Here is a 56,798-nt window from a genome sequence, read left to right on the forward strand (position 1 = left end):
GGTATGATAGAGCCTTGAGGGAAAAGTTCTTTCAATTTTTTAAAGTAAAACCAGTGAGCAGCACGTCTGCGAACTACTTGAGTTGTAAAACTTTTTTATTTTCTCCTACGCGTTTCGTGTGACTAGCGCACACTTCTTCAGGGAGTTTAACAATACAATCAAGTATACCTGTATATATACCTAGATACAATTCTGCATTTCGCAAAAAACGACACCTGCGGATTTACGTATACAAACCGCTCGGTAATGCGTCTAGGAAACAGGCGTAAAAATATTATTAAGGTGTGACATATTTTAAGTGTGACATAACTATTTGGGGCCCACAGTTTTAGCTAAAACTGTGGGGCCCAATTTCACCCATTGCTAGATCGGCATAACTACATGCATTTTTTGGACCCATGGCCGTGCCATGAATCTGAAGAAAGAAATTCTCCTTAAAAACAGAATGGTTGCTTTTCAAACAGATTTTTACGGCTTCTAATATGCAAGATGTAGACGGAATTTTGTTTTCCCTAGCATTCAAAGCTTTCCTAACTGCAGTAAGACCAAGTTTGTTATCGATGTTGGGGAACATTGAAACCACATCCCACGAAACCAGTAAGGTGCCAGTTGGAAAAGGGCCACTCGTGTTTTTAGGAGAATTTCTTTCTTCAGATTCATGGCACGGCCATGGGTCCAAAAAATGCATGTAGTTATGCCGATCTAGCCATGGGTGAAATTGATCTTAAAGCTAAGTTTTCCGGTCCGATAAAGCCGTCCTTGTGGTGGCGTTATCGTGACGATGTCTTTGATCTTTGGCAGCAAGGCCTTCCTGCCTTACATCAATTTACTGATTACATTAATTCTCTATACCCTACTATTAAATTCGAGTTAGTTTTTTCTGAACGTGAGCTTCACGTACTTGATCTTACTTTACATCTTGTGGATGGGTTTATTAGAACTGATGTTTATTCTAAACCTACAGATAGTCATTTATATCTTCCACCTTCTAGCTGCCATCCCAAGCATGTCTTCAAGGCTATTCCTTTTGGAGTAGCGACTAGATTGAAGAGAAATTGCTCTGAAGAAACTTTCCTTGCCGAGAGAACAGTTGAGTACAAGGGTTATCTTGGTAAGCAGGGTTATCCCTCCAAATTAGTTGACGATCAATTCTCCAAAGCCTCCACCATTTCTAGGAATGATTTACTACGGCAACGCGGAAAACAATCGAAGAAATTATTTCCATTTGTTCTCACATTTAATCCTAATTTGCCTAATGTGAGTAGCATAATTAGAAAACATTTGTTGATTTTGCAATCCAACCCTAAATTGAAAGAACTTTTCCCTCAAGGCTCTATCATACCATCTTTTCGTAGAACAAAAAACCTGAAAGAATTATTAGCACCATCTCGTTTTAAAACCGCCGATGAGGGACAAACAATTCAGCCAAACAATGGCTGCTTTAAATGTGAAAGAAATAGATGCGATCTCTGTCGAAATTTCTTTGTTGAATCTAAATCATTTCTAAGTTTTAAAACGGGCAGAAAATACACCATTCATTCAAGGCTTTCTTGTGATTCTAAAAACGTGATCTATTTAGTTTCCTGCAAGAAATGTCGTTTACAGTACATAGGATCAACTACCACCGATTTTCGGGTTAGGTTTCGTAACCACAAGTCTGCTATGCTCACAAACAAAACCACTTGTGAGGTAGCAGTACATTTCAATAAAATTCCACACTCCTTGGATGATTTTGAATTCCAATGCATTGATCAGGTGCAGGCCCCTAATGACTCAGACGAGATCGATAGGTTTTTAATTACGAAAGAGGCTTATTGGAGTGCTCAACTGTTCTCTTTGGCTCCCCATGGCTTAAATAAAAGAAAAGAATTTCACTCCAAAAACAGAATTTGTTATAATTAACTTTCTCTTGTGTAAATCTGCGTTCGCGCCATAAGGCAGTTCAAAGGCCCTTCCTTGGATTTTGTCAGCTTTTTGGGTGTTAGGTATGCTCAAAGGCCCTGCCTGGGATCTTATTACAGCTTATTGTTTAAGGGCCCCTCCAGGGATTTTGTTGCTTGTCAACCCTTTAATGCTCCAAAGGCCTCGATTTGGGATTTTGTTATTAACCTTGTCCAGCGTAAACGTAGGTTTCTTCTTTTTTTTTTTTTTTTTTTTTTTTTTTTTTTTGCAACTGCTTATCTTTACAAACTATTTTTCCCGTTATATTTACCGCATTGCAAGAGTCTGTTTTATCTATTTTAACTCTTTTAGTTTTTAGGTTGAATTTAACCTAGTTCTGCAATTATCACGCTCTATAATGTAATTTATGCACAGTATTGTATTCTTTTCGTTTGGTCTATTAATTATCACCCTGTATGACGCAATTTATAGTACAGCATTGTATTTCTCGTTTCGCATTTTCTTCCTGTATTGTATTAATCACGATGCATTAATAGCACAATATTGTATTTTTCATTTCGTTACGTAATCTCCCACACTGTAACCGTATTTAAACTTAGTTTTCGTCCTTTTTCTCTTGTAACTGATGAAGGTCTAAGACCGAAACGTTTTTCTATTAAATTTTTAACTTTTTAACTTTTTTTACCGTCAGAAGTTGTCCGTCCTTGCTTTATCAAACGTTTATATATATATATATATAACTGATAACTGCAGACAGTACTGTTTCGACCTTCTGGGCCTTATCAGTGCAGTGCTGAAGACTAGGATGGAGGCTAAGCTTAAAAAGCCGCCCCAAATACTACACATGTGGTAGTATCTAAGCCATTACCAGAGTGCTCAAACTAGCGAGCTAGTGAGCATGCGCAATTGCAACAGTAACGACTCATCCCAGTAGAGTGCTCAAACTGGACATGAAAGCAGAGCTTTGTATGCCAGCGAGCTATATATATATATATATATTTTATGCTACATTTATTTTTGGAATATTTAAACAAAGACCTACAGAAATCCTTGAGCGTTCATCAACACAGCAAAAAGAAGTTCAGAAGAAAGAGGAAATTTATAAAATATTACACTACACGCAACAGCTATAACGAAACGTTTAGGCCGTTCTTTAGGTCAGAATATTAATGCTGCTGTGAAACCGACATTGAAATGTATTCCTTTTAGGCTTCGATCAACCGGTCGATGTAAGTTTTTCAGCGAATTTAGTTCGTCCTGTAGTCGCTTCCACGTTTTCAGCGTTTTAGTGGATATGGTGAAATAAACTTGAAGCGTTCGGCATATTCAGCTGTCAGTACTTTTTGGGTAGTTTAAAGTCCCTGGGACTCGGAAAAATCGTCCAAACTCTTGGAAATCAAGTCTAAGTAGCTCAAAATTAAAGTTTGCTCAGCCCGGTCACTACTTATTTCCAGTGATAATTTCTATGGCTTTTTGCCGTTTTGATACTGACCCTTTAGCGAAAGTTGCACCTACTGAATACCATTGAAAACAAATATTAGCCACAACGATATCAGAGTAGTGAAATTGGCAGGCCTCGCGCCAATAATTTAGAGAATAAAACGCTGAACAGAGAATTAGCATTTGTAGTTAAGCGAAATTTAAAGGCTTATTAAAATTCAAGTAGGTAAGTAAGTCAGATCTAATTACTTTTAACTTTTCAAAGAACTGAAAGGAAGTGTTCAGAAGGAAAAACAAGCAGAAAAAACGAAAAAGAACTTAGAATAAGTTGGTTATTTGTTTTTGTGTTGTCGATAGAGTAGTTACGCATCGAAATCCGTTTTGCGCGTGCGACACCGTGCATAATTTTACATCTGCTTGATGTTATTTTACGAAGATGAAAAAAAAAATAAATGTAGATTTAATCTATTTTATTTTAAGCCGTAAAAGCCATCAAAATTTATCCTAGTTGAGGAGTGTAAAGTGACACAGTAAAAAACCCATTTAAATTCACGCCCGTTAAGGGCGTAAAATAAGGCAATAGTGGAAATTTCGCCTAGGTTCAAAAGGATAAATTGGGATTTTAATTCTTGGTCGAAATATGACTTTTTTTTCAAATTCCAGACAGCTGAAAATCGTTACGGAGAAGTGTTCAACTAAATATTTCTTAACATTTGGGCATTTTGACATTTTGACATATTGTTTACATTAAATTCGTCTTTTTAAGCAACATGAAATTTATTCTTGCAGTGTGACTGTTCTACATTAGCTCTGAGACCTGTCACTAGCAACTAAGTGCACTCTTCTATTATCAAAGTAGGTTGAGTGACTTTCTAAACTTCTTTACTGATTCTTTCAGTTCTCTCCTCAGAAAAGAACAGTGTTTTGCTTTTTATTCAAACCTTCCTTTTTGTCCAGTACTAGGATGGTTGCCGTTTGACAACATCGTTTCAGTAAATTCAAAGCCCGTTAAGCAGTGGAAATTCAAAGGAAGAGTGTTTTGCTGTCAGTCCTGAGTAATTTCCGTTTCCATTGCGCGACGTCTTACCTCAGGAGACAAAGTACTCCAATACTAGGCAGACGATACTGGCAATACATGAATAAAAACAAGTAATAACAAGTCTTTTCTTTTTTAGCTATTTAAGTTGGGTCTAGTTGAACCGAGTTGCAAAACAAAAAATCGTGATCAAACTGCCGTTAAATAAAAAAAAATTATGCTACATTTAATTTTGGAATATTTAAACAAAGACCGATAGAAATCCTTGAGCGTTCATCAAGTCCGCAAAAAGAGATTGAGAAGAAAAAGGAAATTTATAAAATATTACGCTACAAGCATTAGCGGGAACATTTGGTTCGAAGCTAATTAACGGCTGCTGAAAAATCTAACTGTCAAGCCATTTGCTGCTACCTCTTCTGATAATAAAAATTGTAAAACCTCAAATATTTGAATTCTACAACAGTGTATACCGTAAACAGGGAATATAATTGAAAAGTGTTCATTTGACACCAGGTTGTAATTTCTATGGCTTTTTGTCAGTAGTTAGACCTACTGACAGTGAAAACAGCTCTTAGCCACCACGATGTTAGAGTAGCGGAGATGGCGACACTCGCGCCAATGATTTAGAGAATAAAACGCTGAACAGAGAATTAGCACTTGTAGTTGAGCGAAATTTAAAGGCTTGTTAAAATCCAAGTAGGAAAACAGGTTCCGAAGAAAGAGGAAATTTATAAAATATTAAATTACAAACTCCAGTTATCATGAAACATTTGGGCCGTCCTTTAGGTCAGAATGCTGCTGTGAAACCGGCAATGAAATTTATTGCTTTTGGGCTTTAATCAACCGGTCGATGTAAGAGTTTTGCGGGTTTCGTTTTTCGTTGTACTTATATCGCACTCAAAGAAGGTATTATTAATTAGTATAAAATGATGGAAAAGCTACATGATGTAGGACGGCTATTCTGAGGTCAGCAGATAAAGTATTAATAATTTACACGCCTTCAAGTTATGCGTTTTACAACAGAGTTGCAGTTTATTATTATTATTTTATTTTTATTTTTATTTTTTTTAATTTTTAATCAAACCAACATTATCTCTTTGCAGTGTAACTGTTTTCACTGCCGGCGCTACCTCGCAGGAACTGAAGTTTCCTCCTCACAAGGTAGTTGGAAGACTTCTTAACATTTTTCGGACAACTTTTACTAGCTGCAGGTATATCCTGTCGGCACTGGAAAGTACTATAATGATAGTTCTTCGTAACCATTGTGTTTAAAAGTAAAGTCAATTTAAAATTTAAAAAAAATAGTTTACACGGCAATTCTCAACGAATTCCTTTCGTTCTGTAGCCGCTTCTACCTTGTTAGTGTTTTAGTGGTTGAAGCACTAAATATTCAACTGACAGTTTTTTTTTAGGTCCAAACACAAACCTTCTTCAGGTCTTCGTCTTTTAACGTATCATGGTAGGTGGATTTGTACGAAAAATGCGAAAAATCTTTTTTTTTTTTTGGCTGTTCAAATTAGGAAGACTGAGATAAATATTTTGCAAAAAGAATGGGGGAAAAGGCTTTTTTACTTTTTAAGTTCAAGCAAAAAAAAAACAATTTTTGAATATCATTAACCCCTTACAGCGCGTTGACACCTCTAATTATGATTCGCTCCTGCGGTTAAAGGCGCTACTTACTTTGAAGATTAGCTCACCAGGGATCAAACGTTGTCAGATTTATTTGAACTAGAGACACGGCTCGTTGCGTCCGTGGTTACATCGTAGTCAACTGAAATTGAAATAATTACAAGATAAATTATTATTTACAACGTTCTAAATCGACGCGACAAACGATTTCGAAACTTACAATTTGTGTTCCTGGGTGTCGGATCCCTTTGATCGCTATCTTGATGTTTTGCTCGCGACTGTTGATTGACTTGACTTCGAATGTCCGTTACATGACAAGAGTTTCCCTTTAAAACATAAGTCACATGACTTGTTTTTCCCGCCACGCGTGGTCGAGGCGATTTCGCAATTACCGACGATAATTAATTCAATTTTTTTTTTTTGTTACACGCGAATGAACATGTAAATCAAATTAAATTCACCGCCAGTTGTCACATGTAATGTGAATTGCGGTGTGATATTTCATTTGTGCACGCGAACTGTTATCGATCTGGTTGTTTCATCGAGTTGGCTTTCGTTCTTGTCAAATTTTCTTTATGTCAGGACGAAAAATTCTTGCCCATTTTCGTCTTCGAAGAAGCCGAAGAGGCGAAAATCTGGAGGAACTCACAGGTTCAGCGTCGAACAAGATCTTTGGCTCTGAGCGACCGTGGGTCGCACTGTAACTAAGACTGCTAAGAAGAATGGTTGAAGGAACTCGAGGACACTAGTCCCGCCAATGAAGCTAAAGGACAAAATACAACAAGTGCTAGTCGCGCGAAATTGTTTCAGAACGGACGCGATTCCGAAACTTCCACAACTAGAGAGTCAAGCGCAGATGTAGCTGTAGACAATGTAGACCTCGAGATTTCCTCTTTTTCATGCTTTTTGGCTTCACGAGACATGGTTTCAAAAAATATCTGGAGAACGAAGGAGCCGAAACTTAAGCAACATAATACCAATGCCGCCAACGAAATCTTTTAAGTAAAAGTAATCACGGCAGTTTAACTTGTAGTTTGTCGCTTCTCGGACGATTTCACTGCGACGGGTTTCCGCGCTAGAATATTAGTCGTTCGTTTATTCTAAGTTATCATAACCCACTGTTGTGGTAAACTGACCCATGCCGACATCTATCAGTGTGCAGGGGATTTTTAACACCTATTCATTCCAATCTCATAAAAGGTTTTTCGTATTTTTCTCGATAAAATAAAACTGCATATAAGGATGAACATGTTAGCTCGTCTACGTGCGTCCTCCGATGGAATTGGCTGAAAATCGGCAGGTATGTTCTAGGATACCTCCTTCGAAAAAGGGTGTCGGGCTTTGTTTAATTTCGCTTCCGTTTCAAAGTTATGGCCTCTTTAGTAGAAGGAAACGTCCGCATTAAACATATCAAAACTTAGGAGGATGTAGGAAAAAAAAAAAAACCAAACCACAACTGGAAAATCGCAGACGCTTTTTGAGGGTGATGTGTGAGAAAACATTTCCGATGTAAATCGCGCCCCTCCGATAATTCACGCGCGGAAGCGAACCAGTTTAAGCGAAGGAGTGTTTCTGGGTATTTCTTTTAATATCACTGCGACAATACCTTTTTAGAAAATTTCAAACATATGATTGTATTCTATAACTATTAAGCTTTCAGAAAATGTATAGGTTGATGGGGTTTTCTTTCAAAGCGCCAGCGTAAGAGTGCGATTTCCAAACACTGTCAATCCACCTACCATGATACCTTAACGCAGAGCAATATTATTTAACTTTTTGAAGACTTTAACTTGACGTTGTCCTAAAATGTCAGAGGAAGGAAGATGAATGACTGCTTGTGACTTTTGAAGCAACTGAAAGGAAGTCCTGAGAAGAAAAACAAACAAGACGAAAGAAAAAGAATTTAGAACTAGTTGCGTTTTTTGTTTTTCCGTTGCCATTAGAGTAGTTACGCATTGAAATCCGTTTTGCGCGGGCGACACCGTACATGACTTTACATCTGCTCTATGTTATTTTACGTATGTTTAAAAAAAGGAGTCAACTTTTCCCGAGGAAGCAACTCGTCGATACAAATATAATTTCTTCTATTTTACTTTGAGGCCGTAAAAGCCATCAAAATTTACCCCCGTTAAGACATGTAAAGTAACACAGAGGAAAAACCATCAAAATTCACCTTCGTCGAGGCGTGTAAAGTAACACAGTGAAAGAGCCATTTAAATTCACGCCCGTTGAAGCACGTAAAGTAAGGCGATAGTGCAAATCTCGGTTAGGTTTTATGGCGAAAGAATGAAAAATAAAGCGGTTGGGAAACAGTTCAATTGGGATTTTAATTCTTGGTCGAAATATCCATACTTCAGTTAAAAACTAATATCTGTATGCAGCAATTTATATTTTTACAACTGTTAACGGTATTAACAATAGCAGAAGAGAAGATGGAAGTCTTAACTTATGAAGGATAAATGTTTAAGCATAGAGCATAAAACGCAGTTAAAAAAAATTCTCACGAATATCTCCTAATACGTTTTACCACAGATCATATATCACCCTTTTGGATAAACGGAAAGATCACTACACGGAAAGTTTCGTTAGAAATATTAATGTGACTTTATTTTTAATTCCAGACAGCTGAAAGTCGTTACGGAAAAATGTTAGACTAAATATTTCTTAACATTTTGAGATTTTGAGATTTTGACATATTGTTTACATTAAATTCTTCTTTTTAAGCAACAAGAAATTTACCCTTGCAGGGTGACTGTTCTCTATGCATTAGCTCTGAGACCTGTCACTAGGAACTAAGTCTTCTATTGACGAGGTAGGTTGAGTGACTTTCTAAACTTCTTTACTGATTCTTTATTCTCTCCTCAGGAAAGAACATCATTTTACTTTTTATTCAAACCTTCCTTTTTACCCAGTGTTAGGATGGTTGCCGTTTAACAGCATCGTTTATAAATTCAAAGCCTGTTAAGCAGTTAAAATTCAAAGGAAGTGTTTTGTTGTCAGTCCTGACTAATTTCCGTTTCCACGGCGTTACGTCTTACCTAAAGAGATAAAGTACTCCAGTAATAAGCAGACGGTACTGGCAATACATGAGTAAAAACAAGTAATAGCAGTTCATTTCTTTTAAGCTGTTGAAAAGTTGGATTTTGTTGAACCGAAATAAAAAACGAGATCAACCTGGTGTTAAATACAATAAATTATGCACTTTTTTGAATATTTAAACAAAGAACTATAAAAAACCCTGAGCGTTCATCAAGTCTACAAAAAGAGGTTCTGAAGAAAGGGGAAATATATAAAATATTACACTGCAAGCATTAGCTATAGTGAAACGTTTAGACGGACCTTTAGGACACAATGCTGCTGTGAAACCGACGATGAAATGTACTTTTATTTTATATTTATTTATATATTTTTTACTTTATTAACTTTTAATCAAACCAACATTTTATCCTTGCAGTGTGGCATTTTTCACTACTGGCGCTACCTCGCAGGGACTGAAGTTTTGTAGGTACTATAATGATAGCTCTTGTGTTTAAAAGTAAAGTCAGGTTAAAATTTCAAAGAAATTAGTTTACACGGCAATTCTCAGTGAATTCCGTTCGTTCTGCAGTCAAATCGCTTCCTCGTTTTCAGCGTTTTAGTGGACATTCAGCATATTCAGCTGTCAGTACTTTTTGTGTCCAAAAACAAGTCTTCTTCGAAGAATTGAATGAATGGTGAGTCTTTTTCAGGTTCCGGTTGATAATTAAGAAATATAAACTATACATTTTTATGAAAATGGTAGATAACCACTGGAAGTCGAAGACCTGCGGAATTAAACTCTCCAGTCTACCAAAAGAAATGACAATCCCAAGAATGGGCGGTCTTCAGTTTGCGAAAACGATTGGCTCGCAGTTAATTAACTGCTGCTGAAAACTCTAAACTGTCGCGCCATTTACTGCTACCTCTTTAAATAATAAAAAGTCTAAAACTTCAAATATTTTAATTCTACTACAGTGTAGACCGTAAACAGGGAATAACTGAGAAATGTTCAGTTTACACTATGCAGCTTGAATTGAATTTCAAAGACTTTCTCGCAGTTTTGTTCAAAAGTCACACCTACGGAATAACAGTAAAAACAAATATTACCGAGCCTCGCACCAATAATATTGTTTAGAATAAAACGCTTGAAATAAAATTAAAACTTCTAGTTAAGGAAAATTTTAAGGCTAATATCCCAGATCTAACTACTTTTAATTTTTAAAGCATCTGAAAGGAAGTGTTGAGGCAAAAACACAGAAGGAAAGAGACGGAAATTTAGAATTAGTTGCGTTGTTTGTTTTTGCGTTGTCGGTAGGGTAATTACGCGCCGAAATATCTATTTCGGGCGCGCGACATCTTGTATTTACATCTGATATATGTTATTTTGCACACTTATGGACAACTTCAGTGTGCTCAAAAAAAATGAGTCACTTTTCCCGGCAAAGAAGCGAGCCGTTGATACAAATGTACATTTGCTCTATTTTAATTTAAAACCCGTAAAAGCCATCACAATTTACCCCCATTTAGGTATGTAAAGTAACACAGTGACAAAACCATTAACTTCACGCCCGTTGAAGCACGTAAAATAAGGCAATAGTGGAAATCTCGCTTACTAGGGTTTTATGGCGAAAGAATGAAAAATAATGCGGCTGGGAAACGGTCCAACTGGGATTTTGATTGTTGGTCGAAATACACATTACTTCAGTTAAATACTAATATCTGAAAGCAGCAATTTTTATCTCTAAATAGACTAAACGTGAGTGACCTCAATATGTCAAAATATGCCTTTCAGCATTGCAGCTGATAACGACATCAAATTAATTTTCGATTATTAAAAAAAGGTTTTCCTGTCAGCAGCAGTGGACGTGCTGTCGTCCTATGTGAAAGACGGGACATTTGGGAGCCGAAATTATTTCATAACGTGGAACACCTCTTCAACGATTCCTATATTACGAATAATCAAAAAAAGGATTTTTTGTCAGCACCAGAGGGCGTGCTGTCGTCCTATGTAAAAGACGGGACGTTCGAAGCCAAAATTATTTCAGTTATCACTTTAATAGTAAAGTGCAACACCTTTTCAGCGATTCCTATATTACGAATAATCAAAATTTTGGAAAACAGAACCACGAAAATAAAGACCTCTAAATAATGTTATTGCCTGCAATGTGTGCTGAGGCAACTTCCCTGTTCTTTAGTAACGGCAATATCCTGCCTTAAGTCGTTAACGTCTTTGGCCGAACTACAGGGTACATAAAAGAGTGAAACGAAAATGACTAAATTTCAAATGGCTATTTTTTATAAAAGGAATATATTAACAGCCATGAGGGTCTCTCATGGGGTAATCACTTTAGTATGACTGTGAATAAAGCGAACAAAACTCTAGGTTCTATCAAACACTCTTTAGGCACCGCTGTCTAATGCAAAGGTTTTCCATGCTGTAAAAATCTCTTGCACGGCCAATCTCGGAATACGCGGTCCCTATCTGTACATTGCCAAGGACATATGCTCTTGAGAAGAGCATCATGCAAGACTTGCATTAAATCAACGCAAAGGAGAAATGTCCTACGAAGACCGATGCACGCTGCAAAATAAATGGCTACTCTGTCCGACCGTAGAACTTACTTATCTTTAGTTGAGTGTTACAAGATAGTTTTTGGTTTTTACTATTTGAGATGTTAAGACTTTTTTTGTTTCGAAACAACTTGGTCTACAAAAGTTAACCATCCGGAAAAAACTTTATGAGTCAAACCCGCAAGACTTAATTATTAATGTTTGTATTATATAAGTTATATATTAACATCATTTTTTCATTAGGATTGTTGAAATTTAAGGAATGAATTACTAAGAGATGTAGTGGAAGCTGATAACCTTCAACGGTTATTAAAATCCAAGCTCAAATTGTACTCAAATATTTAATTGTAATAACTTATTTTTTTATCGGAGTTTTCACATAGGGATAACCTCTAAGCTAATTCCTTTTCCAGATGTATCTCTCTTTTCTCCTACCTTAGTTTTCATTTCTGTATCTAGTTTGCATCTGGAATAAAAAAAAAAAAAACGAGCTAACTACCTTTTCAGAAATAATCGAGCAATACAAAGAAATGCTAACGGCGAAAACCACAAAGTAGCTCTTTTTAAGGTTACGGTATACCTTCAGGGGTGTCTCGCGTGCAAGCGATGTAGCGCGTAGAGTTTAAGAGGTAGATGCCTAAACCCCCATATCAAATTAAAGGTTACAGAACTGGCTATCAAACTATTCCAAGAATTTTGAGATAAAATGAATTGTCGAATTTTTCACGACCACTAAATGCGAGCGCCCGAATCAACTTTCGAGAGCTACAAGTCAAAGCGATTTTTGTTTTTCGCCAATTTCATTTTTTCCTCGGTTTCAGGGCCCAAAGCGCTTAAAAAACTTGTCTGCGTTTTGCCATATTTAATTGCAGTAAAAGGTTACAGAACATTTTCGAAATAGGATTAAAAAAATGCAGAGTGATCATACAAAAATCGCTCTCGAAGAAAACATATTTTGAAATTAACAATTCGCAGACACGTTTTTGTAGTTTATATGTTAAGCTAGCTATTGTCTAAATTTGACGGCAATCGAACAAACGCTACGAACGCTAGAGTGGCTGGGCGAAGAAAACAAATAAAAGAAAGTGCGGCGGAGCAACTCTGCGTGGTCAACTGTGCATGGATAATATTTCAATGGGTATCAAGGAGTCCAACGATTCGTCGATATGGATTCATCGGAGTCTCTGTCAACATCCCTGTTATTGCTGTCAAGTTCCCAAATTTTTAACCTTTCTTTTCTCTTCCCTCGATTTTTTTGCCCGCCTTATACGATAGCTATAGCTTCATCCTCGTGATGAACTTTCGCATCTTCACTCATTGATGTATTTTCACTCGTTGTTCGCTGCTTTCGCTTTTTCGAACCGGTCCATGTTTTTAACGTGGTCTACCTTTACTTATAACGGATGTTACTAAGACAGGTAACGGAAACGGGAAACGGGAGCCTGGGAACGACTGTACAGAGGTAACCCGCCTAAGAATTCAACATGGTGGACAAAGGAAAAGAAAAGGGAACAATTTGGGGAAATGTAAGGAAGTGTTACGGTTGTAAACTTTAGTTTCTATCGGCTGTGCCTCAAAGTCCAATATGGAACTAAGAAAAACAAAGCATGAAATAGCGCCTGGGGAGAAAATCGAATCGGTATTATCACATGCTACCCCAATCGGTCAGTACAAAATGCAGACTGCAGACCGGGTACAAAATGCAGGCTAGGTACAAAACACAGACTGCAGACTGGGTACAAAACGCAGACAGAGAATAAAGAGTGTTTTCCGTCTGATACGTGACAACATGTCATCTAAAAACATACCGCGTGTCACGCAGTCGCTTTTCCGCGGTCATCTTTCACCAACATTAGCATTATTGTGGAATACTCCTTGCTCGTTTCTTCATATATTTTGTCTTTAATAAAGCGGCAAGGCCACAGGTTATTTATCTGCTGCTCACCTGATTTGCCAGCTGACTTGCCGATCTCCGAAGAGGGCCGCCTTTCTAGCTTCCAAATGCGAAGACGGCGGACGACCCACGTTCAGTGATGCTCATGTGTTATGTCACTTGTCCTCGATATCATATTGCGTGTTGCTATTTTTAAATATTGATATGACAGCTCGCGCACAAAGTGAGAAGATATAAGTAGACTATGAAGACTTGAAATTCTATGTAAGAAAGACTGTGGCCTGACCGATTGGCGGACGTAGCTTGTGATAACACAGGATAATACCGATTCGATTTTCACCCCAGGCGCCATTTCATGCTTTGTTTATCCCAGTACCAATCGGACTCTGCTCAAACAAGAACGTACTGGGCCATGATCTGGTGGGACAGCCGGTAGAAACTCACGTTAAAAACCGTAACACTTCCTCTTATTTCCCCAAATTGTTCCCTTTTCTCTCCTTTCGTCCGCCATGTTGAATTTTCACGCGGGTTACCACTGTACACTTGTTCCCCGACTCCCGTTCGCGGTTCCCCGTTCCCCGTTCCCCGTTCCCCGTTACCAGTTTTAGTAACATCCACTTATAACTTAATAGAATTAGACCTAATACCAAAAATGCTTGGTGGTCAGAACAACAAAGCCGATCAACTGATGAGTAGTCAATTCGTGACAATTCGTCTCGGTTGATTGCACACGCGCCATAGGGCTGTCAATCAAGATGTAAACTTTTACTTCCCGCGAAAACGTAAAACCGCCATTTCTCCGCCAATACTTAGTCTTTTTCAAAAATTTTTTTTTCAGGAATTAGAGATTATTCTTCGGGCTGTCGATAATACCAGGAACATGGAACATTCCGCAACATCCCGGAACATCGAATAATTATCATAATTACGCGAAAAATATGTAAAATAAAATTTTAAAAAATTAAATCAAACAAAATAAACTGGTATCGGCTCGGAAAATAGAAAAAAAAAACATAAAAAAAGGGAAAAGAAATAAAAATGAAAGTGACTGCAATGAGTGAAGGCTAGCAACTAAGAAGAGTAATCCATTCCTTCCAGTCGTTCACCGTCAGTTTAATCACGTGCTGTTCTTTATTCCCAGATTTCGTTCTTCACGGAAAACTAAGGTGGTGGCGTTCGAACTCCTTAATTAGACTTAAAAGTATGGGTACACGAGTGTGATTTCTTTATTCAATTCATTACGTCAATACAAAGATATGCGTATACACGATTTCTCATGAAGAAATAGTTTCTCCATGAGATAGACATAGAAACTCTTTGGTATCGAGTTTCTTGTCCAAACTAGTTTGGACTGCTCGACCTCTGATGACATTGTAAACAAATACAAACACAAAATTTAAAAACATTTGGCGACGCGCGCGCTGTCTTGCGGGGTCGCTGGTCAAAACTTTATTGTCTCTAGAAATATTTGTTACAAGTGTTGGCGATCTGAAATTGAATTCCAGGTGTCGCCAACAGTTCAAATGCATCTCCTGGAAAATGTTTGTCAGGTACAAGTTAATACTTAATTAATTAAAAATACTTTTACCGCAGGCTATAATCTATTCATCGCTAGTTCAACTTCACGTGCAGATCGTTATCTGACATTCGATCAAACTAAGTTTTCTATCGAGCCATTCGAACACCGCCAAAGTAAACCAGACATGCGAAAACCGCGCGTGAACGCGCTGCTCTATAAATCTTTGATTACCTCTAGTTTATTAATAGTAACTTGCTTGTTACTCGGGCTTCCAGAAAGGTCGAGTCTGCACTTAGTTCCTAGCGGAGCGGAGCGAAAACTGGGCATGATAAATAGCAACGTGAAGATGGAATAGGGACTAAACTATGAATACTGACTTAACAAGCAAAAGTATGACGCTCAGACAAACACCTCAAATGTTGAAGAAATCAGGGATCAAAAAAGGAGACGCAATGAATTACCTGGCATTCAACGTCAGAATCGTCCATGTTTGTGTTGAAAAACAGAGTGCTGAAAAGCGACGTGACGCAATTGGCGGGAAAGAAGAGGAACCTTCACTCATTGCAGTCACTTTCATTTTTCGTTCATTTTTCTTTTTTTTTTTTTTTTTTTATGTTTATGGGATGTTCCGGAACGTTCTGGAATGTTTCGGAATGTTCCATGTTCCTGGTTTTATCGACGGCCTTATTCTTCGACCACTACTTTGACCCAAAAATATAAATTTGAAGAAAATTGCTGACCTGAAGGTATACTGTAACCTTAAATGTTTCACTATTTACTGGGATCGTTTTAGTTCTTAAACAATCCCGGGAAAAAAACGTATCCAAAGTGTCGTTTCCCAGTCTTTCAGAACTTCCCAGCCAACAAGCAGCAACATGTACTAGAGCATTTGTTTACTTTCTAAACCCTTCCTACAAATTATACCTTAAGTGGAGGGGTGGGGAGGGGGTGGGAGGGGTATTTAAGAGGATCGTGGACATACATTTACAGTCTGGGTACCAAGCTCCCGATTAACAAGGTACTGAGGTACCGTCTGATTATAGTTGTTTTATGCAACGTTTCTATAATCAATTAATCATTACTTCCTTACATTCGAATTTCTTTTTCTTTATAGAAGTGCAAACTAGAAGCATCTCCAGGAACCATTGCCTCCGTCATGGATTTTAATTCATGGAACATCGTGTGGAGTTTGTGTTTTGGATTGTTAGCGACATTGATCGTTGCCGGAAATCTCCTTACCATCTGGATATTTCTGAAACAGAGACTTCGTAAACGCGCTCATTTTCTTTTGATTAGTTTGGCTGTTGCTGATTTACTGGTTGGGCTGCTGACTGTTCCTCTGTACATAGCTATTGCGGCAACTCCTGGCAAAGTAATGCCGGTAACGTTGGCGTTCATATACGGTTACGGTGACCCTTTTTCTGGTATTGCCTCCATCTTCACGCTTGCCGCTATTTCCTTAGAGAGAATGTACGCAGTAGGTTGGCCTTTTCGTCATAGAACTCTAAACTTTCGTGTTTACATATTTGCTATTGCCATACCATGGATCTTGGCAGCAATATTCACTTCTATAATGTTACTGTTTAACCTCTCTATCATAACACCAGAGAACTTCCTGTATTCTCTCCTCTTGTTTCTTAGCACGCCTCTATTAGTGATGTGTATAGCATATTATGTTGTATGGAAGAAACAAAAAGCAATGATGAGTAATCAGAATCACGCGGTAAGAGAGAAAAAATTAGCAAAAACACTGTTCATTATCACTGCAGCCTCTCTTTTGACCTGGCTGCCATTTCAAATTCTGAACCTATTGGCAAATCGCGGTGTACTTGGAGATTTGCCTCACATAAACATGACTATTCATATCATCAAGTTTTTGCAATTTAGCAACTCGCTTGTAAACGTAATAATTTATCCATTCCAAATAACAGAATTTAAGAACGCCGTTCTTCAGATGCTTTTTTGTTGTGCGCATGTGTGCCATCGTGAAAGAAGAAATGAAGTTGTGCCGATGCATCAAGGGAGACAGGGTCAGTTTCATCATTTTCAAGAATTACACATTTCCAATCATTAGCAAATATTAGATGGAAAGTAAATTCATGTCTATTTCGGTGTTGCAAGCATTAACAGTCAAGGTAATAATGATAATAAAAAAACACTTTAAGTAGATTTACCACATCCAAAAATTGAAAGTTTGCCTTCTCTTTCTAGCTCAGTCAGTGGCTGCTAAGTTCAATGTTACTGTGCAATCCATGATCAGTCTGTTTCGAGAAATTGAATTAGAAATAATTGATTACTTGCAAGACAATTTATTGGTAAACATCATAACGTTCTTGGTGAGGCTAGTTCGCGTCATGTATACACCAATAATTTGTCCTTTTATCAAAGCCTCAAAATTCCTATATGTTAGTTGTTTGCGTAGATTTTGATACAGTAGTACGAGAGGTGTACAAATTATAGCACAATACTACCAGTGGATCAGTTTTGCATTTTTATTAACTTTTAAATTCAATTGAAATAAAGTGTGTGTTAAGTGTGTGCGTGTGTGTGTTTCATTGGGTTCCAGACTAGAAAAAACCTTCTGAAGAGTAGAGTGAAGGCTTTCTACAGTTACGTCTCATAAATCCATTAATTTGCATTGACACATTAACTATATACAATCAACAAACTTCCAAAAAACTATGTTAAAAATTGTCGCCAAACGTTTTACTGAGCGGCATAGAAGTAAAATCGAAAGAATGCGAAAAAAGCATGGCACTAATGCTTATAAAGAAATAATTTATTGCCTAATATGTTCTTAACAGTTTCTTAAACTCCCATTGCCTTTTTTTTTTCTAGTAACTGAACAGGTGGTACGTCTTCGAAATATTTTGAAGAAAAAATAAAATTGACGATTGTACAAGATTCGATTTCCGCTGCTCTTTCGAGTCCAGTCTCTTTTCCCGAACGGTCATTAAAAGTCGAGCCTAAGTTTCTACATATGCAAATTTTGACTTCAAAGTAAATATAAGGTGAAACGGAATCTTGTTCTGCTAGGTCATGCTTGATTGTTACCTCAAAACCTTTAAGTACAAGATAAATGCAATTTCTTGCAGCTACCTGCTGTCGTCCTAATGTCAAATTAAAATAGGATATTAGAAGAAATTAAATTTTATCAGCCAAAAATTCTGCATTAGACAATGAACGTTTTATTAAAACACAAGGCACAGAAACACATACAAAGACCAAGTACTGTGCATACATTTAAGTGCTGGTAAAAGTAACTCTAAATGAATCATTAATATCTTCAGTTCACTTTGGGCTCCATTTGTAATAGAAAGTAAAGTAAAGTGTAAATTGCTTAGTGGTTTATAAATTACGGTAAGAATGAAAAGTGTATTACAAATTCTCCTTGTTATATATGCAAGACAAAGACGCCATGCTGGATCAAACCTCCGACTTCGTGGTTTACTAACCTGGGCAACAGTATCATGGCCAGCGCTAGTGCCATTCATAACATCCTCATTTTTCCTACCAGTAACAATGAACGGCACGCAATGCATGCTGAAGCGATGACACTGACTTAACTATCATTTCTAAAATTCTGACTAGAAAATTGGAACATAAACAAACAAACGGATGCTTAAACGTAACTAGAAGTAAACTGAAGTTATAACCTGTGTGTGGAGTGAGAAGTGAAAAGGGTGAAACAGGATGAAAAAATAATGCACAGAGTAGTGGCGGGACTGAGTAAAATCCTTTCTGTTGTTTCAATTGATGCTGGTTGTAATTCAGTGCAATAAAGTCAAAACTCCTAAATAGCACCGAAAGAAGTAATTTTTCTCTCCTAAATTTTAATTATCAGCTATTTAGCCATATGTTTGGAGCCTTCAATAAGGATCCATTCAGAAGAGTTTCAAGAAACACTAATGAGGGTAAAAAAACGCATAATTCCCAAGCAGCTAATTAAAACAAACATCAATAACTAAATGTTCCAATGCACAATAAAGGAAGAGGTGGCTATTGCTCTGGTACGTAAATATAGTCAAACAAGTTGTTTCGCAGGGAGTTGTCTCTATTTAGTTCAATATTCAAGAATGATTACCACCAAAGGTTTATTCTTAGAAGACACACAAACACATTTCACTGAAACATATATTTTAGAGATATATTTCAAAAGCCACCATTTTCTGGTTCTTGTTTGAATACAGCTGATATTAATTTACCCTGTCTGCTTGGTTTCTGATGCAAAATATGGCCAAAAACTGGATCATTGTGTCATGTACACAGCATTGCAATGATCAATAATTGAATATTGCTTTGTTCAATCACTACTCCTTTAGTGTAACATATTGGCATTTTAAGACATAAATACCGTAAAAACCCACGTGCAAGAAGCTACATGTTTTGAAGTCTGGCAAAATAGGTTCTTGTACCTTGGTGTTGCCATTGGCAATTTAAGCTAAGTAGGTGTAGAAGCCGACAAAGACGAAAAATACAGCATACGTTGTCGGTGTACAACCAGACGTCCCAAGAGACTGTAGAACATTTGAATGATATGCGAGTGGGTGTGGGCGTGAGTTTTTTTTGTGCGTGTGTTTTTCTGTTGGGGGAAGAGTCGGATTAGTCTCGATGTAATAGTACCGGATTAAATTGCTATGTCGAATTCTGCCGAGTGTTCGTCGTTTTACTGGGCCGGCACAGTGGGTTTTCTTAATCTCTATGAAGGAAATATATGAGTTGATTACCAGAAATGTAAATAAACCTAGGTTTCAAACCGTTTGGTCCTTGAATATACAGTATTTATTCACATTTATTCTGCCGAGTGTTCGTCGTTTTACTGGGCCCCTACAATAGATTTTCAATTAGATTCTTAATTTCTATGAAGGAGATATATGAGTTGATTGCCAGAAAAATAAATAAACCTAGGTTTCAAACCGTTTGGTCCTTGAATATGCAGTATTTATTCACAATTGTGTTATGTATTTTCTTGTAACGTAAATTTGCAATCTCAAAGTCACACTCCTAGGCTAAAATGTTCATCATAATTTAACTGTAACCCACGTACATATAAGAGCTTGCTTGATCTTGCTTGGTTAAACAGGTTGTTACGTTTTTGGCTATAAAAAGAGCAAATTTCTGTCAGCAGGTTCCAATAAATACACCACTAGGTTCGTATAGGTAATCACACGGTTTTTCTCGTTCAATTTGGAATTAATTTGCACGAGTGAGCTTTTTGAAAAACTCACAAGTGCAAATTAATTCCAGATTGAACGAGAAAAACCGTATCATTACTTATTAATAATATAAACATGAAAAAATTTCCGTGGAGAAAGTGCCGGAAGACCTCTCTTGAAGGCATTTTTTCTCATTCAAAAAAACGTTTTTCAAAGTTTCCGTACAAAATTTTCGTCATCATTTTGCGTAATATCATTGGCTTCGAAAATGTGTGATTTGCACTGGTATTACACTTTTTGAACCGGTGTTACACTTTTTGTACTGATGTGAACTTTATATGAAAGAATTCATATATGAACTGCGGTTGCAGATGAAAGTGAAGAATGATCTTCGCAGTAAATTTTCCAATTTAAGCAATTGGAAAGAAGAACCAGGCTTCCTCTTTCCAATTGCTTAAATTGGACAATTTACTGTGATGATCATTCTTCACTTTCATCTACAACCGCAGTTCATATGTGAATTATTTCATATAAAGTTCACATCATTTCACTCCTCACGGAAAGATATGAACCCAATTAATTGACCTCGCTCCTAATGTGTGGCTTCATAGCTCAGTTGGTAGAGCATCGCACCAGTATCGCGGAGGTCACGGGTTCGAATCCCGTTGAAGCCCTGATTTTTTCAGGCTTCTTCTTTCCAATTGCTTAAATTGGAAAATTTACTGCGATGATCATTCTTCACTTTCACTTTTTGTACTGGTGTTACACTTGAACTGCACGGCTCTCAGGTAATCAGAATCGAATAATTTTTTCATGTATATTATTATTACATAAATACATGCGGGGTTTTACTGTAACACAAATCTGGAAGGATGATCAACAGCCCCGGTTATCACTGATCATCACTGTCTTGGCTAGTGAAACATAAATTGCATGTTTTTCAAAGTTTCCGCACAAAATTTTCGTCATCATTTTACGTAATATCACTGGCTTCGAAAATTTCCTATTGTCTTTCAGCCAATCACAATCCAGAATTACGATGTGTAATTTGCACTGGTGTTACACTTTTTGTACTGGTGTTACACTTGAACTGCACGGCTTTCAGCCAATCAGAATTGAGTAATTTTTTCATGTATACTAATATTACATAAATACATGCGGAGTTTTGCTGTAACACAAATCTGGAAGAATGATCAACAGCCTCGGTCATCACTGATCATCACTGTCTTGACTAGTGAAACATAAATTGCATCTAGCATGCATGGTTGTTACTGCCTATTGTTCAATACTTGTAAATTCACTGATATCTATGTGAAGTAAGGCCAATACAGTATTATTAAGCATTTCAGTGTTCTGCAAACAGAATAGAAGAAGGGGTGAATTAATTATAATAGAATTTCTTTTTGCTCACTAAAAGCATCTCCATGAACTGTTGCCTTCCACGATGGATTTTAACTCATGGAACATCGTGTGGAGTTTGTGTTTTGGTTTATTAGCGACATTGATCGGTGTTGAAAATCTCCTTAACATCTGGATATTTCTTGAACAGAGACTTCGGAAGCGCGCTCATTTTCTTTTGATTAGTTTGGCTGTTACTGACTTACTGGTTGGGCTGCTGACTGTTCCTCTGTACATAGCTATTAATACAATATCGTACTTGGGTCTGGCGTATTGTCTGGTGAGGTCGGTGTCCGAATAGGCAATTTGCATGATGGCGTCATTTGACCACAACTACCAGAATCCTTCACTTTTTCTGTGTCTTGTGCTAATTAGGGCAATTGTTATTTAAACCCCACTGGGAATTCAAAATTCAAATAATAAAGAAAAACGAAAGGAATTCTGGTGGTTGTAGTCAAATGACGACAACGTGCAAATCTGCCATTGACTGACATTTTTACTAAAGACGTTTCTGTATCTCAAGAAAGACAGGAACAAAGCAGGTATCTAGTTAGGCGTGTAGAGAATTTTGTAGTGTAACAAAATTGAGTACATATCTATAACTGTTAGTTTAAGAAAAAAAAAATTGAAGAAAATTAGATATAATTGCTGTTTTGCCAAAGGCAACTTTTATATTGTAATAGAAAATTCATGTTATCCAGGAGCATCAAACTGTAATAAAATAAAAATTGTGAAAATAAAATGGAATTAATTCTTATAGAAATATTTGATTTCCTAATATTTTAGAACGGTTTAGAAATCTCTCTGCATTCAAAAATCCAATCTGTTTCCACCGGCAGCGTGGACTGAGAACACTTTTCATTAGAATCTGAAATGACCGAAGATGACTCTCGCTTAGTTTGTCGTAACGTAAGTCACCAAGAACAGCTCTTGTTAGAAGTACCCTCACCTAGACGATCGCTCTAAATTCAGCTTAATATTCTGCAAGGATAATCTCCCGGGTTATATTATATAATACGGCTGGCGTTTGCCGTAATTAAAACTGATAATATACGGAATTTTGATTAGTGAGCAAAATAGCCATTTCTTTACAGTCTATGAACAGGCTCCCTATTGGGTTATAGGGCGAAAAGAGAAACCGGCGAGCACAGCTATTCAAGTGTGGACTGGGACAAGCAGAGCTTGCCGAGAGCAGTCTGGGACAAAAAAAAAAAAACAAAATGGCGGGAGAGCCTGATCCATGATATCATGATCTGATTGGTTACATCACTGATTGTTGACAGCTTTGAGATCTCGACAACGCTTGCAAATTGCCATATTTTTGCTGAGACCGCCGATTAACAAAGGAGGAATTCCTGGCGGCTTTGAGAAATTCATTGGAATATTTTTCTCATATTTTCTGGCTTGATGATATGAGCCACGATAGGACGTCAAAATCAATGTGCCCTTTAAGACAAATCTAAAACCTCCCTTCTAAACTCGAGAAGCAAAAAATTTAATTCAGCTAAACGTTCTGGATAGGTTAAATCACATTTCAAGATAAATTTGGTGGCACGTCTTTGAACACGCTCAAGGGCCTTGGTTTTTTCTTTAGAACACTGCATGGAAAGTTTGGTCAGAAGCATGACAATTTGTTATTATTATTATTATTGTTATTATTATTATTATTATTATTATTATTATTATTATTATTATTATTATTATTCCAGACAGCTGAAAATCGAAACGGAAAACTGGTCAACTAATTATTATTATCGCTAGAGCATTTTGTTTACATTAAATTCAAGTTGAAATTTACCTTTGCAGCGAGACTGTTCTCCGTTAGCACTTAGACCTGTCACTTGGAACTAACTCTTCTATTAACAAGGTAGGTTGAGTGGCTTTCTCAACTTCTCTACTGATTCTTTTTATTGCTCTAAGCAAAACATTGTTTTGTCGGTTAGTCAAAACTTGTTCGTTTTTTCCCAGTGCTAGAGTGGTTGCCGTTTGACGGCATCGCATTTACATTCAAGCCAGTTAAACAGTTAAAATTCAAAGGTGTTTTGCTCCCATTTCTGAGTCATTTTCGTTTCCACGTTACATCTCAAATAAGGAGATAAAGTACTCCAGTACTTCAGCACGAGAAACATCTTGCATGGCTTTATACCTGCTCTCTGTTATTTCACGCACTTAACGATAACTTCAACTTCTCCTTTGAAAGCAAGCCGTCGATACATCTCCTCTATTTTTATTCAAACTTCGCAAATTAAAAGCCATCAATTGACGTATACAGTGAAATCTAACTAAAATACTTCGATTGCTTGCGTCTACGGCAAAAATTAGATTAAGTTCAACTCTTTTCGCAGATGCATGCGCTCTCTATTATTTCTCGCAAGTACAAGGTATTTTAAAAATTCACGCCCATTTCAGCGTCTATTAAAAGTAAGGCAATAGTGGAAATCTTGCTTAGGTTTTTAATACAAGTGAAGAGGCTGGGAAACGGTTCAACAGGGACTTTAATCTAGACTGCGTGCAGCCTCTTTCTTTTCCTAGCGTGCGACGTGTTTCGTTTCCCGGCGTTTTCAATCGAACCTCAAGAAGCGCAGCCCCTTTTGTATCCCTCTGATTTGCATAATCTTAACACAGTCATTTCAGGAATAAAAATCGGCTTCTCGGAGCCTAATTTTAATTCTTCCTCAAAATATCCATTACCTCAATTAATACAAATATCTGAAAGCAGCAATTTTCATCGTTAACTTAGACTATAAGTCGGTGGCCGCAAGATATTAAAATATTGCTTCTACATTTAAGTATTGCAGGTGATAATGACATCAAAATTAATTTTATAATGGAACAAGTTTTATTGTCAGCATCAGCGGGCTTGCTGTCGTCCCATGATGGGACTTTGGAAGCCATGTTAAAAGGAAATCGTTTAAGTTATAACTTTACTAAAAATGTCCAACACCAGCAAATAGCCTGTAAATAATGGTGACAGAACTGAGTGGAGTCCAATTCGGTGCGCAATCATACGCGTGGTTAACAAAATTTGAGGACCGCGAAGCGGGAGTCCGATTTGTTTAATCACGAGAATGATTACAGACAGAATTGGACAACATGAGGTCCTGTTACCAATTAATCATAACCATTACAATAAATAGCAAACTATAATAAGTAAAATTTCTGGGAAAAGAATTAGACCACAGCTTGAACACTTACGTAGCCTCCCTTGCAAACGCTCTTATTAGGGCTTGTCGCGCGTTCGTTTCTCAGTATGACGAGCCCTAAGAGCGCGTGTGTGGGAGGTACTTGAAAACCGACCAGCAAGCAGCAACATGCACTGCACCATTTGCTTTTTTCTAAACCCTTCCTAAGATTTAGACCTTAAGTTTAAGGGTGGGGGGAAGAAAGGTTGAAGAAGACTAATGACGTGCAGTCTGTGCACTCACCTACGATTAACAAAGTACTGAGGCACTGCCAGCTTACATTTGTTGTATGCAACGTTTCTATAATCAGTTTATCAGTTCTAGCATAATTTCATTTCAATTTGGTTTTCTTCACATAGGGTGCGAACTAGAAGGATCTCTAGGAACCATTGCCTTCAGTGATGGACTTTAATTCATGGAACATCCTGTGTTTTGGATTATTAGCGACAGTGATCGTTGTGGGAAATCTCCTTACCATCTGGATATTTCTCAAGCGGAGACTTCGCAAGCGCGCTCATTTTCTTTTGATTAGTTTGGCTGTTGCTGATTTACTGGTTGGGTTGCTGACTGTTTCTTTGTACATAGCGATTAATACAATATTGTGCTTGGGTCTGTCGAATTGTCTGCTGTGGTTCAGCTTGTACCAATTGACTGACATTTTTACTGGTATTGCCTCCATCTTCGCACTTGCCGCTATTTCCTTGGAGAGAATGTACGCCATAGGTTGGCCTTTTCGTCAAAGAACTCTAACCTTTCGTGTTAACATATTTGCTGTTGCCATGCCATGGATTTTCACAACAATTTTCACTTCTGTAAGGTTACTGCTTTACTTCTCTATCATAGCATTTGAAAACTACGTGTACTCTCTCATCTTGTTTCTTAGTACGCCTCTATTAGTGATGTGTATAGCATATTTTATTGTACGGAAGAAACAAAAAACAATGATGGGTAACCGGAATCACGTGGTAAGAGAGACAAGATCAGCAAAAACGCTCTTTATTATTACTGCAGCTTCTCTTTTGACCTGGCTGCCATTTCAGATTCTGAATGTGTTGCTATACTTTGGTGTAATTAGAAATTTCCCTTACATAAACATAACTACTCGTATCATAAAGGTTTTTGCAATTCAGCAACTCGCTTGTAAACGTAATAATTTATCCATTCAGAATATCAGAATTTAAGAACTCCCTTCTTCAGATGCTTCCTTGTAGTATTAGTTCTCGTAATGTTAGAAGTAATGAAGCTCCCCCCACCCCATATCTTCGTAGCCATATTCACCTTTCGACGTGTATATTTAGTGCTTTTAACGGTCATATGCAAGTAATATTCCGAACAATGCTGTACTTACAGTACAATGAAGCCGCCATGGTGTACTCTATTTTGCTATTCTGGATCTCGATATCTGATCAGGGTTCTTAGGAGAAGTTTTCACAGGCGTCCAATAAAGCAGAACAGGCGGTAGAAATTAAAGCGAGGCCCGAAAGGCCAGGCCATTTAGGGGGGGGGGGGGTTGGGGAGCGTGCTGCCCCGGAAAATTTTGAAATTTCAGGTTGCCAAAGATGCGATTTCATGCATTTTGGGGGGCAAAGTGATACAGAAAATGAGTTGTTTATGATCATAAAATTAGATGTAGCAAGTATCGCTGTTTCACCTTTTTAAATACTACACGTCGGGTCAGCTGTCAAGACTTTCTAGTCACGCAATTGAAGCCTGAATGGCGTAGTTGACCGTGTATATTGTCAAGAACCTGGGAACTACTAAACAGGCCCTTCTCATGCGACTTTTCCAAGCTTTCTGGTGCTCATGGGATAGTCTCTGAAGGCTTCGGACTGAAACAGCGGGAAAGACGAAATCAAGACCTTTCTTTCGATGCCAAACACAACAGGAAAACTTGCAAAGTTTTGGTATGTCAGCGCGCTTTTCTTGCTAGACTGAGAGGCAATATGGAGTTGGTTTTAGTTCTTGATGGGATGCAGTGATCTTTATTTTCAATAAAGTTCGAAACCGTCTGAAAGCTGAAGAAGAAAAAATAAAGGTTGGATACTTCATTACTTCGGTAAGAATCGTATGTTTTTTGTTTTAGAAAATACGCCTCCTTGTGGCTGCAATTTGCTAAAATAAAAGCTTAAGTTTACGATTATATCAATATGTTTTCAGGAGGAGGCGAGGGGAGCAAAACCGGGTGACAGCACAAAATTACATCATGGTATCCTCTTAAGTCCTTTTGTGGTTAAAGTCGATCCATAGCAACTTTTGGCGAATCCACGAGCATCTAATCCCTGGACAGAAGCTCTGAAAGTGAGACTTGGTAGAAGAAATACTTCTGCATATCAGACACACTGCTCAAGAGGATGTTTCAGCCATTGGAGTGACAATAGAAAATAACAGGATAAAATTTAACGAAAAGAAGCGCCTAGTTCGTGATCTTTCGAAGTTAAGTGACATTCCCAAACTTGAAATACCTGTATTGGTCTAAAGAGAGAGCCAGACTATGCTGCCGGTAAAAAGTAACCGGTTTGCTGTTGGCCATTATGTTCGAACGAAGAAAATACTTGCCCTTGAGTATGCCGAGGAGAGAGCTACGTTAAATAAAGAATTAATATATTAACAGCAGCGGATTCGGCGATTAACGGAAAAGGTAAGCCGGATATAAAAAAATATTTTTATAACAATGAAATGATAATAATTATTATATGGCAAGGTAGTCTTGAGGTAAATCCGAGCCGTCTGATTGGTTCTTTCTTGGTTGGGATTTCGCCATACGGACCGTTTCCATGGAAACGGTCATAAGCTGTGCATTTTTCATTTTCGAAAGCTGGCAAATTCAAAACAAGCATGACCCGAGTGCCATACCAGTTGTAAGTTCCCATATCATTGACATGCTATGGAGAAATGAGTTATGTATGTATTTAGGAACATGTACCTACAGTGTAGGAATGTATACATGTTCCTGCATGTTTGCACTGGGTGTCCTCTTTGGTCAGTGCAAAATAAAACAAAAAAGTTTGGAAGCTAAGTGCACTTGTTTTTTCTCCTTAATTCACCTTTATACACCTTCCTACACCTTCATTCACCTTCATACACCTCTATCCACCCTCATACATCTTCATTACTTTCATCCACCTCCATACACATTCATTCTCCTTTATTCACCTTCATCCACCTTCACACACCTTCATTCCTTCTCATATACCTTCATACACCTTTTATTACCTTCATCCACCTTCATTCACCTTCATACACCTTCATATACCTTCATTCACCTTCATCCACCTTCACACGCCTTCATTCACCTTCATACACCTCCATTTACCTTCATATATCGTTATTCACCTTCATACACCTTCATTCACCTTCATACACCTTCATTCACCTTCATACACCTCTATTCACCTTCATTCGCCTTCATTCACCTTCATACACCTTCATCCACCTTCATTCACCTTTATACACCTCCATTCACCTTCATACACCTTTATTCACCTTCATACACCTCCATTCACCTTCATGCACCCTCATTCACCATTATGCACCTTCGTTCGCCTCCATTCACCTCCATTCACTTTCATTCTACACCTCCATTCACCTTCATATACCTTCATACACCTTGATTCACCTTCATCCATCTTCTTACAACTTCATTCCTTCTCATATACCTTCATACACCTTTCATTACCTTCATCCACCTTCATACACATTCATTCACCTTTATTCACCTTCATACACCTTCATTCACCTTCATATACCTTCATTCACCTTCATACACCTTCATTCACCTTCTTACACCTCCATTCACCTTCATGCACCTTTATTCACCTTCATACACCTTCATTCACCTTCATACACCTCCATTTACCTTCATGCACCTTTATTCACCTTCATACACCTCTATTCACCTTCATACACCTCTATTCACCTTCATAAACCTTAATTCCCCTTCATACACCTTCATCCACCTTCATGCACCTTCATTCACCTTCATAAACCTCCATTCACCTTCATACACCTTTATTCACCTTCATACACCTTCATTCACCTTCATACACCTCCATTCACCTTCATACACCTTCATTCGCCTTCATTAACCTTCATATACCATCATTCACCACCATTCACCTGCATATACCATCATACACCTTTATTACTGTTGTGTGTTACCCTCCATAAATAAAGTTGATTATGGTGATAATGATGATTATACACCCCCATACACCTTCATTCAAGTGCAGGAGGCTACCCAAAGTCAGCTCCTCGCTCCCAGGGTCCTCTTTATTCTTCCGTCGAGAGAGTACAAGAGAGAGGACCCTAGGAACGAGGTTGCAGGTGGTTAATTACAAAACAAAAATCAATTTTCTTTTCCGGACATATCCCGAAAGAAATTTAGACAACGACGCCGCCGAATCGTCATTAAAACAATGATAAAATTATACCAAAATGACGACGTCCACTAGGACACAAAAAGGCATACAGTCAAACCTGTAGTAAGAGGTCACCCTCTATTAGGCAGTCACTTGTACTAACATACATAGATAAACTTTATTGAAAATCAGAAGTCGCTTCCCTTGATAACTGTGAAGTCGACTTCCATTTTCGTGTCAAGTTATTCTCTGCGTGATCCTAAAGATCCTAAGATCCTAAAAATCGCTGCTTCAATGTGTCGAAGATCTGAAAGTTGATTCATTTCGAATTACATGTAACTTCACTGTTTGATACGTAAAAAACACGCATCGAGTCGACTGTCTTTTCACTGGGTTCCTTTCGCCAGTAGAAAGATGAAGAAGAAATCACGCGAGCGTAAATATACTTTGGTGCTTGTTGCATGAGTTTTAAAGTTAGCTTTGGCATATAATATGCGGAAATCCGACTACACTTTCTTTAATGAAATGGGAAATGCTTTTTAAGATGTTATTATGTTAGACATTACTATGGTTTTTCCTATTTTTGTCCGCCGGCATAACATTTCACTCACTCCCGCAAGATGGCGCCTTCCCTGAAAAGTGACATATAAACAATGACTTGCAGCTGAAATCAAGTTTGAGTTATTTGGCAACAACTAATAAAAATCAATTCTCCGATGTTTGATGTCCCTCAAATGTCAATGAGCTTAAATTAACTTCAAGTTTCTAAGCCCAAATTAAAGCGCTCAATTTCTGATCTATTGATTACATTTGTTGCAATTGTTGCAAACATTGAATGCATGGCCATATCACGCGATCGCGAAAACACTCTCTCCGTAGACCATAATTCTAAAGGGAGAAAGGTCATATGAGAGCACCCCAAAATGTGTCTTCCATCAGAAAGTTTCTGAATATATGCAATTTTTGAATGCTCAACATGTATATACGTAACAACCAGTAATCACAGATTATACTCCAAGGATAGATCGAATTTCTGCAGTTATGGTAAAAAACGTTTTCGAAACGTGTCTCAAAACATATATTTCAATTTGTATTTTTCTATAGACGTTTGTGCGGCCGTTGACAACTTACGCTGAAAAATCAACTTTTTAATTCGACGGCTTTCCAACAGAATTGTAATGTATGCAATCTCTCTTGGTTTCCACAGTTACTGAATGGTGCATCCGTCATTACTGATTTGCGTACCAATATTTTTGCCAGACCAGTCATTTGGTATTAATTCATTTCAACTGAGATCAATGAAGGGAACTTGACCAAATACACTTTATTTTAGTAGATTTTAATGTCTCTCAGTAATGGTAATTGCCTGAGAATTGTAAGTGTTTCTCGCTAAAGTTGTGAAAATTAATACCGACAACACGAATTCACAGGCAGGGTTGCCAAAGGGGTTGTCTGGAAAACCCGAGTGGCGAATAGTCGCGAATAGCGAATAGTGCGAATAGTACGAATAGTCTCGAATAGTGCGAACAGTCTCGAATAGTGGCGAAGAGTGGCGAATAGTGGACAGATAGTGCCAAATAGTGGCCAAATTGAGGGAATTTGGTACCCAATTCTCCCGCTAAAAAGCATGGATGCTTATCAGTACAAAAGGTGTTTCTAAACGTAATTTCTTCTGTTTTCACCGCTGCAAAAGCGTAAATACGTCTTTATTAGGTTATCCTGGTGTTTTCTGTTTTCTTATTGTCGGCCCTAGCCTAAGTCCTGAGAAGAAACGGTAATAAATTTACTGAAATTCTTATGCTTGTTTGGATAACTAATTAACGCAAGATGTAGCTTAGATGTTGTTGTTTTTATAACCGGTTATCAGAGCAGCTCGTTTGTGTCTTTTCAGTTGATAAACTAATCACAGAGCACTTACCTCGCATTCGTATTTTGTTGTTTTTTCTTTTCTCTTTTTTTTTTTTTTTTTTCGCGTGATCAGTTTCAACGAACCCAGATCAGTGCTGAACTAAAGCGGTGACTTTTGACGACTATTCGCCACTATCCGTGACAGTTCAACACTATTCGCTATTCGAGTAATTTAGACACCCTGCTAAAGGTCAGGAAATGGTCAGGAAAAAGACATTTTCCCTATGAAAAAGGATTTGTTCAAAACTTGTCAGTCATAATGAATGGGTGGAAAGGAGGACTGCCCCTGACGGCAGGCTTGAAACCGTTACTATGTCTGTTGTTTATTTGGTTAGAGAAATTTTACTTTTATCAAGGGAAAGTCAGAGAAAAGCATTGTTCCGGACCTCAAGTTTTGTCTCTAAATCAAATCCTTGCATTGTGGTAACAAATCATGTTTGGAATTCAAGACATAATTTATGTTAAATACATCAGAATTATTTTTGATATGTTTATATTTTTGCTTTTACACAATTTTAAAGTCCCAGTGTTGTCACCGAATAGTCCGAGCACGCTTTTCGTGCCTATCATGGTAAACACCTGACACCTTTAGTTTTCAGGGCTTGGCTCTGCAAAATGCCAACACAACTGAGAATAAGACACGTTGTGCATTTAAAACGCGGCGATGAATTTCAAGCTCCCGAAGACACAAATTAAGTCTTTCCTTGGGGTTTTGATGATATCACAAAGGACCTCAAGAGTCAATTTCTTGAAAAGTATTCAACGAATTTCATTTGAAATACGTGTACTTTTTTACAAGAAAATAACTGGCGACTGAGTGCGTGCTTTATTCGATACTTTTTTTATTGATATCATTGTATGCTCTATTGTTTGACGCACAGAAATCTCAATGAAATATTCTGATGCAGCAAACACTTTTCTAGCGGGTGGAATGAATTTTAATCGTGTATGTAAGGAAGTCTCAAAGGACATCCCGTTCATTTTAGTGTCAGAAAGCATCGTGCGTTGTGAAGGTAAACCAGTATCTTCGTCGATGTGCTCCCCTTCGCAGATAAGTATACGCTTTCGTTTTTTCATTTCATGACCTTGTTCGCTTTTCGCCTCGTTTCGCTACACTTGCCCTTTTCCGCAGTTTAGTGGTTTAGTTTAACCAGTTCGTTGAGCATTTTTTTACGTCCACACAGTGAAGAAATTGTTGAATACTGGGAGGGTGTGAAACTTTCGGAATAAAGAATTACCAAGTTCGTTTAGACAAGCACATCGGAATAGCAGGTTTGAAAGTTTCTTACTGAATACCACATTTCAGAAATACTAGCTCTCTTGTTCGTCGTATTTGTAACTTAATGTTGTCCACGGCGGGTCTGAACTACAGGTCACATTCCACAGGTCAGAGTACAGAGTCACTGCGCTACAGATAAATAAACAGCACCAAGATTCAGTCTCCTAGCCCTAATTAGCCCTAGCACTATGCGAAAATGTTGTTTTAGATCGAGGGGAAACTTTTGGTATAGTTATTCATCAGTATTAAGGATTTCTACTCTTGCCCTGTGGAATGTGACCTGTGTTTTAGACCCGGCTTGTTGTCCATTGCTCCGATGCGCTGAGTTGCTAAGCGTATGAAGATCTGACTGACTTAATATCAACAGTTTTAAAGTTACGTTAATAATATTCCCTGAGAATTTAAATTCTTTTCTCATACAGGAACAGTTTGTTTCCATGATTACTGCTCGTGAATGTTTTAATTGGAGTTTAATTCAGTCGGTTTTACTTTGAGAGCGACTTTGTTGAGATGTTATACAGCCATCCTTGGCCTTTGCCACACGATTGCTTTCTGATACATTTTCGGGTAAGTAATATCAAAATATTTGGTTAGAATTTCAGACATAGAGGCAGATTTGAGTTATAATTGCATTCTGACTTTTGTACGTTTATCCTCATGTTTTCATAATTGTTCACATTTTCGTGAAATCAGAAATTACTTGACGAATGGAACCAATTTTGAGCAAACTTGCGTTGAATTCTGGCCAGAAAATAATCCTAAGAGAACATTAAAGAAATTTGTTAATGCAGGCGATATTGTCCGATGTTATATGGCCGGTTTCTAACTACCAAACTGATTGACCGACTGATAAGACCTCAAACTCAAAGGTGATATATTTTTGACAGTTTCCTCTCTCCTTCTGGCATTAGACGAACAGAGGGGAACCCAAAGGAAATGTAACCATTATGAGCAGCCCTGTTCAGCTTTGAAGCTCCGTTCTCTCCTTATCAGTCTCTTCATGTTACGATCAACTCCAATTTCAGGTAAATTCTAGGTTTTACTTTATATTTATTTTACAAGTATGACCTGACCTTGTTGCAAAGTCTGATTTAAAACTTCTGACTAAGATAGCTATCACGATAAATTGATTGTCATGGTTCATTTTGACCCTTGCTACAATTTTATGATTTTTTTGTTCTAGTGTATGGTAATTTAAATTAAAATGTAACAGAAACCACCAGAATCCCAGACCTAACACGTTTGTACTATGTAAATTTTCTAGGCGAAAAGAAAGCCAGTCACCACTATAAAACGCATTTCTCTAGTCTCTTGATTTCAGGCTAGCGAATACAATGTAATATGCCTGAAAATAGCAACATTGTACAACTAACAAAAGACAGGACACCGGCTGAAAAGAAGACGGGCGTGGTATACGACATCACATGGAACGATTGCGGAGAGCATTACATTGGCGAGACAGCGAGAACTCTGGAGAAGCGACTGGGTGAATATCAGAAACAAACAACATCTGCAATCCGGGAACACCAGTCTCACGCCAACCACGAGATCGACTGGGAAGGAGTCAAGATTCCTGATAAAGAGTCGGTAGATATCAAAAGGAAAATCAAAGAGGCCATCCATATCAGACGTCAACGCCCAACACTGAACAGAGACGGGGGCTATGATCTTCCCGGCATTTTTGACCATCTGTTGTCACGTGATTAAACAACTTGCATTCACGTGACAACGTGAGCTCACTTTAATCGCTGATGAAGACTGTGCGATACAGTCGAAAGCTTCGTTTACAAAAATTTTTCAGACCTTGTGACAAGAATAATTGTTCGTTTATTTATACACCAAGGTCAAGAATGAGCGTACATAGTCATAAACTGCAAGACTGTTCTATTGAATAAAAGAAGATTTACTTCATTTATTGACATTTGCTCTCTTTTTTCCAAGGTTGAACACAGAGTGCACGTGCATTGAAAGAAAATGCAGCCATTTTAGATTGTAGTGTTTTGCCCTTCGCTTCGATGCAAGCAGACGACATCTGAAAGGTTTTATAATCAGATAAGCTCGTTGTCATTTTCTTAACTCTTCTGTCTTATACCATTTACAGCATCAGTCCAAGAAAGAAAATAATTGATTTTCTTTTATCATGTTGAGTACATCCTGAGGGAAATAACCAAAAGAACTGTCTTCATGTAGCAAAAAAACAAAAATAATTTTATACTGCTTTGTGCTTTCAAACGCTGCCTGAATAGCTTTTACGCTTTAAATGTCTCTGTGAACCGCTAGCTCTGCATTGTTTTGACTAAATTCCTAAGCCTAACGCAGTTTTTAAAAGGCAGTACATGTATATCAAAGCTTCCTCTTTTCTTTTTCATACAGGTTTTAAAAAAGATATGCTGAGAGAAAACAAGTCCATTTTGTGCGACAGTGCGTGGCTCTAATGTTCTTTGGTACAAAGTAAGTATTGCAAACATCTTGGTTCAGATAGACCAGATATTATCTTTGCAGGTTTCTATTCATTAACTGAGAAATGTTGTCTAAATGTACCACCAAAGCTCAGCAGTAACGTTCATAGAATATTTTTTGCCGGTGTTAGAAATTTATCTGCAACTTGCCTCACTTGGTTTCTGGAAAATTTATGAAACGAAGGACTGAAAATTTGCCAATGCAAGGAAAGCAACTTCGTTGGCTCTTGGACTCAGTGGTTTCAATCAGTAGTTCACTGCTTGCTAATGGCTGGAAACGCTTTTTCTCTACAATAAATCCAGCACCTCAAATTTTCCGTTTTTTTTCGGTTTCAGTCCAAAGTCAATAAAATCTCCTTCCATGTCAATACATTTCAAAGTATCTTGCAGAGAAAATCTTTAACTATTTTAATGTCCTCGGCAGAACCAGGAAGTTTGTTTGAGATTTGCCAGCCAACAAAAATTTAGAGTTTTCTTAAATAATTTTACCATACAGTATTGATACCTGCTTTAAGAAGTCACTGCAGAATTATCTGTTATTAAATTTGTAAGCACGTCTTGAATTTGTCGATGAAAAAAATGGTTCGTTTTATGTTTAATCTCCCTTTTTGCCAGGATATTGAAGAGAAAGTGTGGCCATATTGGATTGTAGTGTGTAATTCTTGAACGCTGGTGCGCTATGACATATTGGAAAAATCTTAACTCAGATAAGTTCACCCTTTCCTTATTTTACTTGAATTTGTCGTCGACCACTTTAATAACTGTGTCATTCCAAGTATCCTGTAGAGAAATCTAATCGGGAGGAGTGAAAGATGAAATTTTAATCCTGTGATGAGCGTGGGACAAAAAATTGAACGTCTCAGTCCGTAACGGGATTCGAACTCATAAACTCTTGGATACCGGTTGGGCAACGAGGAATTGTTCTGATGTCTGAACGAATTCTTAAAAGTAACACGATTGCGAGAGATTTGTTCATCAATTTCAATAAAGCAATGCTTTAGAAAAGCACTGTAAATGTGTATTTAGGGGCAAATATTCGAAATTAACACAACTGGAGATCCGATAATCGTTGAAAAGTAATTTAATTTGTTGTTTTTTGCTCTTTTTATCACCAGGTTGAATGCAAACATCGTTTCAATAGAAAGTGTTGCCATGCTGCATCAAAGTGTGTAAGCTCTCGAAGCCTGGTTCAAGTTGACAGCCACTGAGAACACCTTTTTTCAGGTAAGTCGCTTTCTTCTCTGTTTACCATTGAACGGTTTCAGTCCAAAGAGTGATCAGAGTCTGACCATGTAAATGCCTTCCTGACCCTTGTTATAAGTATCTCAGTTGGAAAGAAAATATTGGAATCAGGATATATTGTAACTAGTAAGAAGAATTTTACTTGAAGATTGGAGACTTGTCCAGTGACATAATGGAATCAAAGTTTAATAGAATAAAACAACATGCTGGTGTTAATTATTATAACTTTCGTAAGAACATTGTGAAAGAGGAAGTGTTAAGTGATACAATTAACCAGCTATTTTGTTGATGTTTCCTTTCTTTCTAGGTTAAATGCCCTTTCAAAGAAATATTTAGTCATTTTGGATGGTAGTGTACTGGCTCTTGGACCCTGGCCTGGAAATATCTCACTTCAGATAAGTCGTTTTCTTGTTTCTCTAGTCGTTTACCATTAACGGATTCAGTCCAAGAGTGATCAAAATATAACCTCATCGTACCTCGTTGCGTTGTAAAGTACGTTACAAAGGCAATGTTACCAAATTCATAAACTAAGAACAAAAGAAGTGTGTGACAATCAATTAGGAAAATTAATATTTTGAGTTTGAGACTGAAGTGAAAGGTTGAACATCGCAATTTATTATTTTAAAGGAGAACTTGAAACGACTAAATATTCTCCGCAATGCAAAATTGAAGTGCTTTATCCTGACATTTTGAATTCAAATTTAACAGAATAAAAACGTGGTTGTGGTACTAGAAATTGTTACAAATTCATTTTGATATAAACATTGTGAAAAACAAAGATTCTAAAGTAGCATCTCAGCTTACTCTCGGCTTGGCTTTGCGAACGAAGATTTAAGGAAGTGATCCACTTATGCTGCAGACAGAGAACCATGTACGACAATTTACGAGAAAATTCCAGTTTAATAGTACAATGATAATTTGCAGTGCGAACAATGCTTTCCTTATACGAGGCCGCAAATGAACTTTAAAGGCGATTCATTTAGAGAAGGAATTGCTCAAAATCAAATGTGTTTTAAAATAGTATTGTCAGGCATTCAAGAACGAACAGCAACTTAATTTATAACGACTGATAGAGCTCATGACTTTATCGGCATGACAATTCTAATTGCGCTTTGGTGAACACGATCATTTTTTGGTCATCAATGTTCCAAGCTTGACCAAAATCTATATAAACATGCACTACTTTTTCGTCTGTGTAACTGATATAAGTACAGTGTTAAACATGGAGGTGAATGAAAAAATATCATCGGCTAGGGCAAATTAGTGTCTTGCTACACCATTTAATATGGAAAATTAACGTTTAGAACACCGAAAACAGAATTAATTTTTCAGGTGGCTGAAAATATTTACGAGTGTTCTTTGGTTTCGATACGTACTTGCATGTGTCCAGGCACAAGTGGGCTCAAGCCTTGAGAGAAATGTCATGTTTTCGATGTAGCGATGTTTCACTGACATAGATTTCAAAGTGTAGTTTGAGTATTTTCTTCTTCTCAAGAAAACAACAGTTTGTTGTATGTGAATAAAGTTTTTGTGTCAGTATTCAAGCAAACAACAAACAAATAACATTCCAGCTAGAATAAATATGTGACGCTAGTCTCGCAGGGTAGCTAAAATGATAAATTGAAGTAATGGTCGATACATTTTAAAACAAACAGCACAAAAAAAAAAATGGACCCAGAGAAATATGGATAAATAAAACAAGTACACAGGTCAAAAGGTGTCAAAACTACTGTTTACAAATATGAAATGTAATAATGAAATGGAAAATAGATAAAATAGAATCGAAAACTTTAGAAAACTTTGAATTTACATGGTATGTTAATTGCTGCACGCGCAGTCTCCCGCTTCCTCTATGTCGTTTTCCGTAAAAAGTAAACAATCTTCAATCTAAGCAGGAGCCATAACCGGGGACGGAGACCGTAAGTCTCGGGATCTGTGCGCACCTATTGATAAGGGGCACTTTTGCTATTTTTAGAACAAATTGCGCCACCCTGACGACATACATCCGCGCGGATCCACGCAAATGTCGTGGGTTCTCGCGTGGATGTTGTCTAAAGAATAAAGTTTATGTAAGAAATCTCTCTACTCTGGTATCGAGGTAATTTGTGAATTTCTCAAACAGTGCTTAATCATAACCAAAACCTGTTTTTGATAGTTTCTTATTATTTCTGCTCGTTTGGCAAGTTTGCAAAAATTTTTGGAAGGAAAGTCTGACGCGTACAAGTAGCTCCAGGGCGTGCACTTTAAAGTCCGAGTCGGTGTTTTCAATTGTAGCTAATTGGCAACAAATCTTGACAAAGATATCTTTCGTTATCTTTTGTGCTGAGATTCTGCAACAATATTCACCAACGCCAAAAGGCTACTATCATGTGTGTTTCTTCAACGCAGTGAAATTTTACACAGCTGCGAAAATAATATAGACAAGGAGTTTTGATAACTCAGCCAATAAAATCGAAATCGTTATTCCAGTTGATTAAAGAAAGCGTCATCGTAACTTTGCTGATTATTCCTGCTGTATTCACATATTTTCAGCTACGTAGTTTAATATGTTCTCAAACATTTATCAACCTTCAACATAGTTAAAAACTAGATATATTATTGCGGAAGTCCAATTTGTCATGTGTACTGACTGTACAAAACACGCATCGGCTGGCGCTCTTATTCATCGACAACAGAAAATTTACTGAATTTTTACACGACCAAAGCCTAGCCGTATCTACAGCCGTAAACTTATTGGGCCTGGATGAAATATCAAGTGTTGCTTACAATTCAGGCAAAATGCAAACTTTACTACTTTTCGGTGGTGGCAAGAGGAGGGAAACTTTGAAGTCCTAAAACGCTGCAATATCCAAATTTTTCCGACTAGTTTTTTGCCGTGTTACGGAAAAGCTGTTAATCTTGTGCATATGTGAAATTTAGAGTGGAGTAATGTGGAACTCTTTTCTTTTAATAGTTTTGGGTCGTACGTGAAGTACACCCCTAGTGCTTTAATTGGCTCGTTAGGCCATTTAATGCCAAACGGTTGTGCTTTGTTTACTTTTGATGAACCAATCCACATACCCTCGGTTTTTGTGTTATTGATCTTGAGGCCTGAGATATTCTTAAAAAGGTCTAATACTTGAAATAGTACTTTGGCCGAGCTAGTGTTGGCGAGCATTGCTGTTGTGTCATCAGCGTATTGTAATAGTTTTGTCTCTTCCTTGCCAATAGAGATACCCTTTATAGCTGGATTTTGACGAATGGCAATTGCTAACGTTTCTACGGCTACAATGAAAAGATAAGGAGAAAGTGGATCTCCCTGTCTAACGCCTCGTTCAAGTTTGAAAGGTTTTGAAATCATGCCGTTGTTAATTATGCAGCTTTGTATGTTTTTGTAGAACAGTTTTACCCAGCGGAGAAAGTCGGAACCAAAATTAAAAGCTTCAAGGCATTTAAAAAGGAAATCCCATTCAATACTATCGAATGCCTTTTGAAAATCAATGAAAATCATTAAACCAGGGATGTTTTAATTTCTTTAACAGTCGAATCCATAATATCATAGATGGAGCGAATGGTTTCGCAGATAAAACGATCTTTAATATACCCTGTTTGATTATGATGAATGATATAAGGTAAGACATTTTTAATTCTCGAGGCTATTACCTTAGACATAATTTTCGCGTCCACGTTAACAAGAGAAATTGGGCGCCAATTTTCAATGAGAGAACGATCTTTACCTCTTTTTTCTATGAGTGTGATAAACGCTTGCTTTTGAGATTGGGACATCTCTCCTTTTTCGAAACAATCATTAACACATCTAATAAAGCAATCGCTGATTAAAGGCCAAAATTTTTTGTAGAACTCGATCGGAATTCCATCGTTCCCTGGAGTTTTGTTGTCTTGAAAAGTATCGAGAAGACGTAAACATTCCTCCGAAGAGATTTTACCTTGACATGATTTTTTTTGCTCTTCAGTTAATGTAGGAATATTTAAATCATTTAAAAAGGAATCAATTTTAAGTTCAATGTCCGGAAGAATATTATAAGTCTTATACAAATCACAGTAGAATTGTTCTACTTCCTTTAGTATACAGAATGGATCCGTTTTGATTGCCCCGTTTATATGCAGTTTTCGTATGTGTTTCTTAACGTGATTTCTTTTTTCTAAGTTTAAGAAGTAGTTTGTACTCTTCTCGCCTTGTTCGTGCCATCTGGCGCGTGCTCGCACAATAATTCCTTTTGTTTTCTCTTCGTAAAATGATTCTAATTGTTTCTGAGCTACATCTAACAGGGTTGCATTGTTGTCGCTAGGGTTGGTTTCAGCAGCTTCTTTCGCTACATTAAGTTTATTTTGGAGTTTTGTTTCTGTTTCATTTCTTTGCTTTGATCTTCTTTTGGAGTGACGGATAGCGTGGGCTCTTATGTTATATTTGATCCAATCCCACACACATCGATCATCAGAAAGTTCTTCCCGTCCTTCATTGAACGTTTGGATAGTATTAAAAAACTTATCAACATCTGGTCCTCTGGTCCTCTAGAGGATTATCTGTGTACGGCAAGGTTACAATCATCAAATCATTTCTTATTCCAAAGTTTGTTTATGTCTGCTCGGTACTGCCTACACCTAAAGAATTAGTGAAAGAATTGAATCAACTGTTATTCAAATTTTTATGGAATGGGACGGATAAGGTCACTCGAGTTTCGGCTATAAATAAATACGAGGAAGGTGGTTTAAAAATGATTGATATAAATTGCATGATTAAGTCTTTAAGGCTGGCATGGATAAAACGTATATTTGATGACAACGACGGAACATGGAAATCATATCTAAAACACTTGCTGGATTCCATGGGAGGGTTTTTCTTTTTAAATTGTAATTATGATATAAAGGATTACAACATCTTCTCTCAGTTCTATAGTGAAATGCTCTCATGGTGGTCGGAGTTTCGTGATTCCTTTGCCTCTCAACGAGATTGGCAAAATATTATTTGGAATAATAAGGAAATTCGTATCGAAAAAAGACCAGTCTTCTACAAAAAGTATTTTGAGGCGGGAGTGATTCGTATCCAAGACCTACATTTTGATTTAACTATAAATGACGCACTCGGCCACTGGTCTGACAAGATAGCCAATATTAGTTATTTGCAATGGGCTGGCCTTCGCCATTCTATACCGTCCTTTTTAAAGAAAATCATTTCCTGTCCATCTTTAGCTCCTCCATCCTTCTTTATTGACGACAACATCTTCGACGTCAGAAAAAAGAAATCAAAAGACTATTACTCACTTCTTGTTCGCAAAATAGCACAATTGCCTAATATCATAAACAAACTGCAGAACGATTTTAACTTTTCTATCGATCAGCTGAGACAAATCTTCAGTCTGCCACACTCTGTTGTTCTTGAGTCTTATGTGAAAGGATTTCAATTCAAAGTGCTCAACTCTATTCTGTACACTAATTCAAAATTACACAAAATAGGCTTTAAAACTGACGATCTATGTTCATTTTGCAAGGCAGAACCGGAAACTTTATACCACCTACTTTATCATTGCTCCTTTGTTAAACGATTCTGGAGTGAGTTTCAAGGTTACTGGCACCAAATCTCAAATCAGCAGGTTCATCTTTCCCTCCAAGATGTTTTATTTGGAATATTATCCAAACCATGCCCTTTACTCAACTTACTGAACTATTTTATAATCATTGGTAAACTACTTATATGGGACTGTAGAAGATGCCAAATTCAACCCACAATTCAAGGACTTCGTACTAAAATTGCCATCAAATATGAATCGGAAAGTAAGATCAAAAAGAAAGATTATTTTTAAAAAAAGTGGGTACTAATCCCAAATTAATTTATGTATTATTTCATTTTTTTTGTTAATCACGTAGATGGCGTTATTATTATTTGAACTTTTTGAACAGCATGACAACTGTAACTGTTTTTTTTTTTTTTTTTCTCTTTTTCTTTCTTCTTTTTGCATGGTTAAAAGCACAAAGCTAATTAAAATATTCTCCCTTCTGCTGGATCTCTTAATTTTCAAGCTTTGTAGTATTGTTAGTATTAATTTTTGTGAGCAATGTAATCGCGTTTGTATATTTCATGCGAATAATCTATTAGTAAATAATCTCGGTACTGTTAGTTAATACATAAGTGTGTTCCTCATCATTGTATATTGTAGAGTTGTTATCGTAAGCTAATTATATATTTATTTTTGATTGTAAGTTAATTGTAGATATTTTATTCTTCTGTAAGTAACTTTAATGTAAGTAACGTATGTTATTGGTAAATAAAATTAAAAAAATGTGGAACTCTTGCAAAAGAAACAGCGGAATACGACTTGGTCTGAGTGATATGAAACGGGACATACCTAAATTCGACACTGCCTTACTTCAGTCGAATTGGAGCGGCTTACGACGAAATACTTGAGCAAAACTCCAACAGACATAAACGTATTGAGTTGTGGGCCAAAAGTATAAAACATGTCGGGAATAGAAAAATTGTCCCATATTATAGGGACAGCCCCAATACTAGAAATGGCGCGTGCTTACGGTCTCCGTCCCCGATTATGGCTCCTGATCTAAGCTCATTTTAGCAACTCAGTGTATAATTTTCACATCGATTCGACATAGGGAAGATTAGAACAAAGTTATTGCATTGAAAAACGTTATTATCAGAAGTTAGAAACTAGTCTCACTTATTGCAGGAACCGTGATTTTACAAGAAGTATTTACAAGCAGTATTACTGAGGAAAGGTTTCAAGACATAATTATCATTAAGGTTTAATTTTTGCTTTGGAACTTTTAAACAAACGTTTTGAATTTTAATCATATTCGTCTATCCTTTTCATCTTTTATATGGAGTTCTTAAAAATGAAACAAATTTTAGAACATGCAAAGGGTGAAGGTTAACTGAGAGTGTCTCTTTCCATGTCCATCAAATTATAAATGCGGTATAGAAATAAAACATACATGCAGTATGTGGTGCTTAATTATCTAGGAATGTTAATTTTCGTGCGATAACTTGTCAGGTAAAAATGATATCGTGCTTTTGAAAAGGAAATCCATCTTGGATTTCAAAATTTTGCAAATATGTCAAAAAGTTTGAAAATACTAAAAAATATGGCGGTTCAATTTTTTTTTTTAATAAAGACTTTGTAAAAACCAAAACAATCTCTAAGACATAGACTTGAGCTTAGAAAAGTGCACCAGAATTCATAAAACACCTTTGAGTGTGCTTGTTTGCCACAGGAACGTCAAGAAAAGCAATGAACTAATTGACACAACAAAACGTTCCCTGATTGTTTTAACGAGGAGTTACCAAGTTTAGTTATTTATATTGACCTGCGTCAGTTTCCATTGTTTTAACTTTATCAAGATACCGGAAAGAGCATTGACCTAAATCCTGTTTCGAGACGCATTGGCAATAATTAAAGTGAGATAAGAAAGTACTTAAACGCAATACATTTTAACATAGTTAATAGAGGGAAATGGTTATGAATCATGGCAAATTTATTTGTTGTATGTTTTTGTTGGCTGTTTGGGGCGGGGGGGGGGGGGTTGAACCTGCGCAAAATCTGGAAAAAATACAAAAAGTGGTTATGTGTGCTCATACAACTAACCAATAGAAACATCGCGATTACGTAATTCATGCACAGTCTAGGAGCATAAAACAAAAAGATATACAGGGTCAAAGACTTTCCAACATAACTCTTAGCCTGTTTGTTTGCTTTTTTGATGTTTGCTGGGATTCTTAACCATTCCCTCTATTAACTATGATTTGAACAAATACAACTGTCTTAAGGATATGCCTTCAATTGTATCGATGACCTATAAGAAACTGGAACCGAGAATCAAACACGTAACCGTGAGGAAATTTAGTCGTGGACATGTTAACAGGTCGTTAATAATTTGCAGCAGGAAATTATTTCACATCATTGCTGATAAAGGCTGTATTTTTACCCCGCATTTGCAAGTCTATTTCTTAGCTGGTTGGTAATAGCAGATCGAGTTTTGATGTTGTTTCCGAAGCAATATTTGTTTTTCAACTCCTTGGCAGGCAAGTGTACTATGGTTTCTGATAGTTAAATAAGCGACGCTTTGGTAAGCAGTGAAAACACAAGGTCAATTTGCAAGGACCGACGTAACCTAATAAAAAAAGAAGTACCGGGTCCTGTCCCTGTAAAGGATGTAATTAGACTTGGTGATGTCGGACTACTGACAAAAACGCTAGGCTGATAAAAAGGTTTGAGAACGACATCATCAATTCATATATTTCGAAAAGCTTAAAAAAACGTCCAGTCCCTAGAAAAGATTGCAGGGGCTTTGTTTTTGATTTTTCGGTTTTACGTTCTTTTATCAATAATATCAATACTTTTGAAGCATGAATCAGTGGTAGCCTATTAAAAATTAAAGGAACACAGTCAGCTGGAGCACATGCGCATTAGATACCATAGTTAATTTGTTAATTTACCATAGTTAATTAGATATCATAGTTAATTTGCATATCACAGAGACACGATCCAAACTGTTTTCAACCAAATATGATACAAAAACTATTATGGGATGAGCAAAAATCCCACTCAAAAACAGTTTTTCAGTAAACGATTGAAAACCAAGCAAAACACTGCGAAGATTGAAGCGGATTTCTATATGTACTCGACGAGTATCTTTGATTTCAGGTTGAGGTGAACTTTTTCAAAGTGAGAAAACTAGTGTCCAGGTCAGCGCGGTCCCAAAGCCGACTGCGTCCCTTTAAGGATACCAAAAACATGAAAAACCATCTTTAACAAGAGGTGCTGTTTTCTGTAAACGATAATTCAATCAAGTATTGACACAGCGAAGCAGGGCTTAAGTTTTGTATCACTCGACTTCAGTTTGCAGAGAAATATTGAGCCACGGCTCATCCAAGGATGCGAATAAGACAAGTGGAAATGAATATGTCAGTTTCTTTCTTAAGATTTGTTAAGTGCAGCTCAGAATACCTGAAAAAAGACATTAAATGCAAGTCATTTCTTCCCTACTGGTTCAGATCGAGGCAGAGCGTGTTGATCATAAGTAAGGAAACAAGGTCGTGTCAACATGCCAGCAGAAGTAAATAGTTGCTGCGAAGTTAAAGTTTTAACTTTGAAAATGAAATTTGCAATTTTAACTTTAAAATTTCTAGGTCCAAAAATGTTTTCTAACAAAAGAATTCACAAAGTCAATGAGTCTTCATAATGATTTCATGAAAACGTTTTATTGTGATCACTCTTGATCATTATGTAAGAATTAATAACCAACAGTTATTGTGCTAGGCAACGGTACAGTAATCTGTTTATCATTAGTACAAATCTAGCGGATTATACTAATGCAATACTGCATTCTAATTGGCTAAGGTATATCTTGTACGATCATCCATTACTATTCAGTGGTTGAAGATGTCTGCAAAATAGGGACATTTTTTCTCGTCTCACCGAAGTTTCGGAAGAGGATTTAGAAACATTGAATGGATAATCAAATTCTCCAGAAGGCTCAGTGAAACAAGGCCATTTGCTGTCACAGCACCCGAAATTTTAGAAAACAAACTGATAATCGCCCGGACAAAGCTGAAAGATGGACTCAAAAGACAGTTCATTCTGCGCTCGATAACACTATGGTGACGTTTTAAAGTGTAGAGATTTAATTGGCAATCATTTAGTAAGAGTTCTATATTTAAACAACCAGTTTATTTTGCTTAATATTTGTTTATTTTTTTTTCTGAAGCCAAAAGCTAGCGTTACCTTGTGAACATTTCATTATATATGTAAGCACCGTAAGTTTTATTTGGAAAGAAAATATAGAACAAGTAGGAGAGTATCGCAGCAGCACCCTCACTCCGATAGTTCATCGCATAATAATACATGTTGATTCTGCGTGACACATTCTGATGAACTGTTAATATTTGATTCGATCAACAGGTAGCCTGGGGAATAGTAAAGAAAGTGAACAATGATACACCACAGCGAACAACTGGTTAAAAGACAAATGCAGAAACACTTTCAAAGAAATTCGCTTTGAGCTTGGAAATAAACTTTAAGAAAAGCACCTGTACTCCGTTTATCGTAAATCTGTCGATCCTCATAGTAAGTTAGGATGGAATAGTTGATTAACAAATGAAGCGGACGTGAATATATATAATATCAAGTCTGTATGAAGGAAGAATAAAAAGATAGAGATTTTCGCAAATAACGAAAGTAAACTTAGCTGATGTAAGGAAGGTGCAAAGAGCAAATTAAAGACTAGATTCCAATAAGCTCTTACACCTTCCTGTGATAAAATATTTTTTGGAAAATAACTGTAGAAAAAAAAAATATGCCGCAGAACAGAAAGGTGAATGCGGTTAAACCTGCGTCGTTGTCCTTTATTTTGCATTTAAATTCAGTTTAATCCAAAGAACATTGCTCATTCCCAAACCAGAGGGCAATGCCAGAAAAAAATCGTCAGATAATAAAAAAATCGTGAGATACCCTACACGAGCCATTGTGCACAGTAGTTTATCTTCGACCAAAAATCCCCCACCATCTTACAGGGGAACATTGTTCAAAGATTCTTAATTCCTGTCCCCCAAAAACCCCCACTCCCCTGAATGAAACAATCACGAAGGAGGATTAAATCTCGTCCATAATCCTTAAGTTTCCTAGAGATAATATTTGGAGAGGAAGTTTAACTCTCATCCATAATCTTCCACTCGTCCTTTAAAGTTCAAAAAGGGGTTCTAATATGAGGTAGACTTCCTCCCAAAGTACTTTTCTCTGAGAGGGTTAAGAAGTAGCGGTAAGACTAAACTACATTGCGTCGACACTATGGGCATAAATAAGAAGTCTAATCTTTCAGCCATTTCTTAAACCTTGACCATCTTAAAGAAAATTACTTTGGGAGGAAGTTTTACTCAAAATGTAACCACTTTTGAATTTTAAGGAAAGATTAACAGATTATGGTTAAGATATACACTTCCCTCCAAATCTTCATCCTAGGAAAGTAGGGGATTATGGAAGAAATTTATTCCTCACGCGCGATTGTTTCATTCAGTGGAGTGAAGGTTTGAGGAACAGATATTAATGCTCTACGAACAATATTCTGCGGTAAGATAGTGGGGAATTTTGGCCAAAAGATAAACCACTGTGCCTAAAACATCGTGTAGGGGTATCTCTCACTGACGATTTTCTTAAGGTATTGTGCTCCGCTTTGGAAATAGAAAATGTGTCTTGGATTCAACTAAATTTAAATGCAAAGTAAGTCTCCTTCCAAAAAAGGTAGAGGATAAACAATGTTAAAAATAAAAGCATTTGCACCTTCTTTGTTACGATTTCTGGAGTCATTACCTAAATTGAATATATGAATAAATTAACCGCGGAAAGAGTCATCTTGCTCCCTGCTACCTCCTCTGTGGAGGAGCAAGGAGGGAAAAAGAGTCATCTTGCTCCCTGCTACCTCCTCTGTGGAGGAGCAAGGAGGGAAAAAGAGTCATCTTGCTCCCTGCTACCTCCTCTGTGGAGGAGCAAGGAGGGAAAAAGAGTCATCTTGCTCCCTGCTACCTCCTCTGTGGAGGAGCAAGGAGGGAAAAAGAGTCATCTTGCTCCCTGCTACCTCCTCTGTGGAGGAGCAAGGAGGGAAAAAGAGTCATCTTGCTCCCTGCTACCTCCTCTGTGGAGGAGCAAGGAGGGAAAAAGAGTCATCTTGCTCCCTGCTACCTCCTCTGTGGAGGAGCAAGGAGGGAAAAAGAGTCATCTTGCTCCCTGCTACCTCCTCTGTGGAGGAGCAAGGAGGGAAAAAGAGTCATCTTGCTCCCTGCTACCTCCTCTGTGGAGGAGCAAGGAGGGAAAAAGAGTCATCTTGCTCCCTGCTACCTCCTCTGTGGAGGAGCAAGGAGGGAAAAAGAGTCATCTTGCTCCCTGCTACCTCCTCTGTGGAGGAGCAAGGAGGGAAAAAGAGTCATCTTGCTCCCTGCTACCTCCTCTGTGGAGGAGCAAGGAGGGAAAAAGAGTCATCTTGCTCCCTGCTACCTCCTCTGTGGAGGAGCAAGGAGGGAAAAAGAGTCATCTTGCTCCCTGCTACCTCCTCTGTGGAGGAGCAAGGAGGGAAAAAGAGTCATCTTGCTCCCTGCTACCTCCTCTGTGGAGGAGCAAGGAGGGAAAAAGAGTCATCTTGCTCCCTGCTACCTCCTCTGTGGAGGAGCAAGGAGGGAAAAAGAGTCATCTTGCTCCCTGCTACCTCCTCTGTGGAGGAGCAAGGAGGGAAAAAGAGTCATCTTGCTCCCTGCTACCTCCTCTGTGGAGGAGCAAGGAGGGAAAAAGAGTCATCTTGCTCCCTGCTACCTCCTCTGTGGAGGAGCAAGGAGGGAAAAAGAGTCATCTTGCTCCCTGCTACCTCCTCTGTGGAGGAGCAAGGAGGGAAAAAGAGTCATCTTGCTCCCTGCTACCTCCTCTGTGGAGGAGCAAGGAGGGAAAAAGAGTCATCTTGCTCCCTGCTACCTCCTCTGTGGAGGAGCAAGGAGGGAAAAAGAGTCATCTTGCTCCCTGCTACCTCCTCTGTGGAGGAGCAAGGAGGGAAAAAGAGTCATCTTGCTCCCTGCTACCTCCTCTGTGGAGGAGCAAGGAGGGAAAAAGAGTCATCTTGCTCCCTGCTACCTCCTCTGTGGAGGAGCAAGGAGGGAAAAAGAGTCATCTTGCTCCCTGCTACCTCCTCTGTGGAGGAGCAAGGAGGGAAAAAGAGTCATCTTGCTCCCTGCTACCTCCTCTGTGGAGGAGCAAGGAGGGAAAAAGAGTCATCTTGCTCCCTGCTACCTCCTCTGTGGAGGAGCAAGGAGGGAAAAAGAGTCATCTTGCTCCCTGCTACCTCCTCTGTGGAGGAGCAAGGAGGGAAAAAGAGTCATCTTGCTCCCTGCTACCTCCTCTGTGGAGGAGCAAGGAGGGAAAAAGAGTCATCTTGCTCCCTGCTACCTCCTCTGTGGAGGAGCAAGGAGGGAAAAAGAGTCATCTTGCTCCCTGCTACCTCCTCTGTGGAGGAGCAAGGAGGGAAAAAGAGTCATCTTGCTCCCTGCTACCTCCTCTGTGGAGGAGCAAGGAGGGAAAAAGAGTCATCTTGCTCCCTGCTACCTCCTCTGTGGAGGAGCAAGGAGGGAAAAAGAGTCATCTTGCTCCCTGCTACCTCCTCTGTGGAGGAGCAAGGAGGGAAAAAGAGTCATCTTGCTCCCTGCTACCTCCTCTGTGGAGGAGCAAGGAGGGAAAAAGAGTCATCTTGCTCCCTGCTACCTCCTCTGTGGAGGAGCAAGGAGGGAAAAAGAGTCATCTTGCTCCCTGCTACCTCCTCTGTGGAGGAGCAAGGAGGGAAAAAGAGTCATCTTGCTCCCTGCTACCTCCTCTGTGGAGGAGCAAGGAGGGAAAAAGAGTCATCTTGCTCCCTGCTACCTCCTCTGTGGAGGAGCAAGGAGGGAAAAAGAGTCATCTTGCTCCCTGCTACCTCCTCTGTGGAGGAGCAAGGAGGGAAAAAGAGTCATCTTGCTCCCTGCTACCTCCTCTGTGGAGGAGCAAGGAGGGAAAAAGAGTCATCTTGCTCCCTGCTACCTCCTCTGTGGAGGAGCAAGGAGGGAAAAAGAGTCATCTTGCTCCCTGCTACCTCCTCTGTGGAGGAGCAAGGAGGGAAAAAGAGTCATCTTGCTCCCTGCTACCTCCTCTGTGGAGGAGCAAGGAGGGAAAAAGAGTCATCTTGCTCCCTGCTACCTCCTCTGTGGAGGAGCAAGGAGGGAAAAAGAGTCATCTTGCTCCCTGCTACCTCCTCTGTGGAGGAGCAAGGAGGGAAAAAGAGTCATCTTGCTCCCTGCTACCTCCTCTGTGGAGGAGCAAGGAGGGAAAAAGAGTCATCTTGCTCCCTGCTACCTCCTCTGTGGAGGAGCAAGGAGGGAAAAAGAGTCATCTTGCTCCCTGCTACCTCCTCTGTGGAGGAGCAAGGAGGGAAAAAGAGTCATCTTGCTCCCTGCTACCTCCTCTGTGGAGGAGCAAGGAGGGAAAAAGAGTCATCTTGCTCCCTGCTACCTCCTCTGTGGAGGAGCAAGGAGGGAAAAAGAGTCATCTTGCTCCCTGCTACCTCCTCTGTGGAGGAGCAAGGAGGGAAAAAGAGTCATCTTGCTCCCTGCTACCTCCTCTGTGGAGGAGCAAGGAGGGAAAAAGAGTCATCTTGCTCCCTGCTACCTCCTCTGTGGAGGAGCAAGGAGGGAAAAAGAGTCATCTTGCTCCCTGCTACCTCCTCTGTGGAGGAGCAAGGAGGGAAAAAGAGTCATCTTGCTCCCTGCTACCTCCTCTGTGGAGGAGCAAGGAGGGAAAAAGAGTCATCTTGCTCCCTGCTACCTCCTCTGTGGAGGAGCAAGGAGGGAAAAAGAGTCATCTTGCTCCCTGCTACCTCCTCTGTGGAGGAGCAAGGAGGGAAAAAGAGTCATCTTGCTCCCTGCTACCTCCTCTGTGGAGGAGCAAGGATGTTGTGTGCGTTTGGCCACTGTGTTAAGACGTATTTGGTGTTTTGGTCGAGTGTGAGACACCAGCACGTAATATGACGGAAGGGGTCTCGAGAGGGTGGCCAAGCGCGCGCAACATGTTACGCACAGCAATGTTGTGAGATGTTGGAGTGACATGTTGCGATCATTTGGGAGGGGGTCACATCTTTATTTATTAACACACTGTGTTTATGTTTTTAAGTAACGGACAAGGACACAAGATTTGGCCGCAAAGTTAGTTTGCGGCTTTTTTATATATCTTTTTTTCGTTACTTAATGATCTAATGTTGTAGAAGGTTCCAAGAGCTCTTTTTTGTGAGTCCTTTAATTAGCCCTTACACCCTCTTAACACTAGGAAAGGCTTTGCGAAATTTCACTTAAGTACTGTACTTTGATTCACATTGTTTCAGAGAAGAAAATGCTGATGAAAGCTACCTTGCAAGTCTTGTTGATTTATTAAATAGCTTTCAAAATTTCAGTAATGTTTTTCCAAAAAGTCACTTAAATCTTTTCGAAGACTTGCTCACCTCCTTTTTTTAACACTTTATTTTAAGGTGGTTGAATTTAATATTGATAAGTGCTGCAGCCTATTTTCTCAACGGATCCGTCTAATCTCTGTGATCCTGTTGACAAGAATTATCATTATTGATCAGTTAGAAGGCAAGTGGTATCTAGACAATTGAAAATACGTGTACTGAGACGTTATATGCTAATTTACCAACTGTACTGGTTTAACAAGAATTAGCGCAAAAATTTCAAATCTCTATGTCAAGTTTTTTATTTCTTCAATTTCTATTCCCATACACAAGCTATTCGTATCTTTTGGGTTTGATAGGTTGCCATCAATATTTGTGTGCTACTTTATCACAAAATCCGTTAACCAGGATTCTGTTATCATTCTATAGAAAGTCAAGTTAACAACGTGTTATGCTAACATGAATGAGAACTGTAGATCTACTTCAGCTACCTTAAAAACAGCAAGAAACACACATGGTATCCATGGATACACTGACTAAACTTATACTAGAAAATTCGGCAATGTTGTCAGATTTGATATCAAGACAATATCCTATATAGTTGCTTTATTTCTTTATTCTCATCACTTGACTTTTTGAGAATGTTTCAAGACAGCTAGGAGAAATTGTATGTTGATTTCTAGTTCTTGAGAATTGAAAAGTTCGTTCAGTTCTACCTTGTCGCTATTTTCTACGTGACGAACACATTGCTCTTCCACTGTCAATTTTAAACCTTTATTATCCGTAAGACAAAGCATTTAACTTGACTCATTTACTATTTTATAAAGTGCCCATGAAATGATCTTTCGAGCTAAATCAAACCATTCTTTAAGTGAACGTCAAATTACTGTTTATTTGTGTAACTGAAGAGTGAAGAAACATTTTAAACTCAAAACTGGTAGACGAAAAGCTCTATTTCGTTTTGGAGACTAACGTATCCCTTTAGTAGCGTTACGTACTTAACACGCCAGTCAGTTATGAGCTGTGGCACTATTCTTGCTTGTAGCCTTAAGTTGCTGTAGTTAAAGTGTGATTAACATGCCGGGCAGTCAGGAGCTGCGGCTCGTTAATTACGCGTATTCACACTACAGATCTACAATAACAAGTTGACACTGATCATGTCTTCGGAGGTCAGACTTGGGCTGCTTCAAGACTTGGCATACTTGGGTTTTATTAGAAGCACTTTTTACATTATTCTGATATTTAACCGGATAAAAGAATCGGTAAAATAATTTTTTCATCGTCGGCTGGGATCTGCTCTCGTCTTGATGGGGCGGCCACATTGTGTGGCTTGTGGCGGTTTTTTCGTGCCCAACCTTTGCTGAAGATATCATCAAATGCTTGTTATTTTAAGATAGGATATTTGAGAAAAATAAACGTCACGCTAGTGGCCTTATTTACGCCAGAAAGTTGCTTGCTCACGGTGTTTGCTTAACTTATTAAACGTGCTTCAGCAAACGAGCGCGACGAGAGCAGTCCCCAAACCCTTCCGACGAGTAAAATGGAACGAGATAAAATTTTATTATTCCAGGCTAGATTCCTTCCAGGGATCTTAAAAGTACTGAATAATTTTAAGCTGCCTTAAGCTATCCCGCAGCATTTCTAACAGAGTGTTACCAAATTATTTCTGGCTACAATAAAATAATGGAAAATCGAAAACTAATCATCATTATGGAATAATATAACTTTACTTCTTGTTTACTTTTGCAACAAAGTGGGCGGCACTATTGAACGTTGGAAATGGATAATCATAACTTAACTCACGTGTCTGCGTATTGAACATCTTATTTTTTAATTGTCATCGTACACAAAGAAATTAGAAAAAAATCAGAAATCGAGAGTGAAATTTGCCTTCCATCGCAAAAGTGGTTTTGCAAGAGAACTCGTTTTCAAACAGAAAGACAAGGTAAAATTGGAAATGGCTTATTCACTGCTCCATCAAGACAATGATCCAAAGTTGATGACTTCCTTTTTTCTCATCATCTTGTTGAAATCAATATTATTGTAATTAACTAAAATTAATTGAAATTCTCATCATCTGCAGAAAGGAGAGATGAGCTGTCGATCACTATTTCTTGGAAATAATAGAGTTCATTTCTATAATTGACATAACACGTTTCAGTGATGAACGACTTTTTAACTTGAATTTGTTATCGCTTTCTAGGACCAATACGTGAAAACTGGAGCTGAGCGAATGCTGGAAAATCACGTCTTCGTTTGCACCGAAATCGCAAAGATATCTTTCTCTGGAATTTATAAACAATCCACCTCTGATTATAGTTCAACAACTTTCTCACTTTTTCTCCTACAAATCACTAGTTAAGAACTTCACAACCTTAACTGTTTCTGTACAGGACGCTTAAAACAAAAGTACTGTTTTTCCTTATCATTTTTCATGTGACTGTACCATGCAAGGAATTAAATTCGCCCTCCTGGTATTACTTTGGAATTTTTTTCCTATTTTGTCGTTGAACATCTTAGTCGTCATTTAGTTTTTTAAAAAAACATGCTAAGTCGAGCTGCCACAAATTGCAGCCGCTTCATTTAATGCTCTAAAAAAAGCGACTGTATCGAGATGAAATCTACACAATATGCCACAAGAACAGTTCTTCCAACCTGTCTGTGGGTAATTTAATATATAGATTTAGGCCAGCCTAAAAGCGTAGCTCCTGGACCGGGTTGTTCAAAGCCCGATTAAGCTAACCCAGAAAAAGGTAGAATTTTGATTTAAGTTTTGTAACTTTGTAGTGAGGTTTCTGTATATTGTTTGGCCTTCTGTTTTGAGTTTTAATAATTACCATATACACAAAACAAAACAGCAAAATACATTTGTATAGAAGAAAAAGTTATAATTCGATTAGCTTTTAATCCTGGGTTAGCGTAAACCGGCTTCTGAACAATCCTGCCCTGTTTCCAACAAGCTAACCCAATATGAGCCCGCGATCCAATCGATAACCAGCACTTGGTCAGCGGTCAACTTCAAAAAACATGTGACCTCGAGGAGCTGTTAACTTGAGCCCGCGATATGGTCACGTGATACTGGTCAGCGGATACCTTGCTTTGACATGTGTCAATTGATCATAACATGGATGTCCAATATCAAGGAAGTACACGGTAAACCAAGGCTACATGTCTCTGTCAACCTATCATTTAGAGTATGACCGCCATGTTGGGCAACTCCGCCGTCGCCGTCGTCGTCGTCGTCGTGCGTACGCGCCCACGAGCAATACCGCTAGCCATGATAACCATGAGAAAATCAACTCATGGCTTTCCTTTTCTTTTCTATATGAGTATGGGCTCCGCTTGGCGGCCCTTCGGGCCGCAGGAGCTCCGCTATAAAACCAGAATTCCTAAATCAAACGTATTGGTTATTTTGGGGGCATCGATTTCCCTTCTTGAACATGTAATGCAATTTTGGTGTCAAGATTGAACTTTAAGAAAGTTTTGAAACACATAAATCCAATTCTTTTCTCTGACCTTTTCCTATAAGAACGCCGCAAAGAGCTTGTAAATTGTACATTTCTTCTACTTAGCCTCCTCTTTAACAATGTATAGAGTCAGCTTTAGTCACGACACACGACTGAAAACAATCTGTTGCTGGTGTTTTGTGGCGCCATTTCAGCCCCCAATGCGAGCGATTTGAGAAAATAAATCTTACGTTTGATATTTTTTCCACTTAAAAGTATGAAACATTCAATACTTAGTTGCTACATTCTTTCTCGTATATTTTCATATGCGAAAGATGAAAATTTGGCGATAAATATTGTAAATTTTGACATCAAGACAATATCTCATAGTTGATGTGTTATTTATTCTCATCACCTGACTCTTTGGCAATGTCTTAATTCAGTCAAGAGATTTGATTGCTGATCCACTGTCAATTTTATAACTTTATTATCCGTTGGTTCATTTGCAATTTTTAAAGCGGTGCCCTTGAAATGAGCTTTCGAGCTGAGTCAAGTCACTTTTTTGTGCAAGTTATGTACGAAGAATCAGTTTTTAACTCGAAATTGGCAAGAAAGCCGTCTATTTATTTCCCTTTGGGCTAGTATATACGCAGCCAAACAGTTTTGTAAACTCTCTAACCTGTCACAATTTCCCTTTGTCAAACATAACCATAATACATTTATTTTTTAGTCATGTGATGCAGTGAACAACCGGGTTTGGTTTAGAATTGATGCCTCGCTGACATCTGTCTACAGACCCTGTTAACGCCCAAACATTGAATTCACCACTCATGGAACATTTACTTTTAGTATCAGTTCTAGCTGGAAATTATCCACTCACGAAAATCAGAAACACTTATTGTCTGATGTCACCAAAGGAAAAAAAAAACACAGGAAAATTGCGTTAACTACTCTCGCAATTACGCTAAAAGAGGCGGAGAAACAAATCATTTGCAAGCAGTTATCCCACAAAGGTAATATGATTATAAATTTGAATTTACGGAAATGTCTTACGAAACGCCGCCCTACGCTCCCAGTTACTCGTGTGTTCTAACTTTCCGGATATTAGGGAGCTCAAGCAAACCACGACGGCAACGGCAACGGCAACGAAAACTTTTGGACGGAAAGGCAGTCCCAGTCACGTAGAAATTTATTAATCTAGATATTGTGTTGATAATGATTGCTTTTTTTATTATTATTATTATTTCCAATCTTCTTACATTGCGTAGCGCAGTAAAGGCAAGCGCTAATGTGACTTTGACTACTGTTTTCCTATAAAACAAAAATTGGAAAAGCCAAGTAAATGGGTCAAGCTAAAGAAAGAACTTAGCCTTGATGACAAGCAAGTTTTGAGAATTTAGATAATATTTTACATGACTAGGCAAAAGATAAGGTACAAGAAAGTCTTTTCCAGGCATTGAACAGGTACCAGAAGCATAGTCTAGCAGGAAGAAGAAAAATTAAGCCGTTTCTGTTTTAGAAAATAACTCGGAAAAAATATTCGAGCAGTCTCAGTCGGCAGTCGAGCGAGACTAAACCAAACACAAAATTGGTCTTGGTAAGCCGAGAACCATTGCGTTATCTCGAATTTAACAAACCCAATAAACAAAATGTTCATGAGATTAATTTACTTAAAACAATGAACTTTTCTCAGTCTCAAAATAATTGTTGACACAGTGATTGTCTGGAATGAAACATCAAAACCACTTCTTAAAATCAGTGAAAATAAACACATAACCTTGCTTTCCGATACGAATGTTCCGGTCCGTTTCAGGGCACAGCAGCGAGCAAAGTATAGTTCACTACAGCTCACGGCCAACTGTATGGCAGCTAAAAGGTGTCTCCGACACTATTTCACACTGATTTGAGAATCACTAACCACAGAGGACACAAATTTCCACCATCACTAACGTTCCTTTCATTCAAAACTCGAATCGAATGGCCTCCAGGTTGGCCGCAACCGCAAGTTTTCCGAGCGTAGTTTTTCAACTCCTGCAATATTCGAAGCGACATCCAAGCTTTTCGGCTCACAGGGCTACTCTGATGACAAAACCTGACTTGACTTATCCAGCATTTTCTTTACGATTTGTAGATTTGGCAGCTCAAATCTGCTTTCGCTGTAAGTTTTCATTCCACGAGAAGCGACGCTCGAGTCAGGTTTGACAGTGGCGTGATTTTCCTGGACCAATCAAAATTCTTTGCTATGCATAGCAACCAATGAGATTGCTTCAATTTGTATAGACAATAGATTACGTCAAATGGCTTTTTTCGTGTTCGCCAAACTGGGCAGAGGTCGGCTTTCGAGTTATGTTGAAAGATTTTGAAATAAAAAAAAGCTTTATCTGGAGTAGTTTGTTTCGTTATTAT

General features: G+C 38.1%; 2 protein-coding genes, 1 long non-coding RNA gene, 1 other non-coding gene and 1 pseudogene across 4 annotated transcripts; all 5 read left to right on the forward strand.

Moving 5' to 3' along the window:
• Positions 1-15,967: 15,967 nt before the first annotated feature.
• LOC145500578 (histamine H2 receptor-like) lies at positions 15,968-17,392 on the forward strand. Its single transcript, XM_081480097.1, has one exon. It carries the CDS (start codon positions 16,166-16,168, stop codon positions 17,081-17,083), a length of 918 nt encoding a protein of 305 aa, XP_081336223.1. The 5' UTR covers positions 15,968-16,165; the 3' UTR covers positions 17,084-17,392.
• A 3,374-nt stretch (positions 17,393-20,766) lies between these two features.
• On the forward strand, positions 20,767-20,839 carry Trnat-agu (transfer RNA threonine (anticodon AGU)). The gene has a single exon. It is a non-coding gene; the product is annotated as a tRNA-Thr (tRNA).
• A 475-nt stretch (positions 20,840-21,314) lies between these two features.
• LOC145501815 (adenosine receptor A3-like) lies at positions 21,315-26,164 on the forward strand (annotated as a pseudogene).
• Positions 26,165-33,631: 7,467 nt separating this feature from the next.
• On the forward strand, positions 33,632-33,997 carry LOC145501816 (uncharacterized). The gene has a single exon (XM_081481206.1). The coding sequence runs from the start codon at positions 33,632-33,634 to the stop codon at positions 33,995-33,997; it is 366 nt and encodes a 121-aa protein (XP_081337332.1).
• Positions 33,998-34,287: 290 nt separating this feature from the next.
• On the forward strand, positions 34,288-36,044 carry LOC145501286 (uncharacterized). The gene is made up of 3 exons (XR_014051218.1): positions 34,288-34,329; positions 34,664-34,741; positions 35,365-36,044. It is a non-coding gene; the product is annotated as an uncharacterized LOC145501286 (long non-coding RNA).
• The last annotated feature ends 20,754 nt before the right edge of the window (positions 36,045-56,798 follow it).

This window comes from Orbicella franksi, chromosome 10 (genome assembly GCF_964199315.1).
Source record: "Orbicella franksi chromosome 10, jaOrbFran1.1, whole genome shotgun sequence".
Classification (NCBI taxonomy): Eukaryota; Metazoa; Cnidaria; class Anthozoa; order Scleractinia; family Merulinidae; genus Orbicella; species Orbicella franksi.

Bases quoted from the DNA above. Each gene is read 5' to 3' on its own strand.
- LOC145500578 (XM_081480097.1), top strand. From the start codon at position 16,166: ATGGATTTTAATTCATGGAACATCGTGTGGAGTTTGTGTTTTGGATTG.
- LOC145501816 (XM_081481206.1), top strand. From the start codon at position 33,632: ATGCCTGAAAATAGCAACATTGTACAACTAACAAAAGACAGGACACCG.